General features: G+C 37.1%; 2 protein-coding genes and 2 non-coding genes across 4 annotated transcripts in view; 2 read left to right on the top strand and 2 right to left on the bottom strand.

Moving 5' to 3' along the window:
• Positions 1-14226: 14226 nt before the first annotated feature.
• Positions 14227-18428, bottom strand: LOC130589977 (uncharacterized). The gene is made up of 3 exons (XM_057391682.1): positions 16507-18428; positions 14521-14665; positions 14227-14247 (listed from the first exon to the last, which is right to left on the bottom strand). The coding sequence occupies exons 1-3, from the start codon at positions 18426-18428 to the stop codon at positions 14227-14229; spliced, it is 2088 nt and encodes a 695-aa protein (XP_057247665.1).
• On the top strand, positions 17980-18086 carry LOC125494579 (small nucleolar RNA R71). Its single transcript, XR_007270818.1, has one exon. It is a non-coding gene; the product is annotated as a small nucleolar RNA R71 (small nucleolar RNA).
• A 6097-nt stretch (positions 18429-24525) lies between the features above and the next one.
• LOC125494577 (small nucleolar RNA R71) lies at positions 24526-24632 on the top strand. The gene has a single exon (XR_007270816.2). It is a non-coding gene; the product is annotated as a small nucleolar RNA R71 (small nucleolar RNA).
• A 47158-nt stretch (positions 24633-71790) lies between these two features.
• The window catches only part of LOC104906988 (uncharacterized), a 6904-nt gene continuing 6605 nt past the window's right edge, over positions 71791-72089 (bottom strand). The window contains exon 6 of the mRNA XM_019252513.3: positions 71791-72089. This exon is cut by the window's right edge and continues 524 nt beyond it. Coding sequence (XP_019108058.3) covers positions 72026-72089 — 64 coding nt within the window. The 3' untranslated portion in view covers positions 71791-72025.

Consider the following 72089-nt stretch of genomic DNA (forward strand, 5'->3'; position numbering starts at 1 on the left):
GTCTTTTTACATGACTCAAAAGAAGAAGAAACGAATTCTACATTGTTTACATTATCATGAAAGTCATTCAAAAGGGAGAAAGAAGGAACGATGGAGATATAATATAGGGGAAGAAGATATAATATCAAGTTTCTCAGAGAATGGAACATGAGACTCAAAAACAGTAGGTAGTACCGATAAAGACTCATAAATCACCTCACGCTCAACTTGACTTTCCTCCAAAGAGGAAATTTCAACCATGGCTTCTTCCTCCTGCAAAACATCCATCACGTTAGTCGTTCTTTCAATTTTTTTTTCATCATCCCAATAGCTCTCATTTATTATCCACCCTCATTATCATCATAAATAAACGGATTGGGGCTAGAATTCTGAGCAGATTGACATTCAAATTGGGAAGAGGGGTCGAAACCATCTATTAATGTCACATCACAAGAAGAAAAATCATGAGAAGTAGACTGACAATTATAACAATAAGAGGGTGGTGACATGTAAGTTTGGGTGAAAGAGCAGATGAAGACATATCCCACTCATAAGTATCTCTAGCCAACCACTCAATTAAATCCCAACAATAATCAGGCGATTGGAATAGAAATCCTCCATCACACATAGATTCTACCACCATCCTAGTTTCTTCATTTAACCCCTCATAAATCACTAGGACATACCATAATTCTCCATTAGGACCTATAAAATCACAAAGTCTGTGATAGTATTTCCAAAACAATTCATTCTCAAATTGAGGAAAAAAAAAATTGCTCTACATACTAGCATATACATGGGATTCACATAACATATGAGGTAATTTAGGAGAACTCATGCAACAATTGGGAGGATTTTGATATGATGCATCAAAACTGTAAACATGAGAATTCCAAAAATTATTACTATGTTGCCAAGCAAAATAATTATCCCCATCATCAAAATAGCATGACTCCATGATACAAAAAAAATTTAAAAAAAATAAAAAAAATAAAAATATTCACAAAAAGGGAAAAAAAAATATATACAATTTAGTCTCACCAACAATAAACACTAAATAAAACAAAACCGTCTCCCCGGCAACGGCGCCAAAATTGGTAGGCGTGTCGCGCACCTAACAAAAATAAATAACCTAACTAATCCTCCTAACTATGTAGTAGGGTAAGTCAGAGTCAATCCCACAAAGAGAAAGTTGTTCTTTGATTAGCCTTTAAATAATGGTAAGACTAAAGGAGATTAATGACAATGATCGTCGAAATAACTATACTAATCAATATATAAATATAAAACTCTACAGTTAAGTATCCCCACTAGCACGAAGTAATACAAAATAATTCTTACCCAAACTAATTAATTAAATGTTCTCAAGGAAAAGTACACTCTATAAAGTACCATAAACCTTTCCCGAGTATCTATGGCTTCTCTAATATGCATTCAAGCCTACTCCCGTGGAATCATGCAAATTAAAGACATTAAACACGACACTTTAACTTCCTAACAATTCATTCTACCTACTCCCGTGGAAACTTCATGTCCTTAATTGAAATACTCAAATCCGTCAAAATCTAACTCCCGTTGTGATCAAGACAATGGAATCATAACAATACTAGTTATCCCTAATCTAGTATTGCATATGCACAATCAATTAAGCAAGAACAATTAATAATTAATATGAGAATTTAAAGAAACAATCATGAATTAAATCATATTAGGGTTCAACTTAACCATAGATAAAAGAAACTACTCTATCATGAAATAAATAATGAAATCTAAAACTATGAAAGAAAACATAATTAAAGAAATCAATGAAAGAAACTAATAAAACTCATGAATTAATGAAAAATAGTAAAAACTAGGGTTTACACTAGAAACTAGAGAGAAATGAGAGAGAGAAAACTAAAAACTAAGAATAACGTGAGAAGGGTGAGAGAGAGAAAGAATGAAAAACCTCTCTAAATAATATTCAATAACCTAATATGACTTGGAAAGTAATTTACAAGATAAGGAAAGTCTCAAATAAATCATTAATAGGCGGATTCGTGATCCGCGCGTACACGTGGCAGATTCCAGCAGAAACAGTGCAATCTTCCGAAAGGCATAACTCCTTGACTAGAAGTCTCCTCGGGGCGTGCCACCTATCGTTGGAAAGATCTTCAAGTCTAGTTTCCAAATCTGGTGGAATTACTCGGTTCTAAGAATCACATCAAAAGTTATGATCAGAAGAGTATACATGACTCTTTTTCACATTTCTTCTAATGATTTTCCGCTTCGTTTTTGCTCAAACTCGTACTATGATATATCCATACGATCCTTATTCATTGTAGCTTCTTTCCACATGCTCCTAATCCTTAAGCTTAGCTAATCATACTCCAAATAATTCTTCAATGCCTGAAACTCATCAAAAACAAGAAAACATACCGAATAGGAATAGAAAAGTATAACTTAAGAATATAATGCATCAATGAACCTAAATATGAAATTAAATGCTCTAAAATGCAACTTAAATGCACCTAAAAACTAAATATAAAAATGGCTTATCACCCACTTTGAAGGCTGACGCCACAGACTTAGTCCGGCAATGTCCCTCTTGCCAGATTCACTCGGACATACCGAGAGCACCTGCCACTCCCCTCACCACCATTCAAGCGGTTCTACCCTTCGACAAGTGGGGCATGGACTTGCTCGGACCTTTTCCCCCAGCTTCCGGCAAAGAAGTTCCTGATTGTGGCTATCGACTACTTCACCAAATGGACAGAAGCCGAGCCGCTAGCATCAATAACTGATAAGCAGTTCAAATTCATTTGGAGAACATTCACTCGCTTCGGAATCCCAAGAGCCCTAGTATCAGACAACGATCGGTAATTTAACAGTGGGCCGACTCGTGATTATTGCTCCCGGATCGGCATTCAGACAAGGTTTTCAGCCGTCTCCCGACCCCAAACCAATGGACAAGCCGAGTCGGCCAACAAAATTATCCTCAAGGGCATCAAGAAGTCCCTAGACCTCTAAAGGGCATGGGTAGATGACCTACCCGACGTTCTCTGGTCGGCCAGAACGACAGTAAAAGAAGCCACGGGGCATTCTCCTTTTGGGTTGGTATATGGTAGCGAGGCTGTCCTTCCGGTCAAAGTGGGAATCCCCTCTCCTCGGATGACATTCTATGAGTTCGACAAAAACGAAGAGGAAAAACCCATCAACTTAGACCTATTGCCTGAAACACGAGGCAATGCTTTACTGCAAGCCATCCGGTACAAGCAAAAGATCACAAGGCACTTCAACAGGCGGGTGAAGCCCCGACCAATCAGCCTTGGCGACTGGGTCGTTCGAAAAGTAGAAGCTACCAGACTCTCCCATCTCAAAGGGAAGTTGGGGGCAAAATGGGACGGCCCCTATAAGGTTACAGAGGTCCTCAAACCAGGGACATTCCGACTCGAATCTCCGAAGGGTCCCCCTGGCTCGACCTGGAACCTAGACAACCTCAAAAAATACTATGTGTAATTTCTTTTTGTTACTTGCAATAGGGGCATATTGTAAAACCAGCGCTACCTGGTCGGATTTAGCTAGCAAATTCGAATGTAACTCGGACTTCGCCAGTCCATGTAACTCGGACTTAGCCAGTCCATGTAACTCGGACTTAGCCAGTCCATGTAACTCGGACTTAGGCAGTCCATGTAACTCGGACTTAGGCAGTCCATGTATCAAGTCAGGTTTTTACCCCAGAAATGAAAAGACTTAGCCAGTCTTATTTTGAAACGTTGCAAGCAAGACTTAACCAGTCCATTGTATGTTGTATGTTGTGATATTGCAAATAACAAAAGAATAGATTGCGTAATAAAACGACAAGTAAAATTGCAAAATAATAGTTGTATTCCATTGATCAAAGTTGCAAAACGCAACTGAAAGTTTGCAAAAATACAGAGATAATGAGTACAAAAAGCCAAAATTACAAAAAGCTCCATGGTTGGAGAGGCTATTAGCAAAACAAGCTAAAGAGCAAGGAAGATAAGCCTAAGGAAGCTGGGGGGAAGGCTCGGCTGCAGGTTGCTCGGTGGTGATCTCAGGAGGAGGCTGCTCGGTGCTCCCGCCGTCCTCGGCATTCTCCTCCTCCTCATCATCATCATCGTCGTCCGAGCTGGCCTCCTCGGCCATCTTGGCACGAAGCTCCGCAGCTTCGGCCTCGAAAATCTCTTGGTAGCGGGACCAAATTGAGTTCCAATCCGCCGATGGGCACGAGTCGGCGAGAGCAGCCTTAAGCTTGGAGAGCGCCTCGTCCTCGCCGATCTTGTGAGAGGCTTGGCCCACGTCGGCACAAAAATCAGTACAGGCATCAGAGGCCTGCCACGCCGTGAACCACTCCTCTTGAGAACGGGAGACCGCTGCTTGGGCTTCCTTCAGCTGAGCCTCGGCCGTAGCAAGTTTAAATTTAACCCTGTCCAAGTCGCCTTGGATCCGGGTCACTTTGGCCTCAGCAGCAGCCTTAGCCGATTCAGCATTTCCTTTGGCCGTTGTTAAGTTGGCCCTCTCCACCTTCCACTCCTCTTGTTCCTTCTGCCAGGCCTCCTCGCCCTTTTGGATCTTGTCCTCAGCCTCGTCCAGCTTCAGCTCGACCAATCGCTTACCCTCCTCAGCCTGGTAGAGCTTGTCAAAGTGCGTCCGAGAAGCGTCCTTCAGCTCCTGGACCTCTTGAACCAAAGCGAGCCGGTCTTCGGCCACCTTGGTCATCCGGATGGAAAACTGCAAAGAAAAAGTCAGTTAGAAAGTAGTAGTCAAGAGGCAAAAAGTAAAGTGAACAACGATACTTACGTCCATCCAGGAGCGAAAGAGCTTGCTCGACTCATTCCTCCCATTGACCGCGTTGATGTGATCTCGGTCGGTTTGGGTTCAGAGTATCTCCAAGGCATCGGAGATCCTTCGCTTCTTGTCCGTCTTGGACATCTCAGTAAAAGGGACCGGCGCCTCAGACATAGTCTGCTCTGTCTGAGAAGTCCCCTACACATGGCCCGGACTGCAAACTGGCTCGAAGTCCTCAGGATGGAGGGAGATATGGGTATTATCATCCCCGGACGCCGGCCGAGGACTGTTCACCTCCATAGAAGGCTCTTGCCTTGCCTTCTTCGCCGAGGCCTCCTTCTCGACTCGAGCCTTCGCCAAGGCTCTCTCGGTCATCTCAACCCTCTCCTCGGTCCTCTCTTTGCGCTTCCTCGGCTTAGGGTTGGAGGGGTCCTGAAAAAGTTCAAAAAACTGATGAGTCCCATGAAGCCAACATGGGAGTTAGTCGGAGAAAAAGGGATCCATACCTTGGGTTGAGGTGGCTTGTTGATTTTGTTGGCCTTCATCTCGGCCCTGATCCGAGCAACTTTCAACGCAGCAGATGTCAATTGCTCGGCCATTTCTTGGTCGGTTTCCTTTAGGAATGCTAGAGAAGCTTCTGCAAAAGGAAAAAGACAGTTAGAAAGATATAGCAAATAAAGCAATAAAAACAAGTCAACCGGACCCCCTTTTGCCGAATTACCCTTAGGAAAGGCCGGGCTCAGACCGAACGCTGCCAGGAAGTGCTCGTTCTTAAAAAGTTTGCAGCTCGGGAGCCAATTCCCCGCTACAAAAACTTCGCCGCCATCCACTATTTTGGCCTCCAACTGCATGTAGATGGCGGCCACTACTTCCTCCTCCGATAGCTCGGGCACTTTGAAATTCAGGCAGTGGTTGGGGTCGGCAGATGGGGGTACAGTTGGGATACCCCATTCTCCCCCGTAATAGACGAAGGCAAACCCTTGGCGAAACCCCTTTTGGGAAGTGGGAAGGTTAAGGACGGTTCGGTAGCCTCGCCGAGCCTGGAAGCACCACCAACCAGGGCCATGATCCCCGCCGGCATTTTGAACAGTTTGTACATATGGCGCCAGAGAGTGAGGGTCGACCTAACGCCGATAAGGTCACAGATTACCTGGACAGCCAAAATTCCACCCCAAGAGTTCGGAGAAAGCTGACCCAGACAGAAATTGTAGGCGTTCAATAAGTCCTTCTCGAACTGGGTCAGCGGGAACCTCAAGCCCATTTCCATGGCTTTGTAGTAAAAGGCAGTGCATCCGGGTGGTGGAGTCAGAATAGTGTGGCTAGCATCGGGTCGGACCAGCAAATAGGGGTCCTTTATTTGAAATTTGGCCGCTTGGCCTCGGGCATCCTCCAGCAAGGCTTTTATTAAAGATGGAAGAGGAAACTTCGCTCCCGGTCCGCCCTTGGGGTCAATTTCCGGATACGCGAACCGCCCGGACGTGGAAGCCTCGCCTTCTTCTCCCGGCATAGTTATCCTAACTACACCATCAGACAAATATTTGTCTAAGTAACTCCTCGAAGAGGGATAGGCCAGGGACACCTCCCAGGGTAGGGGGATACATGATACCCTCGGCCTCCTCCTCCTCGGCTTGCGAAGGAGTACTCGGGAGGGAAAGCGCCTCAGGCACAGCCGAGGGATCCGGGCAACTTATTAAAGTTGACACCAATACCATGCCCATACTCCTCACTTCCTCGGCTAAATTATAAGGAGGTGAAGGAGGAGGTGTCACTGACTCGGACGAGCTCCCCATTATTTACCAACAGAAGGGGGTTGGCCGATTTTATTAAAAGAAAGAGAAAAGCTTAGTGAAAAAACAAAACAAAAGCGTACCTGGTCGGACGAAGAAGATGGAGCCCGAACTTAGAGAGAGAAAAAGCTCTGAAGTAGAGAGAGAGAGAGCAGAAATCTCAAATTTTAGAGAGAGAGAGAAATGAGGAAATGACAAAATCTCTCTCTCCTCTCCTTATTTATACACAAAGTTCCTCGGGTTTCGTGTCCCGCGTCAAAACTTGGACCGGGACCTGCTGTTTCGCCCCCTTAACGGGCCTCTCAGATGGCCCAAAACTAGTGAAAGGTGCAGCCCTAAAGAAGGCGAAGAGTCGCGAAAGGTCATAAATGACCGAAGTTGAATCGCCACCATGTTTTCAAGCACCCCAATAATCCACTGTTGCCACGTGGCATTTCGGGTTTAAAGAAACTGTTGAGTTCACCAGCTCAAGATTACCAGTTCACCAGCTCAAGGTTACAAGCTCGGTCACTTCAGCCAATGGTCCAGAATCCTCGGCACCGGCTCGGACAAGCATGGGGCTCATTGGCCCCTCATCCGAGCCGCGTCCAACCAACTCGGCCCAAGGAGGCTCTCCTCTTTGGTTGAGTCAATCTCCTAAGTCCCAGATTGACTTAGCGAGAGAAGGCACCGGCTCGGTCAAGCATGGGGCTCATTGGCCCCTCATCCGAGCCGCGTCCAACCAACTCAGCCCAAGGAGGTTTTCCTCTTTGGTTGAGTAAATCTCCTAAGTCCCAGATTGACTTAGCGAGAGAAGGCACCGACTCGGGCAAGCATGGGGCTCATTGGCCCCTCATCCGAGCCGCATCCAACCAACTCGGCCCAAGGAGGTTTTCCTCTTTGGTTGAGTAAATCTCCTAAGTCCCAGATTGACTTAGCGAGAGAAGGCACCGGCTCGGACAAGCATGGGGCTCGTTGGCCCCTCATCCGAGCCGCGTCCAACCAACTCGGTCCAAGGAGGTTTTCCTCTTTGGTTGAGTAAATCTCCTAAGTCCCAGATTGACTTAGCGAGAGGAGGCACCGGCTCGGACAAGCATGGGGCTCATTGGCCCCTCATCCGAGACGCGTCCAACCAACTCGGCCCAAGGAGGTTTTCCTCTTTGGTTGAGTAAATCTCCTAAGTCTTAGATTGACTTAGCGAGAGAAGGCACCGGCTCGGACAAGCATGGGGCTCATTGGCCCCTCATCCGAGCCACGTCCAACCAACTCGGGCCAAGGAGGCTTTCCTCTTTGGTTGAGAAAATCTCCTAAGTCCCAGATTGACTTAGCGAGAGAAGGCACCGACTCGGACAAGCATGGGGCTCATTGGCCCCTCATCCGAGCCGCGTCCAATCAGCTCGGCCCAAGGGGGCTCCCCTCTTTGGTTGAGTCAAATTTCTCAAGTCACGAATTCGGTTAGCAAGAAGCAACACCGGCTCGGGCAAGCATGGGGCTCATTGGCCCCTCATCCGAGCCATGCATAAGCAACATCTTTCCTTTCCTCAAGGAGACCGGGTCGGCACATGCCTCCCCTCTCCTCAAGGAGACCGGGTCGGCACATGCCTCCCCTCTCCTCAAGGAGACCGGGTTGGCACCTGCCTCCCCTCTCCTCAAGGAGACCGGGTCGGCACCTGCCTCCCCTCTCCTCAAGGAGACCGGGTCGGCACCTGCCTCCCCTCTCCTTAACGGGACCGGGTCGGCACATGCCCCCCCTCCTCAATGAGACCGGGTCGGTCTGGACTCAAGACTATCTAGGTTCCGCCACGAACGGGAGACGCTTCAGCAAGGCCTCGATCCTCCCCATTCCTGGCGTGGGGCTAATTGTTTGGGCTTATTTTTCCTGATTAAGACAGCAAGGGGTAATTCAAGCCCAACAAGAGCCTCAAGCCCCCAGGGGCCCACCTGTGGTAGTGCCTTCCAGCTGTCAGTGCATTCCAGCTGGCCTACAGCTGGGATATCCCAAGCACTATAAATACTCAACCCCCTCATCAATGAGAAGGTATTGAATTCTTACCTAACAAACCAGATCATCTCTCTCTAGACTTTATCTCTCTAGCTTGATCACTGACTTGAGCGTCGGAGAGGCGATCCCGGAACTACCTCCGGGGCAGTCTAACCTTTACTTTTGCAGGATTCCGGCGTACGGACTTTTGACTCAGGACATACAGATCTGACCCGGTATTCCCTTAGCAAAGGAGTTAGCACCCTTAATTTCTAGACAGAAACACTTACCATTCTGTTGTAACACACAACCCAAACCATTTTTCGAAGCATCACCATAGACCTCAAATCCCTCATTCCCATCAGGTAGGGTTAAAACAGGTGCAGTGGTTAATCGATCCTTCAAAATTTGAAAAGCTTCCTCACACTTCTCATTCCACTCAAACTTAGACTCCTTTTTCATCAAATTAGTCATAGGTCTTGCTATCTTCGAGAAATCTCTCACAAATCTCCTATAATAGCCACCTAAACCCAATAAACTCCTAATGTCTGACACACTCTTTGGAGTTGGCCACTCACTCACAGCTTGAATCTTAGCAGGATCTACTGAGACTCCTTCCTTAGACACAAAATGACCCAAAAATGCTACTTTCTCCAAACGAAACTCACACTTAGAGAATTTGGCATATAGCTGGTTCTTTCTCAAAGTCTCCAAAATAATCCTTAAATGTTCATCATGCTCGGTTTCATTCCTCGAATATATCAAAATGTCATCAATGAAAACCACTACGAACTTATCCAAAAACTCATGAAAGATCCTATTCATCAAATCCATAAATATAGCAGGAGCATTGGTTAACCCAAAAGGCATTACCGTGAACTCGTAGTGACCATAACGCGTTCTAAAGGCAGTCTTAGGTACATCCTTATCGGCTACCCTCAATTGATGATATCCTGAACGTAAGTCAATCTTCGAGAACACACTAGCTCCATTTAATTGGTCGAATAGGTCATCTATTCTAGGCAAAGGGTACTTGTTCTTAATGGTAACATTGTTCAACTCCCTATAGTCAATACATAACCTCATACTCCCATCCTTTTTCTTCACGAACAATACAGGAGCTCCCCAAGGTGATGCACTAGGTCTGATATAACCTTTATCCAAAAGTTCTTGCAATTGCGTCTTCAACTCACTCATCTCAGGAGGTGCCATTCTATAAGGTGCCTTAGATATAGGTGCAGTTCCAGGAACTAAGTCTATGGTAAACTCAACGGCTCTTGCAGGCGGCATACCTGAAATTTCACTCGGGAATACGTCCATAAACTCATTTACTATCGGAATATCCTCAAGTTTTAACTGAGCTTCCTTACTCACATCTTGTATGCTACAAAAAAATAGCTCACAACCCTTTCTCATCAATTTCTGCACTTGCATAGCAGAGATCACTCCAACGTTCTTAGGTTTCCGAAATCGTCTATATGAGGTCAATTTTCCCGAAGGGTTTCTCAACACTACTTTTTGAACTTCACAATCAATCCTGGCCTTATAATGACTCAACCAGTTCATCCCAAGAATCACATCTAAGTCTCCTAAGTTAAACTCAATTAAGTCGGATGTAGATACAAAGTCTCCTATCTTTAAAGGCAATTTTTCTAAACAACTTGGTACACCTTATGATTTCTCCAATAGGTATGTTAATAGGCAAATCAAACACTTCGAAGAACTTGCTATAATACTTAGAGATAGACAATGCTATGTTAATAGGCAAATCACTGAGCCTTTAACTCCTCAATGGCTAATACCTCAAGTGCAAATCTAGACAATGCTATGAACTTGCTATAATACTTAGAGATAGACATACTTCTCATCCTAAGGTTTATAAACTCTAGTTTCCTCATAAAAGCAGGGTAAATTTTTTTTTCTCTTAAAGTAGCAATAAAGGATTCCCAAATAAACTCTTTCATATAGTCTCATTCTCTTCCTACTATAAGTCAGTCTCATCTTTCAAATACAGTACAACTTGACCTACTTTAATACTCTCAGGAAAGTTCACGGCCCCAAAATCTTTTCAAACGCGCTAATTCGACTCTCTAAGAGGATAGGGTCAGCTTACCCCTTAAGGTACGACAATTTAATCTTAGCTACTCTCTCAAACATATCCTAGCAGAATCGGGACGCTCAACTCTTTCGAGTCCAATTCTCTGCCAATAGGCGAAAAGTAGAAGCTAAGGCATCATTATTGTTTGATACTCTACTTCGCAACTGAAAATTAACGTAACTCTACTTTGGGTTCCAGCTGGTCAGTCCTAAATGTACCTTAAAATACCGCAAGTGTACGGGTCAATTAAAATAAATATAGGGTAAGCAAGATATCGTTTCCCACAAGGAGGTATAATCAACTACCAAATTAAGAGATACTAATATTATCTAGACGATCAGGAAATAGTGATTGATGGTGATAAACTGGACTAATAAAATAAGAACTATACTAATTTTAACTCTAAAGACGTCAGACAATAGGTATAAATCAAGTATAAGAAATGGCTCCAGGACTTAGATTTCGCCAATTAACTTCTATAATGAAATTAAACTAATTGCAGGGTAAAATAATTAGATCGCAATGGACGAATTTCTAATGTATATTAACCCCTCTTCCAAGGCGGAAAACGTATATTTGAATACTAAACTTATGCCTACTTCCGTGGTCATAAAATTTAGAACAAACTCATTAAGAATAAGAATTCATATAAAAGACCACCCTAAGAGTATAACTATTCCTAAAATTATACTACTTAGCGTTTAATAATCCCACGAACTAACATTGAACTTTCACTTCCGCTAATAATCCAATACCTTAAACATACAATTGATAGGGCCCTTATAAAAAGTAAGCAATTGAACTCAAGATTATCAAATTGCAATTTAAATTAAACTAACCTAACAATTATTCAATTCATTGACAGAAAATTAAAAGACTACATCTAGTCCTAGAACAAAGGAATTTAGTTAGACATAACAACTAAATCAACCAAACAATTGAGAATAATAATCTGAAATTAAACATAGTAATTAACATAAACTAATAGAAGAGAGAGATAAACTCCAGATTCATATGAAGAATCAGAAGAACTTTTGACTCCCGTCAATAGCCACCGCAGCCGTGCTGCGTCTGCGTCGCCGTAGTCTCTGTTGTGCTGCTGTGTTTCGTCCTTTTCCTTCTTCGTCGTCTCCGTCCTCTTGCTTTATGTGATGCTGCGTTCTTTCTTTTTTTATATTGCTGCTATCAGGGTTTTTTGTTCTCCTCTTTAGCCCATGATTTTGTTTTGTCTTTTTGGCCCAATCAAATTCCTTTACTCCTTTCTTTTCTTTTTTTCTTTTTTCTTTTTTTCTTCTTTCTTACTTCTTCTAATTTTCCTACAAAACAAATACATAGTAATAACTAGATGGGTTCTAAAGCAAAATATTTCCATAGTAAAAATATACTACTATTACAAATATTAAAGTAACCAAATTAGCATGTAAAAGTAGTAGTAGAATCAAGCAAGTAATTTAATGGGCTCATTTTTTATATTTTAAATCAACTTTATTACATAAGTAACTTAACTCTTAAAACGTTAAAATATAAGAAGAAAACCTATTATAAATCTCATAACTTATACCAAAGAGTAATATAATGGGCTAAAATTATATATAAAATAGGGACTTATCAACTCCCCCACACTTAAGGTTTGCTAGTCCTCGAGCAAACTAGGACTATAATACTAGCATCTATTTTTCATTATAAATTTTAACTTTCCAACTGACCGACTTTTCAGGCAAAATCCTATTATAAGTAGCCATAACTCAACTGAAAGTTTTCACAAACACCAAAAATATGATTTATCGAAATAATTTTAGTTCGAAAATATTATTTAGACGTCACAAGCAATAAGCCAAAGACCAACCAATTCTCTAAAAAGCATAGTACTTCATGTATTAGTGTTTCCATTCAATCTTACCACAACCGTATTCAAGAATTGAGTAATTGAGTAATTAACTTGGTGAACCCTCACTTTAGTCGTGCAAATAAAAATAAAATATTATGATCACTCATGTGTTTAGGGTATAATAATTATCACTCAAAACCTACGAGGTCGACTCGAAATGAAATATATTATCTTTAAATTTGCATATCGTTCAATTCTCCACCACTAAGAAGACATAGAGCATACAAAAATCAAAAGGACTTTAGTAAGGTTGTAATGTAAGGCTCGGGTAAAGGGTAGGAAGTATTTAGTATTTGGTGCTCAAAATCTTTAAGACTAGTGGAGTACACAATCTCTAAGAAGGCCAATTGTAATGGTCACAGTCAAAACTCCAACTACTCAAACGTTAGTCATATATATCCAATAATAAACTTTTCCGAACTCATTTTTATTCTCAATATCAACCTTTTCTTTCTTTTTCTTCTTTTTCTTCATATTTTGTCATTTCATTTTGATATTTTCTTTTTGAGAAAAATCATCTTGGAAAATAATGTAATCACCTACACATAGATATAAGTATGACGTACAATCCCATTTAAATCATGTCATATATTCCACTAGCTCAAAGATTAGGTAAAAGTCATGTGTTTAGGGAATAAGCTTGTAATGTGGTTTAAACAAAAGAAATAGGCTTAAGGCTCAGAGGGGCTTTAGAAAGAGATATGATAATGTAGGTGGCTTAGGCTAAATGTGGTTCAACAAAAACAAATGCCTTTATCATTTTAATATATGCTCATGTTTCAATGTAGTCTCGAAGAAACCAATGCAAATCCAAGAGTTTATATTTCACCAGGAACTAACACACACTCTCAAAAAAAGAGAGACTAATACATATGTTTTAGTCTACTAAAAGGCTCAAAAGTCTCACAATGGTTATAAATGTCCACCAAGTGAATCACAATCAAATCTCAAATAACCATTCTTACCACTTGCCAAATACTTGAACAATGATACTATGCTATTCTCCGAATCAGTTAAAATTAAAAACCCATTAGCTTGCAACAAAATTAGGAAAGCTTTTTTTTTTAAAAAAAAAAACTGATTTTTTTTTCTTTTCAGTCAAATGAAGCTAATGGAATTTGCCTTCAAATCAATATCAGACATGAAAATTAAAATTTCTGCATAAATTTTGACAGCACCTCCCCTAAAATATGGCATATCCAATTAGTTTTCTAGACCTGTTTCTTCACACAAATTAATTCCAGCATCACAGCACTACATCAAATCCAGCAATTCAAGGCTTAAGCCTCTCCCCCACACTTATTATAAACATTGTCCTCAATGTTTGAATATACTCAAACTATATGAAGCAATGTGGCACTATAAAAGACTTAGAAAGAAACAACCTGGGGTACGAGACGACGCCTCTCATGCAAAATAGTTAGTAACAAGCCAGCAACGCTATGTCATTTATTGTGAGAATGGTGACAGACACAGTAGCAGAGCCTACAGAAACGGGAGCAGTAGCTTAGCAGCAAGCAGGAGCAGTAGCTTAGCAGCAAGCAGGAGCAGTAGCTTAGCAGCAAGCAGGAGCAGTAGCTTAGCAGCAAGCAGGAGCAGTAGCTTAGCAGCAAGCAGGAGTAGTAGCTTAGCAGCAAGCAGGAGTAGCTTTGCAGCAAGCAGGAGCAGTAGCTTAGCAACTTGCATACTGAGACTCATCTTTAGTTATATCACGGCTTTATTATCATTTATTAGTGTCTGAGATCTGCAAAAGGAAAACAAAAAGAACAAACGTAAAGAGAATTAAGCGAGAAAATTTAAATAAGCAATTAAAAGGCTTGGGTTGCCTCCCAAGTAGCGCTTGTTTAGAGTCTATAGCTTGACTTCCATCAAGTTCCATTTAACCAGGATCAATCGAGGAGTTAGTCACTCCTTTAGTGGCCGTCTTGGTTATCAAAGGAGACTCACCTTTAGTTTTGAATTCACCCTTTTTCCTCCATGAAAAACATTCCTTGATTGGAGGAAAAACCTTTCTTACCTTTCCATTCTTAAGCTTAGGAGGAGTACCTGTTTTACTCAAACACACTTCAAGTAGAGCATTAGTAGCATCAGTTACATGTTTCTTCTTAGTCATGTCTTCAATTATATCAACTTGACAAACAAGATCTCGTTGTGAATTGTTTCTAGAAGAAGTAAATATATTGAAGTGAACTTTCTCTTCACCAATTTCAAACGTTAATATACCATTTTTAACATCTATAATTGTAACACCCCCAAATTACTCACTTTTAAATAAATAATTTAATAAATAAATATTTGAGTAATTTAGGAGTATTACCGCCACGTGACTACCACGCTTTCGGCAACCAACTACTAACTAACCAAAATAACTTGCAGCGGAAGACTTTAACCAAAAATAATAATACTTCTTTATTAATAAAAGTAAATATTGTCTCAAAACTCAAAAAAAAATGAAACATTTTAATCTAGGTGAAGATCCCCTTCCTAGTATGCTCCCATGCACATCCAAAATTCACCTGCAAATCTGCTTACCAAAAAGGTAAACAGGGCAAAGCCAAATAGGAAAAAGAAAATACGCGTCAGTATAAAACTGAGTACGAAATGTACTAGATAAGTAACACATTTGTTAGTTCGTCATAATTTTTTCATTTCGAAAACTCCATAACCAAAAATTCAAGAATAACTCTTTAAGAATAAACTATTTTCAAACACTTAATAATAATTCAAGAATAACATTTTAAAAACAAACTCTTACCAAACACTTGAATAATAATTCAAGAACAACAAGAACAAACTCTTTCCAAACACTTGAATAGTAATTCAAGAATAACCTTTTTAAGAATAAACTCTTTCCAAACAACTTGGATTAAAAATAACCCTGAAAACAATTCCTCTTCTTATCTCCCCTTCTATTTTGCTAAGTGTGCACAGCCCCCAAGCTAGTCATCCCATCACGGAGCTATATCAAGGGGTAACTATAATTGCCAACAAGTGGACTTTGAATCTCTTGATATTAATCAAGCAGAAATAATAATAATATGACTTGTAAGTCATGAATAAACCTCCTTTCCTCATAAACAACTTTTTGAACATTCAAAGTTCATAAAAACCAATCAACCTTTCCTTGTAAAAATAATTTAATTTTCCAAAAAGGATAACAAAACTTCTATATAAAATGATTGATAATATCATTCCTTCTTTTCACTTTCAAGAGTGAATAATAAAACATTGTAACCATTTTAAACCAAATTTCTAAACCAATCCCACCAATAAAATCAATAAACAACTTTATCATATAAACCACATTTTAAAAGATCTAGCTACATAACGTACCTTGATCTTGCACAAAAAGTATACTAGTATCTCCACTTAGTCTTAATCTTGAACGATCTCCTAACAAACCAATAATAAAAATCTAATAAGTAACTTATCACATGAATGTAAACATGAATAACCTATCATGAGCATAATATTTTTGAGTAAGAAACATGGAAAATATTTTTCTTTTCTTAACCCAAAGAGAATTAGAACTTGAATAAGAAATATAAAACTAGAATAGATAAGAAGAGAAAGAAGAACCTTGAAGTATGGATTCTCCAAAGTTTTTGTGTGGAAAAGATGACTAAAGATGTGGGGTATTTATAGGAGTAGAATAGGTAGAGTACTTAATTTTGAAAATTAAAGAGTTTGTAACCTTCACCATAAATTAGAAGATTAAACCAAGATTTGTAACCTTCATCATAAATTTGGAAAACAAAACTCCCCCATTTACTTCACAATCCCGTCAAAAATAATGGCCTTAAAAAAAAATATATATATATATTTTTTTTTTTTTTTATGTTTTTTGAATAATTTTGACTAGGATTTAAAACCAAAAGTTTAACAAATCCAATTTTGGCGCCATCTTCCGCCAAAATAATTTAAAACGAGTGAAATTGCTAAAATACCCTTTGCTTAAAATATTTATTTTAGAAAATAAATATTTTAATTAATAAATAAATACTTGAAAATATGGGGTATTACAATAATAGCTCCAGCAGTAGCCAAAAAGGGTCTACCTAAAATAATAGGTACCTCCACATCTTCATCCATATCAAGAATTATAAAATCAACAGGAATAATAAATTTATCGACTTTAATTAGCACATTTTCTAGTATTCCTATTGGATATTTGATAGATCTATCGGCAAGTTGCAAAGATACAGTAGTAGATTTTATATTATGCAATCCTAACTTCTTGCAAATAGATAAAGGCATAAGAGAGACACTTGCACCTAAATCACACAAGGCTTTGGAAAACTTAATATCACCTATAGTGCAAGGAATAGAAAAACTTTCTGGGTCTTTCAGTTTAGGGGGAAGCTTTTTCTGAATCACAACACTACATTCCTCACTCAAAGCAATGGTTTCATATTTTTCCAACTTCTTCTTTTTAGACATAATTTCCTTAAGAAACTTAGAATAAGAAGGAATTTGCATTAAAGCATCAATAAAAGGGATGTTAATATGTAATTGCTTAAACATTTTCAAGAATTTCTCAAATTCACTATCTAATTTAGTTTGTTTAAGTCTTTGTGGAAAAGGAATAGGGGGAACATAAGGTCTCAATGGGGGAGGAGTTGTCAATTCAGGTTCTTTTTCAGCTTCATAATTCTCCTTCTCTTTTTCACTTTCATTGGCGACCTCATTTTCTTTAATCGTACTTTTTATGGTACTTAACTCCTTACCATTTCTAAGAGTGACAGCATTGCAATGTTGTTTAGGATTAACTTCAGTTTTACTAGGCAAAGCTCCTTGACTTCTAGAATTGATGGCATTAGCTAATTGTCCAAGTTGAAGTTCTACATTTCTATTAGAAATAGCAATTTGATCAACTTTAGTTTCCAACTTTTCAATTCTTTCAGAAGTAGCATTAGCTAATTTTTCAATAGCTAGTTCCCAAGATGGTCTAATTTCTTGTTGGGGTTGTTTTTGATGGAAACCAGGTGGAATTTGTGAGTTAACATTAGCATTTTGTTGTACTTGATTCCTCCAAGAGAAATTAGGATGGTTTCTCCATCCAGGATTAAAAGTATTGGAGTATGGATCATTATTAGGTGGCCTACTAAAATTAGAAACAAATTGAGCCTGTTCCACATTAATGCATTCATTGGTCAAATGAGCACCTCCACACAAATTACATGGTATAGTAGTAGACACAGATGTGACATTACTCATTTTAGTAAACAAATTAACTAAGTTGTCAACTTTTGCATTTAACATGTTAATTCCTTCTACTTCATACATACCAACGACATTCTTTGGTTTACCCCTATTATTAGACCAATGATAATTATTAGAAGCCATTTCTTCAAGTAACCTATTAGCTACTTTAGTAGTTTTACCCATTATTGCACCTCCGGCGGCAGCATCTATAGTGATTCTAACACATTCATTCAGACCATTATAAAACGTTTGCACTAGTAACCAATCAGAAACACCATGATGAGGACATTTACGTTGTAAATCTTTAAACCTTTCCCATGCTTCATATAAAGACTCCCCATCATATTGAGCAAAACTAGTTATATTATTTCTAAACTTAGCAGTTTTTCCCGGAGGAAAATATTTACTAAGAAAAGCTTGAGATAATGTAGCCCATGTTGTAAATGAATTAGGTGGATTAGATTTTAACCACATTTTAGCTTTATCTTTAAGTGAAAATGGAAATAAACCAAGTCGAATAACATCGTCAGTCACTCCATTTAACTTAACAGTATCACATTTTTCAAGAAAAGTGGTTATATGTTCATTAGGGTCTTCATTATCTAGGCCACTAAATTGGTCTTGTTGAATTATTTGAATTAAGGCAGGGCGAAGCTCAAAATTATTAGCAGAAATAGTAGGTCTTACAATACTTGAAGGGGCTCCACTAGCATTCGGCATTGCGTAGTCACGTAGTGGCTTTTCGTTGTTGTTATCCCCATCTCTAATGGTTTATTGTCAGATTCTTCAGAGAAGATGTACTCCAAACCAAAATATGGCAGCTCTTGTATATGCTCCAACCTCTTCTGTTTCCTTAGTGCACGCTCTGTTTTTTCAATCTCGGGATCAAAAGAAACCAAAGCACGATTAGTACGTGGCATACACTAATAAATATCAGAGATATTGAACTTAACTTAATAATTCTATAAGCACAAAGAGAGAAAAATCACCAAATATGCAGCAACTTCTACGCTAAATAATAAAGAAACACAACTACTAGTGATTCGACAAAGAAACTAGTTAATAAAAAAAATTAATACTAATAACTCAAGAACACAAAGATAGCACTAACAAAATGTTTATCAGAGAAAATAAAAAAAACAAATTTATAAAGAAAAATAAAACAAGTGCTAACAAGAAATTAAAGTCTAAACTATATTAAAAATCCCTCTAGTATGATATTGAACTATTGCCTCCCCGGCAACGGCGCCAAAAACTTGGTCAGTCCTAAATGTACCTTAAAATACCGCAAGTGTACGGGTCGATTAAAATAAATATAGGGTAAGCAAGATATCGTTTCCCACAAGGAGGTATAATCAACTACCAAATTAAGGATACTAATATTATCTAGACGATCAGGAAATAGTGATTGATGGTGATAAACTGGACTAATAAAATAAGAACTATACTAATTTTAACTCTAAAGACGTCAGACAATAGGTATAAATCAAGTATAAGAAATGGTTCCAGGACTTAGATTTCGCCAATTAACTTCTATAATGAAATTAAACTAATTGCAGGGTAAAATTTAGATCGCAATGGACGAATTTCTAATGCATATTAACCCTCTTCCAAGGCGGAAAACGTATATTTGAATACTAAACTTATGCCTACTTCCGTGGTCATAAAATTTAGAACAAACTCATTAAGAATAAGAATTCATATAAAAGACCACCCTAAGAGTATAACTATTCCTAAAATTATACTACTTAGCGTTTAATAATCCCACGAACTAACATTGAACTTTCACTTCCGCTAATAATCCAATACCTTAAACATACAATTGATAGGGCCCTTATCAAAAGTAAGCAATTGAACTCAAGATTATCAAATTGCAATTTAAATTAAACTAACACCAACATTATTCAATTCATTGACAGAAAATTAAAAGACTACATCTAGTCCTAGAACAAAGGAATTTAGTTAGACATAACAACTAAATCAACCAAACAATTGAGAATAATAATCTGAAATTAAACATAGTAATTAACATAAACTAATAGAAGAGAGAGATAAACTCCAGATTCATATGAAGAATCAGATGAACTTTTGACTCCCGTCAATAGCCACCGCAGCCGTGCTGCGTCTGCGTCGCCGTAGTCTCTGTTGTGCTGCTGTGTTTCGTCCTTTTCCTTCTTCGTCGTCTCCGTCCTCTTGCTTTTGTGATGCTGCGTTCTTTCTTTTTTTATATCGCTGCTATCAGGGTTTTTTGTTCTCCTCTTTAGCCCATGATTTTGTTTTGTCTTTTTGGCCCAATCAGATTCCTTTACTCCTTTCTTTTCTTTTTTTCTTTTTTCTTTTTTTCTTCTTTCTTACTTCTTCTAATTTTCCTACAAAACAAATACATAGTAATAACTAGATGGGTTTCTAAAGCAAAATATTTCCATAGTAAAAATATACTACTATTACAAATATTAAAGTAACCAAATTAGCATGTAAAAGTAGTAGTAGAATCAAGCAAGTAATTTATTGAGCTCATTTTTTATATTTTAAATCAACTTTATTACATAAGTAACTTAACTCCTAAATTGTTAAAATATAAGAAGAAAACCTATTATAAATCTCATAACTTATACTAAAGAGTAATATAATGGGCTAAAATTATATATAAAATAGGACTTATCAACTCCCCCACACTTAAGGTTTGCTAGTCCTCGAGCAAACTAGGACTATAATACTAGCATCTATTTGTCATTATAAATTTTAACTTTCCAACTGACTGACTTTTCAGGCAAATCCTATTATAAGTAGCCATAATCAACTGAAAGTTTTCACAAACACCAAAAATATGATTTATCGAAATAATTTTAGTTCGAAAATATTATTTAGACGTCACAAGCAATGAGCCAAAGACCAACCAATTCTTCAAAAAGCATAGTATTTCATGTATTAGTGTTTCCATTCAATCTTACCACAACCATATTCAAGAATTGAGTAATTAACTTGGTGAACCCTCACTTTAGTCGTGCAAATAAAAATAAAATATTATGATCACTCATGTGTTTAGGGTATAATAATTATCACTCAAAACCTAGGAGGTCGACTCGAAATGAAATATATTATCTTTAAATTTGCATATCGTTCAATTCTCCACCACTAAGAAGACATAGAGCATACAAAAATCAAAAGGACTTTAGTAAGGTTGTAATGTAAGGCTCGGGTAAAGGGTAGGAAGTATTTAGTATTTGGTGCTCAAAATCTTTAAGACTAGTGGAGTACACAATCTCTAAGAAGGCCAATTGTAATGGAAACAGTTAAAACTCCAACTACTCAAATGTTAGTCATATATATCTAATAATAAACTTTTCTGAACTCATTTTTATTCTCAATATCAACCTTTTCTTTCTTTTTCTTCTTTTTCTTCATATTTTGTCATTTCATTTTGATATTTTGTTTTTGAGAAAAATAATCTTGGAAACTAATATAATCACCTACACATAGATAGAATTATGACGTACAACCCCATTTAAATCATGTCATATATTCCACTAGCTCAAAGATTAGGTAAAAGTCATGTGTTTAGGGAATAAGCTTGTAATGTGGTTTAACCAAAAGAAATAGGCTTAAGGCTCAGAGGCGCTTTAGAAAGAATGATAATGTAGGTGGCTTAGGCTAAATGTGGTTCAACAAAAACAAATGCCTTTATCATTTTAATATATGCTCATGTTTCAATGTAGTCTCGAAGAAACCAATGCAAATCCAAGAGTTTATATTGCACCAGGAACTAACACACACTCTCAAAAAATAGAAAAGGCTCAAAAGTCTCACAATGGTTATAAATGTCCACCAAGTAAATCACAATCAAATCTTAAATAACCATTCTTACCACTTGCCGAATACTTGAACAATGATACTATGCTATTCTCCGAATCAGTTAAAATTAAAGACCCATTAGCTTGCAACAAAATTAGGAAAGCTTTTTTTTTAAAAAAAAAAACTGATTTTTTTTTCTTTTCAGTCAAATGAAGCTAATGGAATTTGCCTTCAAATCAATATCAGACATGAAAATTAAAATTTCTGCATAAATTTTGACAGCACCTCCCCTAAAATATGGCATATCCAATTAGTTTTCTAGACCTGTTTCTTCACACAAATTAATTGCAGCATCACAGCACTACATCAAATCCAGCAATTCAAGGCTTAAGCCTCTCCCCCACACTTATTATAAACATTGTCCTCGATGTTTGAATATACTCAAACTATATGAAGCAATGTGGCACTATAAAAGACTTTGAAAGAAACAACCTGGGGTACGAGACGACGCCTCTCATGCAAAATAGTTAGTAACAAGCCAGCAACGCTATGTCATTTATTGTGAGAATGGTGACAGACACAGTAGCAGAGCCCACAGAAACGGGAGCAGTAGCTTAGCAGCAAGTAGGAGCAGTAGCTTAGCAGCAAGCAGGAGCAGTAGCTTAGCAGCAAGCAGGAGTAGTAGCTTAGCAGCAAGCAGGAGTAGCTTTGCAGCAAGCAAGAGCAGTAGCTTAGCAACTTGCATACAGAGACTCATCTTTAGTTATATCACGGCTTTATTATCATTTATTAGTGTCTGAGATTTGCAAAAGGAAAACAAAAAGAACAAGCGTAAAGAGAATTAAGCGAGAAAATTTAAATAAGCAATTAAAAGGCTTGGTTGCCTCCCAAGTAGCGCTTGTTTAGAGTCTATAGCTTGACTTCCATCAAGTTCCATTTAACCAGGATCAATCGAGGAGTTAGTCACTCCTTTAGTGGCCGTCTTGGTTATCAAAGGAGACTCACCTTTAGTTTTGAATTCACCCTTTTTCCTCCATGAAAAACATTCCTTGATTGGAGGAAAAACCTTTCTTACCTTTCCATTCTTAAGCTTAGGAGGAGTACCTGTTTTACTCAAACACACTTCAAGTAGAGCATTAGTAGCATCAGTTACATGTTTCTTCTTAGGGCCTGTTCTCTTCGGCATAAAACAGCTGAACTGAACTGAACTGAACTGAATTGAACTGAACTGAACTGAATTGAACTGAACTGAATTGAACTGAACTGATCTGAACTGAACTGAACAGAATTGAACTGAACTGAACTGAAATGAATAGTGATATGTGAGAGTAAAAGTATTGTCAAGAGCTGAACTGAACTGAACTGAACTGAACTGAACTGATCTGATCTGAACTGAACTGAATTGAATTGAACTGAACTGAATTGAATTGAACTGAACTGAAAATAAGCTGGAGAGAACAGGCCCTTAGTCATGTCTTCAATTATATCAACTTGACAAACAAGATCTCGTTGTGAATTGTTTCTAGAAGAAGTAAATATATTGAAGTGAACTTTCTCTTCACCAATTTCAAACGTTAATATACCATTTTTAACATCTATAGTAGCTCCAGCAGTAGCCAAAAAGGGTCTACCTAAAATAATAGTTACCTCCACATCTTCATCCATATCAAGAATAATAAAATCAACAGGAATAATAAATTTATCGACTTTAATTAGCACATTTTCTAGTATTCCTATTGGATATTTGATAGATCTATCGGCAAGTTGCAAAGAATACAGTAGTAGATTTTATATTATGCAATCCTAACTTCTTGCAAATAGATAAAGGCATAAGAGAGACACTTGCACCTAAATCACACAAGGCTTTGAAAATTAATATCACCTATAGTGCAAGGAATAGAAAAACTTCCGGGTCTTTCAGTTTAGGGGAAGCTTTTTCTGAATCACAGCACTACATTCCTCACTCAAAGCAATGGTTTCATTTTTCCAACTTCTTCTTTTTAGACATAATTTCCTTAAGAAACTTAGAATAAGAAGGAATTTGCATTAAAGCATCAATAAAAGGAGTAATATGTAATTGCTTAAACATTTTCAAGAATTTCTCAAATTCACTATCTAATTTAGTTTGTTTAAGTCTTTGTGGAAAAGGAATAGGGGAACATAAGGTCTCAATGGGGAGGAGTTGTCAATTCAGGTTCTTTTTCAGCTTCATAATTCTCCTTCTCTTTTTCACTTTCATTGGCGACCTCATTTTCTTTAATCGTATTTTTATGGTACTTAACTCCTTACCATTTCTAAGAGTGACAGCGTTGCAATGTTGTTTAGGATTAACTTCAGTTTTACTAGGCAAAGCTCCTTGACTTCTAGAATTGATGGCATTAGCTAATTGTCCAAGTTGAAGTTCTACATTTCTATTAGAAATAGCAATTTGATCAACTTTAGTTTCCAACTTTTCAATTCTTTCAGAAGTAGCATTAGCTAATTTTTCAATAGCTAGTTCCCAAGATGGTCTAATTTCTTGTTGGGGTTGTTTTTGATGGAAACCAGGTGGAATTTGTGAGTTAACATTAGCATTTTGTTGTCTTGATTCCTCCAAGAGAAATTAGGATGGTTTCTCCATCCAGGATTAAAAGTATTGAGTATGGATCATTATTAGGTGCTATTAAAATTAGAAACAAATTGAGCTGTTCCACATTAATGCATTCATTGGTCAAATGAGCACCTCCACACAAATTACATGGCATAGTAGTAGACACAGAATTGACATTACTCATTTTAGTAAACAAATTAACTAAGTTGTCAACTTTTGCATTTAACATGTTAATTCCTTCTACTTCATACATACCAGCGCATTCTTTGGTTTACCCTATTATTAGACCAATGATAATTATTAGAAGCCATTTCTTCAAGTAACCTATTAGCTACTTCAGTAGTTTTACCCATTATTGCACCTCCGCGGCAGCATCTATGTGATTCTAACAATTCATTCAGACCATTATAAAAGTTTGCACTATAACCAATCAGGAAACCATGATGAGGACATTTACGTTGTAAATCTTTAAACCTTTCCCATGCTTCATATAAAGACTCCCCATCATATTGAGCAAAACTAGTTATATTATTTCTAAACTTAGCAGTTTTTCCCAGAGGAAAATATTTACTAAGAAAACTTGAATAATGTAGCCCATGTTTTAAATGAATTAGGTGGATTAGATTTTGACCACATTTTAGCTTTATCTTTAAGTGAAAATGGAAATAAACCAAGTCGAATAACATCGTTAGTCACTCCATTTAACTTAACAGTATCGCATTTTTCAAGAAAAGTGGTTATATGTTCATTAGGGTCTCATTATTAGGCCACTAAATTGGTCTTGTTGAATTATTTGAATTAAGCAGGGCGAAGCTTAAAATTATTAGCAGAAATAGTAGGTCATACAATACTTGAAGGGGCTCCACTAGCATTCGGCATTGCGTAGTCACGTAGTGGCTTTTCGTTGTTGTTATCCCCCGTCTCTAATGGTTTATTGTCATATTCTTCAGAGAAGATGTACTCCAAACCAAATGGCAGCTCTTGTATTTGCTCCAACTCTTCTTTTCCTTAGTGCACGCTCTGTTTTTTCAATCTCGGATCAAAAGAAACCAAAGCACGATTAGTACGTGGCATACACTAATAAATATCAGAGATATTGAACTTAACTTAATAATTCTATAAGCACAAAGAGAGAAAAATCACCAAATATGCAACAACTTCTACGCTAAATAATAAGAAACACAACTACTAGTGATTCGACAAAGAAACTAGTTAATAAAAAAAAAATTAATACTAATAACTCAAGAACACAAAGATAGCTCTAACAAAATGTTTATGAGAGAAAATAAAAAAAACAAATTTATAAAGAAAAATAAAACAAGTGCTAACAAGAAATTAAAGTCTAAACTAATATTAAAAATCCCTCTAGTATGATATTGAACTATTGCCTCCCTGGCAACGGCGCCAAAAACTTGGTCGTCCTAAATGTACCTTAAAATACCGCAAGTGTACGGGTCAATTAAAATAAATATAGGGTAAGCAAGATATCGTTTCCCACAAGGAGGTATAATCAACTACCAAATTAAGAGATACTAATATTATCTAGACGATCAGGAAATAGTGATTAATGGTGATAAACTGGACTAATAAAATAAGAACTATACTATTTTAACTCTAAAAACGTCAGACAATAGGTATAAATCAAGTATAAGAAATGGTTCCAGGACTTAGATTTCGCCAATTAACTTCTATAATGAAATTAAACTAATTGCAGGGTAAAATAATTAGATCGCAATGGACGAATTTCTAATGTATATTAACCCTCTTCCAAGGCGGAAAACGTATATTTGAATACTAAACTTATGCCTACTTCCGTGGTCATAAAATTTAGAACAAACTCATTAAGAATAAGAATTCATATAAAAGACCACCCTAAGAGTATAACTATTCCTAAAATTATACTACTTAGCGTTTAATAATCCCACGAACTAACATTGAACTTTCACTTCCGCTAATAATCCAATACCTTAAACATACAATTGATAGGGCCCTTATCAAAAGTAAGCAATTGAACTCAAGATTATCAAATTGCAATTTAAATTAAACTAACCCAACAATTATTCAATTCATTGACAGAAAATTAAAAGACTACATCTAGTCCTAGAACAAAGGAATTTAGTTAGACATAACAACTAAATCAACCCAAACAATTGAGAATAATAATCTGAAATTAAACATTGTAATTAACATAAACTAATAGAAGAGAGAGATAAACTCCAGATTCATATGAAGATTCAGATGAACTTTTGACTCCCGTCAATAGCCACCGCAGCCGTGCTGCGTCTGCGTCGCCGTAGTCTCTGTTGTGCTGCTGTGTTTCGTCCTTTTCCTTCTTCGTCGTCTCCGTCCTCTTGCTTTCTGTGATGCTGCGTTCTTTCTTTTTTTATATTGCTGCTATCAGGGTTTTTTGTTCTCCTTTTTAGCCCATGATTTTGTTTTGTCTTTTTGGCCCAATCAGATTCCTTTACTCCTTTCTTTTCTTTTTTTCTTTTTTCTTTTTTTCTTCTTTCTTACTTCTTCTAATTTTCCTACAAAACAAATACATAGTAATAACTAGATGGGTTCTAAAGCAAAACATTTCCATAGTAAAAATATACTACTATTACAAATATTAAAGTAACCAAATTAGCATGTAAAAGTAGTAGTAGAATCAAGCAAGTAATTTATTGAGCTCATTTTTTATATTTTAAATCAACTTTATTACATAAGTAACTTAACTCTTAAAACGTTAAAATATAAGAAGAAAACCTATTATAAATCTCATAACTTATACCAAAGAGTAATATAATGGGCTAAAATTATATATAAAATAGGGACTTATCACCCGCATAACTTACATGGTCATCTAAGCAAGGCAACACTTGATTTGATCATTAAAGATCGCATCAACAAACAATTTCTCGCTAGTTTCAAGTTCAACATGAAATGTTCTCTAATAGTCACATAATCGTTCATGTAAAATACATTTACATCAACATGAAAGTAGAAACAAGCAAGCAAGAATATAATCGCATGATGAAAAGAATAATAAAATAAAAAAAAATTCCCATCACGTGCCCAGAATAAATTCTTACTCACTCATATAAATAAATAATAGATTTTATTCCTCAATCGATAATAAGATTATTCTCCCAATCCAAAATAACCAACTTGTTCCTCAATAATATAAGAACGCTAAATAAGAAAATTTAACCCATTGTAGCTTGACTACTTTCCAACAACTAATCTTAAGCATCAATAAATACTCTTATGGAGTTACACCATCATTCTCATCCTTATTTCCTTTATATGGAGTAAACATTTCGTCTTCAAAGTCTCCACAGTCTTCACTATAATAATATTAATAACAATAATAATTTGAATTCATAGATCTAATAGATCTTCAAATTCTTTTGGGTTGATGTCCACTTTCACCAACCTTTAAATCAATTACATCGCTCAGATAAGGTCTTCAAATAATATTGTAGATGTCCTTTCAGGTTTGCACTCTAATACAATCAAACTCTTGAATTACTTCATATATCACTAACAAGGATGCCTACTTTTAACACATAATGCATAATGCTCTCTAAGCTAGTGTAACTATAACTTTCAGGCTCATGACATCAACATTCTCATCATCACTCAACATAATTGGGTTATGATAGCTTCCTACTCTATTAACTTGCCTGACAATACTATCAACTTGTCTGGCAGGCATGGTTAGAGATCTACAACAAATAAACCATAATGGTTTAGCACTCTCTCTAACGTGTTCCCACAAATAATAAAAGGTAAACAAAACAAAGGCATGTAAATATACACTTTGCAGGCAAGAATTATAAACAGTTAGCAGGGAAGAAAAAATATTTATGCATCAATAGCAGGGAAGTATAATAATAATGCACTTATTTGCAGGGAAGAAAATAAAAATGATGCTGAACTAACCTTCTAGTGCAGACATATAATGTTTCCATCTTATATGCCCTTCTTATACTACCCATTCTCACAATGCAATACTATAAACCTTAAAGGCATGAAAAATAATGCAGACACTTTTGTAAATAATATTACTCCAGTGCCTGGAAATGACTTTTCGAAATAAAAAAAAAATTTCGGACCACCTAGTCACTCGAAAAAAAAAATCTTCACTCGAAATTTTTTTTTTCCGGACTCAGCACTTTTCGAAATTTTTTTTTTTTTCGCCGAACTCGAAATTCGAAGCCCTATTCTTCCGAAAAAAAGTTTCGGTTTTTATAAAAAGTTTCTGAAATCAAAACATAGGAGCAATACTAAGGTTTCCTCCAAATAACCAATAAGCTAGGTAACTTAATAAGCTAAAGTCACTTAATAAGCTAGTTAGTTAGGCGCCTATAAGTCTTAAACAAACCTAAAGCTCCCAGATACCACTTTGTAACACCCCGATAATTCTCTCTTTCTAGAAAATACTTTTATAACAACCTTTGAGAATTACCCAGGCATTATCGCCCGTGTGATAACGTTTCGGCTTACTCAGAATTTTGCAGCGGAAAACAACTTATTAAAAATCAACTTTATTAAAACTTATGAAACCAAATAACAATGTCGGAAACGAAACACACCAACTTAAACTATTGTCTGAAAACATATACTCCTAGAAAAACAACTTAAATGGTTCTAGTAATACAAGAGCCTCTCCATTCCAGATTCCCCAATGTTATGCATCTTCGAACCTGTAATGTCAATGCCGTCTCAACTCTACTCCCCTGAAGGATCACCACAGGATCAATAGGCAAAGCCATGATCACAAACACAGACAAGCACGTAATCAGCAAAGCTGAGTACTACATATCAGGCATACATAACCCTAAACATGATACTACAAAAATATAACTTGCAGGAATAATAATAATAAAACATATAATAATCTGCAGACGACTCTTACTGAACTAGACTCTAAACTTTTATTTCTTCTTTAAATGGAATAGTTATGGGACGAGTTGTCTATACTGAAATAGGAAATACGGTCATGACTCCGTAATCCAAAATGACCTGCGATATCGAGGAACCTTTAACTAATGAGGAAAGGTGATCAATCCAATCCTAGGGAAATACATGGAACGCTCACCTTGCATCCCAACCCTTAGTGTCCAACTCTAGACGTGCACCAGTCTAAAGTCTATAACCTATTCTCGTTTCACTTTACGTTGCATTCATTTTAATACTTGTGTTGACACCAACCAAGCACATAACACATAACTAATAATCACATATATCACACAGACATCCTTTTTATCTTAGAATTAACAAGTGTTCACAACTTATCAATCAAGACTCCTTTAACTTCTTTTTATTCTTTACTAACTTGCCTGTTGAACCTAGCCAACAGTAAACTGTACCTTTATATAGGTATAACTCATACGTACCAAATAAGATCCACGGTTCTTATAAGATAAATAAATAATACTCACGAATCCATGTAACATGATTCAATCTTACTTACATTAATTCACTCACGAATTAATACATAAACTGGACTTATCTGCTTGCATCAAACTTCCATACAAACATTTATACTCATAAATACTACTAGTTTGCATGTAGCACACAGGCAAATAACATGTAAAACAATTCCAGTAAATCATATATATGAACAACAGAGTCCTATACATGATACTAATAAATAAAACATCATTAAAGCATGTTTCTAAATCATATATCACGTAGACTATGTACGTACCTTGTATAAACGAATCTGTAGGCCACTTTTACGCTCTAAAAGTCTCCTACTACGAATTCTCCGCCTAGAAAATAAAATAATGAATAAATACCTTGAACTAAAAATTTACAGCAACTTTAAAAACGACCCAAACCCCTTAAACGTGTTTTAAAATCGTTTTTACGTATCAAACTTTCGTTATTTTTAATCCTAGTATAGTACAACTATTCTAGTGATTAAAAATCATTTAAAACTCTTAAAATACTTATTTTCTGAAATTACAGCACTTATAAACTTTAATAACTCTCTTTAAAACATATAAACATGTTTAAAATCATAAATTAAAACAATCTCATAGTGTATAACATACAACTATGGTTTTCTAGTAATTAAAACCCTAAAAATTCATGCTTTGATGATTAAAACTTCAATCTAAAAATAATAACAAATTTGAAAATTTATTCTTTCAATATATAATATATATGAAATCAATATATAAGAAAACGAGAAAAAGAATCAAAAGAAAAAGGAAGAAAAACAGTGAAATACCGAAATCGCGAGAGAACTATGGCAGCAAAATCGCAAAACTTGCAGAGGCCATAACGGATAGAATAAGAATCGGAATTGAATGATTCTTGAGTCTAAATTCAATAACTTTTCGAGATCTACAATTTCTAAGAAGGAAGTTTTGGCTAAAAAGAAACGGAACTATGAGAAATCTGGCCAATCAGATTCGGGTGAAAGAAAAAACGAGTGAAGAGAGGAAAAAGAAAATCACGTGTGAAGAGGAGAGAGAAATAAAGTGTGTAGGGTAAAATTTGGGTTTTTTAGGATATTTAAATAGAGACTTTTCCTTTTGGGCTTAGGAAAAGAGATTTTAATAAATGAAACTTTGATGACTAATAAGATGGGGCTCATTAGTACTTTAGTCATCAAATAACCCTTTCCCTTTTCATCACTTTTGGGCTTTCGATTCCATTCAGCTTCCTTTTCAAATACTCTTTTAATAATTAAAACTCTTATTAAAACATGCTTACTTAAAACATTACAAATAAGCTATAAAAATATTTTTAGTTGACTTTTAAAATTGTCAACCCTTTTTAAAAGTCAAATCTTTTTCCAAACTCATTTGGATTTAAATATAACTACATGAATACTTTAATATATTTATGAAAATTCTTTAAAATTGTGGGGGATTACAGGAGGGATCAGAGGCTATGGTGCGAATACCACCAGGAGCATGATCACACCACAAAGGAGTGTCGGGAACTGAAGAAAGCCTTGGATTATTTAGCTGATCAAGGTAAGTTGAACATGTACATCAAGCATTCTCGAGAGAAGAAGGGAAAAGAGAAGGAGTCAAAGAATGATAGTGACAACACCGACGGGTATGTTGGGTTGATAGCACGCGGACATGCTTCGAGCGGCTCGATCGGTCGAGCCTGAAAATCCCACCTCTATGCCATGAAGAAACACGTCCTAGAAGTTGGGCCGACAAAGGCGGGGTGTCCCGTCATGACGTTTGGGGAGCCTGACCGGAATCTTCACACCCCCCATGACGACCCCCTAGTGATAGAAATGAAGATCGCTAATTCTTGGGTCAAGAGGATTTTAGTCGATTGCAGGTCTTTGGCAGTATTATCACTCTGGAATGCCTGCGCAAACTCAAGTACACCAAGAAGGATATCACCCCGACCAGTCAACCCCTGATAGGTTTCGGGGGAGGATCTGTCTACCCACTAGGGTTTATAAAGCTAGCGGTGAGACTCGGGGAGAGAGGAAAGGGAAGAAGCTTGTCAATAGACTTCCTAGTGGTCGATACCCCACTTCCTTACAATGCCATCATGGGTCGACCTACCATGAAAAAGATCAAGGCGGCACTCTCGGTGTACCAGTTGCTTCTGTAGTATGAAACTGACGAAGGACAAGTTGGGAAAATATATGGAGACCAGCAGACAGCCCGGGAATGTTATAGCAACAACTTCAAAACAGGGGCACTCGAGGAAAGGAGCGAGAAGAAGAGGAAGAGGGAAAGATCCCGTGGACACCCCTACTACTGTACTAGCCTCGAGGTCTACATTTCGGAGAATCCAAAGTCATACGAGCTACCCCAGCCAGTCGAGGAGGATGAGGAAGTAATAATAAGGGAAGACCCCGAGCAGAAATTGAGGATAGGCACAAACCTCAATCCCGAAATCTGGGAAAAGCTCATCAACATACTGCGGGATTACAAAGATGAATTTGCCTACTCTATATCTGACATCCAAGGGGTCGACCCCAATTTTGCTTGTCATGAGCTCAATATCAAATAAGGGTTTCGCCCCATCAAACAGAAGCTTAGGCATCAAGGGCCTGAAAGAAACGCGGCCGCGGAAGTCAAGAAACTATTAGAGGCGGGGATTATTGAGGAGTGTCAATACACAGAATGGTTGGCCAGTGTTGTATTGGTGAAAAAGGCCAGCGAAGCTTGGCGCATGTGTGTTGACTTCACCGACTTGAACAAAGCCTGTCCCAAGGACAATCATCCCCTCCTAAAAATTTATAGACTGGTCAACTCAACGGCTAGTCACGAGCAACTCAGCTTTATGGATGCCAATGCGGGATACCACCATATCCCAATGGCGGAAAATGACCGGATACACAGCGCGTTCGTGACAGCTCAAGGCGTATATTGTTACAAGATGATGCCTTTTCGGACTAAAAAACACAGGGGCAACCTACCAAAAGACGATTAACAAAGTTTTCGAGGAGCAGCTCGGAAGAAATGTTGAAGTATATGTGGACAACATGATCGTCAAGAGTAATAGAAGTACCGACCACATGGAAGATCTTGTAGAAACATTAAACACCCTTCGGCGACACGACATGAAGTTGAACCCGAAGAAGTGCGTATTCAGGGTGAAACGGGGGAAGTGCCTCGGGTTCCTGGTTGACGAAAGGGGAATTGAGGCAAACCCTGATAAAATCAAGGCCATTTTGAACATGTCATCTCCCAGAAATGTTAGAAAGGTTCAAAGACTCACCGGATGCCTAACATTGTTGGGCCGCTTCTTATCCCACTCAGCTGACAAGAGCCTGCTCTACTTTAGAGCACTCAAGAGGAAATAGTTCGACTGGGATGAAGAGGTGGAGCTTGCTTTCAAACAACTGAAAGAGCACTTGGCAACCTGGCCGAAACTCATTTCCCCCTTGCCGGAGGAAGCTCTTTACATATATTTGTCAGTGTCGGAATATGCCCTCGTGCTCGTGGCGGAAAGAGAAGAAAAGCAACACCCGGTTTACTTCATCAGTCATGCATACCGAGGGGCAGAAGCCCGGTACAACCAGATGGAAAAGGTTGTTTTTGCACTAATGATGGCCAGCAGGAAGTTGAAACTCTACTTCCAAGCACACCCCATCAAGGTCCTCACCGGACAGCCTATTAGGAAAGTGATTTGAAAGTAGGAATCATTCGACACAGATGACTGAATGGGAGGATCAGCTAGTGGATTTCGGGTTAGAGTACGAGCCTTGAAGGGCAATCAAGGCTCAGGCCTTAGCAGACTTCATTAGTGAATGCAGCTATGGACCCATAGACAGGGAAGAAGTAAGATCACGGGGCTTGCAAGTGGACGGTTCAGCCACCAAGACTGTAAGTGGTGCCGGGTAAGTTATCCCCCACTCGGGGATAAAATAGAATACGCGGTGAAGTTCAACTTCCTGGCATCAAAAAATGAGACGGAATACGAAGCCCTGATCCTAGGTCTTCAGATCTGTATCAACTCGGGAGCCCAGATAGTAACGACCAAATCTGATTCGCAGCTCATAGTTGGGCAGGTCTCGGGAGAATACGAGGCCAAGGAAGATAACATGAGGATGTACCTCAATAAGACCAGAGATCTCACTAAACAGCTCTCTTCATTCAACATTCATCACCTCTCGAGATCAAGCAGATTCCTTGGCTCGCATGGCAAGCTCGGCGGAGGGACTTGCGCCACGAACGATTATCTGGGAAGTCTTAGAGCAGCCGAGCATTAATTCCCTCCAGGTTCACACCTTGAACAGAACCGATACCTGGATGGAAGAGATAATAAACTATCTTCGGGACAACGTGCTACCCTTGGGGAATAAAGAGGCAGAGGCTCTGAAAAAGAAGTTGCAGTGGTTTATTTGGCATGAAGGATACTTGTATAAAAAATCATACACCCACCCCTTACTGAAATGTGTTACACCCTTCGAAGGCAATTACATCCTTTGGGAGATCCACGAAGGCGCCTGCAGCAGTCATCAAGGGGCAAGGACCATAGCCGGGAAAGCATTGAGGGCCGGATATTACTGGCCTACCCTCAAAGCAGACACTGCTGAACTGGTGAAGAGATGCCCAAACTGTCAACTCCATGGTGACATTTCCTGGGCTCTGACAAATCCCCTAACAACTATACAATCCATTCTACCTTTCGACAAATGGGGTATGGATTTGATAGGGCCCTTTCCCGTAGCCTCAGGGTAGAGGAGATTCTTACTTGTGGCCATTGATTACTTCACGAAATGGGTATAAGCGGAACCCCTTGCCTCCATCACCGACAAGCAAGTTCAGAACTTCATCTGGAAAAGCATCATTACTCGTTTTGGCATCCCTAGCACACTCATCTCGGACAATGGAAGGCAATTCAACAGTGGGCCAACGCGGGAATATCGTTCTAAGTTCGGGATTCAGACCAGGTTCTCGGCAGTCTCCCGACCACAGACTAATGGCCAAGCAGAAGCCGCTAACAAAGTAGTGCTCAATGGGATCAAAATATCGCAGGAGGGGGCCACGGATCCTGGATTGATGATCTCCCGGGAGTCCTCTGGTCAGCTAGAACCACTGTGAAAGACGCTACAAGACACTCGCCCTTTAGCCTAATCTACGGCAGCGAGGCTGTCCTACTAGTATAAGTTGGCATACCATCCCCGAGGATGACATTCTACGAGCACAACAAGAATGAGGAGGAAAAGAGGGTGAATATTGATCTCCTACCCGAGTCCAGAGGCAATGCTCTGCTCAGATCCGTTCATGAGAAACAGAGGGTAATTAGATAATTCAACCTCAAGGTGAAGGCTAGCCCCATCTATGTGGGCGACTAGGTTGTTAGAAAAGTCGAGGCCACAGGGCTAACGCACTTGAAAGGCAAGCTCGGGCCAAAATGGGATGCGCCTTATAAAGTCACAGCAGAAGTCAAGCTAAGAACCTACCAACTAGAATCTCCTGAAGGAACCCCGCTAGCCAGACCTTGGAACGCAGACAATTTGAAAATATACTTCATCTAGACAACATTAATGTAACTTGGCAACACTTGAGCCACCGTTTATGTTCAGCTTGTAAGTCAACTCGGGGTAACCTGCTATTCCCTATTAGAGTTAGGGTGATATTTTAAGAACTTGGCCACACTTATGCCATCACTTTATATTATCCGTCACAACTCGAGGCAAAGTGCAGTACCGTATTCGAGTTTGGCGTTATTACAGTCATTAATGAAAAAGTGGGTTTATGTCATTATTGGTCTTTGTTAATTGCAACGAATAGTATCAAACGAGACAATTTCATCCAACGAGCTAAATATCATTAACAAAAGCAAACGTAGTACAACCTAAAAGACCTCGGGGAATAGAACTCCCTAATGTCATAAATCTAAGTACATGAAAGGATAAATGGAAGAAGACAAAAGAATCTAAGCAACAAGAGCCTTATCGGGGGAACTGTCCAACGACCTAAATATCATTACAAAAAACAAACGTAGTACAACCTAAAAGACCTCGGGGATCAGAACTCCCTGATGCCATAAATCTAAGTACATGAAAGGATAAATGAAAGAAGACAAAAGAATCTAAGCAGCAAGAGCCTTATCGGGGGAACTATCGGTACTACCCGTACCATCTTCATCTTCAGAGATTTTCCCCGACAAGTGAACGTTGAGCTTGGACCCTTTAGGAGGAGCAGTAGGGATCGGGGTAGCAACAACAGAGGTTGAGGTTTGGGGGTTTGACTGCTCCGTAACAACAGGCTGAATAGGAGCTTCAGGGGATTTGGAAACCGAGGTTTGGGCCGCATCCTTCTTCTTTGCAGCAACCTTCTTCTCAGCCTCCCTCCTCTGCTCCTCAGCAACGCGAAGGGCGAACTCAGCCTCGACATTGTTCCAATTTAGAGACGAGTCAGGACCAACGAGTATTCCCTTCAGGCGTTCCCTGGTCTCCCTAACGACCATGCGTTAGGAGTTGGTAGCCATCTTGCCAAGAAAAGCCAACCCCTCGTGAGACCTCTTCGATCCCTCCAAAAATTGACTTTGGCTCACTTGAAGAGCCGACTCCTGGGAGGAAGCCTTCTCAAGCTTACGCGTCAAGCTCTTGACCTTCTTCTCGGCACCAGAGAGCTTGACTTTTAGCTCATCAACCTCCTTCTGCTTGGTTTTCTTCTCAATAATAGCAGTGTTGAGGTCATTAAGGACCTTCTTGTTGGTCTCCTTCAACCCATCCACCTCGTTCACAGCCTTGGATGCCTTCTCAAAAGTTTCCTTTTGAGATTTGAGCTCGGTATTGAGCTTAAGGATCTCAGCCTCGTGATCCTCGACATGCTTCTTCAGGCTTTCAACCTCCTTAGCAAGCGTCGAAACACCCTCCTCAAATTGAGAACGACGATTGATGACGAAAGTCATGCGGATGGAGGTCTACAAATGAGCTAAACATGTTAGGATACGCCTAAAGATGGTGTGAAGTGAATAGAATACACACTCAGGATAAAAGGATTACCTCCAGCCAAGAATCATAGAGAGCATTAATCTCCTTATGGCCCAAGTTAAGAAGGGCCTCATCGTCGGCGTCGGTATAAATTGCCTTGACGTCACTCTTCATCCTGGCCATCTTTTGAGGCCTAGAAATGGATGTGAAAGGCACGTTGGTAATAAACTGATCGATTCGGGACCACTTTTGGGGAGGCTCGTCAAAAGCCATCAATGGGTCCTCAGGAACGACCTCGGTCCTCTTCTTGCTGCCCAAGCGTTTAAAAATACTTTTAGAGTGAAAATTATAAATAAAAATTGTACCATGTCAGTAGAGCCACTAGGGTCGTATAATAATTTTTATGTTGTTTTACTAATAGTACTTATTAGTTTAATAATTATTATTGTATTTTTATTATGAGTTTCAGGATATTCTTTTTAATTATTTAAGAGCTTGTTAATCAGAAATAATTTGTGATCTTTTATGTTCTTGGAAGCTGGTGTTTAGTAGGTTATTGTGAGTATTATGTGTATCATTATATTTATGTTTGATTTATGTAAAAATGATTAGTTGTGTACGTTTCATTAATTTAAAAAGCCTTGGAGTTAATTGGTGATCTTATTTGATATGATGCATTTCTGATTGAACTGTTAGTGCTGTAAAAACTAGTTTATTATCATTTTTGATGCTTAGTGATGTTCAAAGTATTTATTGTTGGAACATTTGCTCTAAGTTTGTAAGTTACTACTTTGAAGAAATTTTGAAGAAATATCTTTTGATGAATTATGGGTATAAGGCCGGGTGGCATCCCTTTTGACGATATTTTTGAGATGAATGATACTTTGATGATATTCATAATTTTATTTTGAGATAAGAACATCCAGTGGGATAGATGTAGTCCCCGGTGAAGAACATGCCAACCACCTGGTTTGCGAACTAGGGGGTACACCTAGATTAATTGTTGTCGTCAGAGAGGTCACGGAGTTCTGCGTGTTCTGTCCTGCATCGGGAGTTTGGCCATTCTTAGACATAGACAGCGGGGAACGTAAGCCCATAGACTGACTTGGAGATTACGATCTGACAAACCTTAGGAAGTGAATTTCAATTCACTGACGTTCGGTTTCTAACTTAATAACTTGTTTTACCTATACTTTTATTTATACAAAAGTACTCTTGAGATCATTTATTTATTTTTATCCAACTCACTTGCTATTTATTACTAATTTGCGTTATTTGTGAGTTATATGGAAGTGGATGCATATTGTAGTAGACTTGACTTTATTATTTCCTTTCTTATTAATCTATATCTGAATCATGCTTTGATTTGTTTTGTTCTGGGAGAACTGCTTGTTACTTCCCACCGATTATGGATGTCAGTTGTATATTTTGCAGGTTATGTTGATGGGAACCTTCTTTGGTTTTGGGCTCGGGTTGAGTTGTGAGCATTAAAAAGCTAGATGTTTTAGGCCTAGTCTTTTTAATTAGTTTGAGAGTCAGTTTTCTCTTTTAGATACTACTCTAATTAATTTAATTTATTTATACTATTTACTTATGTTGGTTTATCACTTATTTATTTAAACGCATTTCTTATAGTAGTGACATTCCCAGAAGGCGATGTTTCCGCCATCGTCCTATTAATGCTAATATTATTTCTTTCTTTTCCGCTTTGAAATTCTGGGGTGTTACATCCTCAGCCTCCTCATACACCATAACCACCCTCTCTGAAAGAAGTCGGTCCAGATAGGTAGCGTTACATGTTTTATGGGCTAAGGAAACCTTAAATGGTCCAGGAACAACTCCTTCGTCTTCCTCACTCAACGAATCAGAGGGGCTACGCAAAAGGATAGCCTCGGAGATCTAACCGTTGCATCGTCTTCAAATTTGGACAGAACGTTTATAACATCTTGGAACGATTTAGAATCCAAGCTTTTGATCACCGGGAATCATGCATGGTCGGAACAGAGCAGTGCGAAATAAGAGTTTTCAACGTTCAAGAAGAAAATGCCTAGTGACTTGTTGCTAAAATTATCGTTCATGGAGGAATTGGATTGCTCACATATTTTTCGAATCCCTTTAGACTCATCTCTCCTCCCGACGATCCAGGTAACTAGTAGTTATCTTAGAACAATAGTGATTAGGGTATTATTCGGTATTAAATTATTACGCTAGGAATTCTTTAAAATACTTTTTAAATGAAATTATTGATTAAATTTGACATGAATATACTTGATGCGTACTGTATGAATATTGTACCAGAAAAATAATTTTTGTCTGAGTTTTAGTATTTATTCGATTTATTTGGTATTTTGTGTGCTTATGGGTTATTTGCAAAATAGTTATTGAACGAATGTTAAAATTTCTGAAATTAATTTTTATGAATCAGGTTATATGTATTATATGTATTTCATGCCGTGGAATAATTTTTTTTTTACTTTTTACAGGTTTATTTAATTGGTTTATCTGTTTTTGCATTTTCATGTCTGTCAGTATATAAATCGTGAAAATTATTTCTGAAGGCCGAAAAATTTATTTCTTTGTGTATTATGTATTAACCTGAGTTTATGCATGTTATGTGAATTTTTCGTAATTTTTGGGCTTTTAGTTTAATTTTTAATTATTATATTGACTTATTTGAGAATTCTGTAAATTAACGTTTAAAAATAATTTTAGAGTCCGAAAAATATAAATAAAATTTTTAACATGTCAGTAGAGCCACTAGGGTCGTATTTTGAATTTTTGTGTTATTTTACTAATCGTACTTATTAGTTTAATAATTATTATTGTGATTTTGTTGTGAGTTTGAGGATATTCTTTTTAATTATTTAAGAGCTTGTTAATCAGAAATAATTTGTGATATTTTATGTTCTTGGAAGCTAGTGTTTAGTAGGTTACTGTGAGTATTATTGTGTATCATTATGTTTATGTTTGATTTATGTAAAAATAATTAGTTGTGTACGTTTCATTTATTTAAAAAGCCTTGGAGTTAATTGGTGATCTTATTTGATACTACCTTCGTTTCCTAAAGATCTTCCTTGTTACTGTTCCTATATATACTAAGGAGGATCCATTTGTGTGGGGTATGGGGTGGGTAAAGTAGGAGAGAGAAAGGGGTTAAGATAAATAAACAAATAAAAAGGAGTTAATGTAGGAGAGAGAAAGGGAGTAAAATTGAATTAATAATATAATGCCGGACTATATGATATGGACATGAGAGGGTAGAAATGGGAAAAAAATTTCCAAACAAGGAATAAAGGAAAACAGGGAAGATCTTTTTGAAACGCACTTAAACGGAAAGAGGTAAGATCTTTAGGAAACGGAGGGATCCGTATGATGCATTTCTGATTGAATTGTTAGTGCTGTAAAAAGTAGTTTATTATCATTGTTGGTGCTTAGTGATGTTCAAAGTATTTATTGTTGGAACATTTGCTCTAAGTTTGTAAGTTACTACTTTGAAGAAATTTTGAAGAAATATCTTTTGATGAATTATGGGTATAAGGCCGGGTGGCATCCCTTTTGACGAATATTTTTGAGATGAATGATACTTTGATGATATTCATAATTTTATTTTGAGATAAGAACATCCAGTGGGATAGATGTAGTCCCCGGTGAAGAACATGCCAACCACCTGGTTTATACTAGGGGTACACCTAAGTTGATTGTTGTCGTCCGAGAGGTCAGGGAGTTCTGCGTGTTTTGCCCTGCATTGGGAGTTTGGTCATTCAGGGAGTTCTGCGTGTTCTGCCCTGCATTGGGAGTTTGGCCATTCTTAGACACAGACAGTGGGGAACGTAAGCCTATAGACTGACCTGGAGATTGCGATCTGACAAACCTTAGGAAGTGAATTACGATTCTCAACCTCCGCGTCACGAAAACCTAGTATAAATAAAAAAAGGAATAAAAGATTATAACTAAGGAAAAGCGTACCTTCTCGAAAAGCATAGTCGGGAACGGAACTAACCCGGACACTCAGAGGACTCGGGACCAGAAAGAGCGAGAAAAGAATTATAGAGAGAGAAAGAGGAGATTACAGAGAGAGAGAGAGAGAGAAAAATTGCAAATGATTTGAAGTACGGAAATCATCTCTCCCCCCCTATATGTAGTCGCTTTCTCAACCTCCGCGTCACGAAAACCTCAGGACCACTTAAATGGGCCCTAAAAGGTTTTTGTCACAGAAGAAAGAGCCCCAAGACAATCTCTAGAATAAAGCCCAATTGAACTTAAGGCCCAAATTCAGACAGTCAATAGTCAAGGGTCAACAGTCAAAGAACCCTAGTCAACACGGTCAGAAGTCAACGATCCCTTGTTCTTCACCGACAAAAAATCTTGGCCATCTCCAAGCTTCCCCGAGTTCGTCACCTTTGGGTCAATCAAAGGGGCTCAACACTTAGTTAAAAAGTAGCTAAGTACGCTCATGACCAAATCGGGAACCCAAGGGAAGGGCTCATTAGCTCCCGAGTTGGGTCCATCACCACTTGGTCAATCCAAGGGGATCCTTACTTAGCTAAAAAATAGCTAAGTCCCTCCATGACCAACTCGGGATCCAAAGGGAAGGGGTCATTAGCCCTCGAGTTGGACCCTCACCACTTGGTCAATCTAAGGGGCTCTGTACTTAACTAAAAAATAGCTAAGTCCATCCATGACCAACTCGGGATCCCAAAGGGGCCAAATCCGTCCGCACGCACTCGGGAATGGGGTTATTCCCCTAAGAATTTCCAACACTCTTGGGACTTGAGTCGTGTACCCAAAGTGCTCTCGGGGTCAGGGACACGGATACCCATCCTTGGCGTTGTCACGATCGCCACCTAAAGTCCTGAACAACGCTCTTGGGGTCGGGATTACGTAGATGCACCATTGGTGATGTCGGGATTGTCATTTAGAATCCGAAGGAGCACGTCGGGGTCAGGACCACGGATGCATGCTCGGGCGCTGTCAGGATCAACACCTGAAGCTGCCGACCCTCTCAGGATCGGGACTACGGAGACTTACCTCAGGAGTTGTCGGGGTCACTACCTAAAGCTCCAAACCCTCTTGGGGTCGGGACTACAGAGGCCCACCTCAAGGGCTGTCATCGAGAGCTCTAAACTCTCTCGAGATCGAGGCTTTAGATACACCCCCTAGGTACTATCGGGGTCACCGTCAAGAAGCCTAATCACTCTCGGGGTCTGACTTGAGAGCCCCCTATTACCCTAACCAAGTTGGGGTGTGACACTTTCGGGATTCGAATCGAGGGAGGCCCATGTCGACTACATGGCAGACCTATTACAGATCCCAGGCCAAGTCAGAATTACGGCCCAAGGGTGAAGCTTGAGGTACATACAAATTATGCCAACCAACCGTGTCCTGGATCAAGGATCCAGCTCTGATTACTTGGCGTGAGGATAATTGTTTGGACCCAGAGTTGGGCCCAATAAATATCATAAGACACCTCTCCCAAGACCTAGGCCCTAGGCACCAAAAGGGTCCATCAACTTTTCATAAGTAAAGCAGCTTTACCATAAAAAGGTGACAACTTTCTTAGGTATGAGGATGCTCCCCAAAAGGGTTTCCTGTCTGGGGGTTTCCCAACACTATAAATACCAACAATCTCATCAATGAACATGTATTCAATTCTCACCTAACTAAACTAGAGCATCTCTCTCTAAACTTGCTTACTTTCTCTCTCTAGCCTATCACTGACTTGAGCGTCGGATGGGCTTTCCCGGGAACACCCGCGGGTCGGTTTTTCCTTGTTTTGCAGGACTCACAGTGAAGACTTGGGATTATACTCTAACTCGGAATTTGACTCTCACCCTAAACACATTACACTTTTGACTAGTTTCTTAGCCGAAACAAATATTAAGGACAAAGATTGAAACTTTGTTTTGTTCAATCGATTGAAATTTGTTTTGGAACTTATAATCTTAGTAAGCTTGCTAAATTATATTTGACAAGTTATTTTCCTTATATTTTAAATCCAAATCATAATTTTATGTTTTCAAATTAGTGTAGTGATTTCCAAAATTAAGGTTAATTAGAGTTAGAGGTTGTTGATGTGAGTTAGATTAGAAGAATGGTTCGTATATAGAGTATAAGAAAGTTAATTCCTTTATCTGAGTTATAGTGAGGATGAATGTTAATTATTGTTATTATTGTGATGTGGTTATTGGAGGATGCCTATAGAGATTTATATGATTTAAGTTAAGATGAGATCAAGTTCATGATTCTTGGAGGTAGATTATGGAGTTGAAGGGGTATTTGGATATCATGTAAAGGTACACATTGTCCCTACACCTTATAACTACATTGTATGTGTAATGACAAGTTGTATCAATTTCATGATTTTATTAAAAGAAATAAGAGTTATGACTTGAACTTATTATGAATTTATGATTATATAAACTTCAGCTTGTTTGAATGTGTGATTCTTAAGTATTACGTTTTTCCGATTATATGATTTAATGTCAAGTGTTTGATTATATAGAGGTTAGCATTAATTTCGTAATTTTGAATTGAGATATATTTATAAGTTTTGGCTATGGAAAATGGTTTTATTCGAAAATTTGAAGTAAGTAAAGGTTAACCAAGGATACCAATATGTTGATCTTATTACATATTGAAGAATTCTGGTTTCTAAGATCTAATAGTATAAGTTAACCAATAATTCACGTTTTAAGATATTATATGAAAGTTATGGATATCTGATTATAAGTATTTAAGTAAGAATTGTCAATATAATTCCCAATGTCTTTATAAGTATAATATTGTGGGGAAATTCATATGCTTTGCAACAAGGGATAAACTTAAGGGATGATAAGCTTATGGAACATAATTAGGTTTTCACTAAAATACTTCTCTATATAGTTCTATGGTGTACCAATGTACCAAAAGTTTCATCTATATAATGCTATTGAGTGACCGAATATATTGCAATGGTCAAGTGTTTTGCATTCAAGCTCGTTATACAAATTTTGAAATATGTTCCGATATAAAGACTAAATATATTGGTTACCAACTTGGGGATATATGAATTTTACTTTGGAAAAGATATGAGTTTATAACTTCAGATTATAATCTAAGAATCCGAAATATATTCTATTATAAGATTGGATGCTTGAGATGATTAAGGTCATAGAAAGGTTGAGATTGGAGATTTCAAAAGTAAACTATTATTTGGAGATGATAAGTATTACAAAAATCATGTGGTTTGAGGAAACTTTAGTTATACGCAGGAAATTCTACGATAACCATTAAATCTACCAACAAATGTTTTGGGATCTTAAATTAAGTATGAATTTGTAAGGCTATATCTCTACGCAACTGATTTTTGAGGAAGTAAAGTTTATATTTAAAAGTTAAGTTATATTATTCAGAAGTATCCTCAAAAAATCTTTGAAATTTGGTTTTATAAGATTGGTATGTTAAAATGGTTGTAGGAAAAATTGGTTGTTTAAAAAAAGTTCTATTCAGGAATACGAGTTGCCATGTGAGAAGGATAAGTTGGACAATTAAGGTTGTAATATAGAAGTAAAAGTTTATATGAGATGTTTTTGTCAGGGGTGTAATAACTCAGAAAAGAAGTAAGAGATCTAAGGAGTAGCAAAACAGTGTAATAGAATTATAGAAAAATTAAGTTGTGAGAAACTATATGAGAGTTAGAAATCTTATAATATGAGTATCAAACTAGGCTAAATCAGGAAGAGCATATGAATTTACTTTCTCATTGGAAGGGCAAAAGATATAAAAAGGAAAGCCGGGAGAGTATACATAGATCTTGCGTAATAGAGTGTTGAGATGTAGTGATATGAAATAATAATAATAATAATAATAATAATAATAATAATAATAATAATAATAATAATAATAATAATAATAATAATAATAATAATAATAATAATAATAATAATAATAATAATAATAATAATAATAATAATAATAATAATAATAATAATAATAATAATAATAATAATAATAATAATATAAACCTAAGGATAATGTGGATGTAGTTTTATATAATTGGGATTAAGAAAGTTTAATTGAGATGACAGAGTTTAAACAAATAACCGAGATAGGAAAAGGAAATAGAAATAATATTTGTGTGGTATTATTGAACATGAAGTAATAAAGTTATTACCAGAAATCATAATATAGTTGAGTTACTAGAAGATCGTGAGTTCAAGTATGAAGTGTTCAATAGTTAAGATGTAGGATTAACCATCAAATCGAGTTGGAAGAAGCGTCATCTATAATTATAAATATAAGACAAAACTCTAGAGGTTATAAGGTATTGTATATATATCTAAATTGTAGGAATATATATGAAAACGTTTCATATCATGAGATTTAAGATATGTGATACAAACTTTGAAATCTATGGTTATGAGCGAAAAACGATTTATTATTATTATTATTATTATTATTATTATTATTATTATTATTATTATTATTATTATTATTATTATTATTATTATTATTGTTATTGTTATTGTTATTGTTATTGTTATTGTTATTGTTGTTGTTGTTGTTGTTGTTGTTGTTGTTCTTATTATTATCACATTTTGACTTTAGGACGAGTGTTCCAAAAAGAATAATTAGAAGTTCTGCTTGGGATATGACAAAGATTCCTACAATTGGTTTCATTAAGCATATGTATAAACATTGAGATTTGCTTAGCTGTATAACTTATTAAACGAGACTGACTAAAAATTTATTTCTAGAGAAATTTTGTAATTAAAATATAAATTTATTTACGATTAAATTCTGTTTTGACTTTTTGCGGTAAGCTATGTTTTGAGCTTCAATTATAATGAGTTTGGAATATATTTTCTTTAAAGTCCGTATTTGATTGGGTTTAACAAATGAATTTTTATGAAAAATTGAATTATACAAAGTTATTAGAAACTCAAGTATACTGTGTTATCAAACAATTTGAGTTTACATATGAAATTCCCAAAAGCGATTATGTTATGAGATTTTGATGTATCTCACTCGAGAATTATGATTTTGAGTTTCAAAAAAATATTGAATTGTGAATTATTTATTTTGATTTTGCTTCTGTAAAGGGAAGAAGTTGATAGAGCAGTGATGAACAACATTTTGTATTCTATATATCTGTATTCTAGGGAGATGTCTTGATAAGTCTTGCAAGTTGTACATAACAAAGAGAAGGATACATCCCTTGTAAAAAGTCTATAGAATTCATATATGGCAACGCTATTCGTGTTCTCTTCCCCTGTAAATATAATATGATTTCTGAAGAAAAATAGATTATGTAATTCAATATGCAAGTGATTTCGTGAAAAGTCATTTCAAACTTATTTTTCGGGTGATGTTTTACTCACCCAAGTTATATATGTGCCAAATAGGAGAAAAAATTACTAAGAAACTCGTTAAGAATTTATGAAAAGAATTAGCTATGTAGCACATATTTGGATTAGAGGTTATTCTTTTTGAAACACAAAAGCGGGAAATATTGCTATATCTGTGAATATGACAGGATTAGAGTTGATTTGGAAGTACATATAGATTCTAAATCCTCGAATTGTAAGTATATATTATATATTTTATGAGGTATTAATTCACATTATTATTTCAAACAAGTAACATTGTAAATTGTGTTTAAGTATTTTGTTATATGATTCTTTCATTATGACATTTTAGTTTCTTGCTTTCAAATGTCTCGCAAGATAAACATAAATTTGTAAATATGTTTTAACTTTTAAGTCACCAAAAAGATTTTCTAGTTGGACAGTGTGTACTCAGTTTTGCCGATTTTATTCTTGGAACCTGTCCTAGTGGAGGCAGAGTTCATGTTTGTGATTTTTTCAAGATTTCCTGAAACTGGTTCGAGTGTGGTTAGAGGATCATAGGTGTTATGAGAAATGATTTTCGTTTGAGCTATGATGGATATTATAAAGATTAATTGAGAAAGAAATTCCTGTAGTGTATTATTGTATTTTTTTTTAGAGATTCGGTTTAATCGTTTCATGTAATTGTATTTATATTTTGGTTTGTTGTTGTGGGCTCATGACCCATAAATCCAGGATCGTATGAAATATTATGTTTTCGTTGGAAGAGGATGTAATTTGAGGATTAACAAATGTAAATTGAGATTTGTGAATGCTAAGTGTGATTTGCTAGCAGCTCGAAAGTGCGGGCAATTACACACTCGGACACGAAACCAATGACCTCACGCTTCATATTTCGCCACCAATAGATCTTCTTAAGATCTTTATGGAGCTTATCACCCCTAGGGTGCACAAAATATGGAGTATTATACCCCTCATCCATAAGCTGTCTTTTAAGATCATTATGGTAAACACCACCTTCCTTTGAACCTTAAACTTCCATCATCATGAATCTTAAAGTCGACTTCCTTACCTTGCTTCATCTTCTCCTTAATCTTATCTAGGTGCTCTCTCCAACTTAACCCTCTTTGATCTCGTCCAAAACTGACAACCCCATTGACAAAACACTCAATCTTGCCTTGATATCCCCAGAATTTAAGATTTCAGGCTAAGCCTTCGCATATCCCGACACAATTTCTCAGGAACTACCAAGGCATTTATAATATGGCTCGACTTCCTACTCAAAGCATCGACAACTACATCCGCGTTCCCTTCATGATACTGAATGTATAGGTCATAATCCTTGATCAACTCTAACATCTCCTCTGTATCATATTGCTATCTTTCTGGGTGAAAATGTACTTCAAGCTCTTATGGTCGGTAAAGATATTACAAGCTTCCCCATAAAGGTAATGTCTCCAAATTTTCAAGGCAAACACGATCGCAACTAACCCTAGATCACAGGTAGGATAATTAGCCTGATACAGATTTAACTGACGCAACGCATATTACCTTCCCATTCTGCTGCAGAACACATCTCAAACCATACTTTGAAGCATCACTATACAATTTAAATCCCTCATTTCCATCATTGTTATTTCCCTAGGAACACTACAAGAGGGGGGGGGGGGTGAATTGTAGGTGTAGAAATAAACGTAACTTTTTGCGGAAATTAAAACTTAAACGAATAAACAAGCTAAAGGAACACAAGGGATTTTTACGAGGAAAAACTTCTTGGGCCCAACAAGAAGAAACAACCTCGACCACTAGGGATTTTAAACTCAACACTTTCACTAATTAGGCCAAACAACTTTGTTACAACCTAATTCTAACTCAAGCCACACCTTGAGTTCCTAAACTCAAGTTCCTGAGCCACTGTTCCCTTAACAGCAGTTCCTCTCAACTTCACTCGATGTTTTCTCACACATACAAGCTTCACTCAAGCCTCTCTCTTACAGAACTTCACTCAAAGTTCCCTTACCCCAAAAACCAACACTAATAGAATAAATGTTATTTGCTGCGGTGATATTGCTGCGGTTTTACCTATACGCAGCAATATAACACGCAAAAAGAAAATAAAAATTAAAAATTGACAATATTGCTGCGGTTCCCGCCCAAAACCGCAGCAATAGATAGTAACAGAACAAATTTTCAAATTTTCTAAATCGTTCTAAGACCACACCCTCTCACTAAACCCTAAAAAACCGTGCCCCCTCCCCTCTCTCTTCTCTCACTCTCCGCTCAAGTCTCACGCATCTCTCTCCTCTTCTCTCACGCCTCTCTCTCTCCTCTCCTCTCCTCTCACGCCTCACTCTCTCCTCTCACTCTCAATTCTTCGCCTCTCCTCTCCTGCATTCAACAATTTCGAAAGGGTCGTCGTCGTTCCAGTTCGTTCCGAGCGAAACCACATCATTCCGACTAAAGAGGCGTGAAACTGGAACGATCTGCTTCTTCGACCCTCTCGTTCTCTCTCCTCGTTCGTCGTTCTCAGGTCACCAATGTTCGTCGTCGTTGAAGTTCAGTGCACCTCTTTGCGGGCCCGTCGTCGATGACCCTTTCGAGATTATGAAGGCAGCAGTTAATGGTGGCCGGTGGGTCTGAGAAATTCCGGCCAGTTAATGCTTTGCCCTTTCCAGTTAATGTAAGAAATGGGTTTCGTTTCGTTTCAAGATCCTTTCGAGATTATGATCGAGCCTCTGCGCGTCCCTCTTTTCGTTTCAAGATCCTTGCCCATCTCTAGATCTGTTTTGTATTTTTTACTTTTTTTTCTTTATTTTTTTTATTTTCTTAGGTTTATATTTCTGTTTTTTTTTTTTGTTCTTTTTACTTTATTCTACTAGTTTCTTCGAGTTTGAGTTTTGTACAGTTATTGTTTTGTACAGTTTCTTTGAGTTTTGATTTTCTTTTTACTTTATTCTACGCTTTATTGTTATTGTTGAGTTTGAGTTTGGTTTTTTTGTTTTCATTTTACTTTTTAATTTATTACATTATTGCTGCGGTTTGGCCTAAAAACCGCAGCAATATAATTATTACCTATTGCTGCCCCCTTAATTGCTGCGCGCCCAAAACCGCAGCAATAGGCCACTTTTTGACCGCAGCAAATAGCATTTATTCTACTAGTGCAAAATACAATTGATCGAAATAAGCTTAGTGAAATTAGAGTAAGAAGGCAAAGAACAAATGGCTATTATGAGAGAATGAAGGCACTAACACTTAATTAGTTAAACTCACTTAATTACTTAGTCAGACACAATTTGGAACTTATCTAGACTTCTATATTATAGTTATGTTAATCATGATGAACGTGGGATTAAAACTAGAGTACATGTTTAGTCCATTAACCCATGTGGTTCCTTCCCCTAAGGAACACGTTTCACATTATGTCCCATGATCCCATGATCTAAAAATGAACGTGGATATATTTCAGCCATTACTCCTAAGTAATAGGAGTTCCTTGAGCTTTATCCGAAAATCAGTTTTTATAAAAACACTTTTTATCTTTAAAACTGAATTTTTAATCTTTAAGAAAATAATATCTTTTAAACAAAATCTTTCTAAAAACCGGATATTTATTTTCTTAATTTTCCGAAAAATAAAATCTTTTTCCTAAAACAGATTTTCTTTTTAAAACTGATTTTATCATTTGGAATTAGATATAACTAATTTCCTATAATTTAGGCATGACTTACTCAAATATCTTTTTAACCGTTATAATGTTTGCACGCCTAAGTCTAGTTCCTTTTATTAACTAAGTTCCTTTAACATATTCGTTTAGTGCCACTTCGTTTGTTCCTTACAAATGAACAAACTCCCATTCTCAAATAGACTGCCACTGTTCCTTACCATTCTTTCTTTGTTCCTTTACATTGGAACTAGAAAATAAAACGCCTAGCTTCTATTCTTCTTGATCCAATGCTTGCTCCAGTATCAACATAGAAACTTCTTTACTTAGCCTTTGAAATCCTCTCTTGACTTCTTCCGTACTTCATATTCTCCGAGTTCCTTTTATTGATACCTTAAACACCATACACTTAAATAACTCATTAGTTCACTACTTAGTTTGTTCCTTTGTTTCTTTGTCATTATCAAAACCAGGGTTCAACAATCAGGCAAAGTTAAAATGGGTGTAGGGGTTAAACGCTCCTTGAAAATCTGGAGAGCTTCCTGGCACTTCTCACTCCACTCAAATTTTGACTCTTTCTTCATCAAGTTGGCCATTGGCCTTGCTATCTTCGAGGAATCTCTCACAAATGTCCAATAATAGCCAGCTAAGCCCAGAAAACTCCTAATATCTGACACATTCTTTGGAGTAGGCCACTCACTAACAGCTTGAATCTTAGCAGGATCCACATAGACTTCTTCTTTAGACACATAATGACCCAAAATACTACTTTTTCCAAACGAAACTCACGCTTAGAGAACTTGGCATACAATTGATTCTTCCTAAGCATCTCCAATATTATCCTTAAGTGCTCATCATGCTCTTCTTCACTCTTTGAATAAATCATAATATCATCAATGAATACCACAAAAATTTATCTAAGAACTCATGGAATATCCTATTCATCAAATCCATAAATATGGCCGGAGCAGTAGTCAGTCCAAACGACATCACAGTAAACTCATAATGACCATAACGCAACCTAAACACAGTTTTAGGTATATCCTTATCACCCTCAAATGGTGATACCCCGAACTCAAATCAATCATCGAAAACATACTTGCTGACTCCATTCAATTGGTCGAACAGGTCATCTATCCTGAAAAAAGGATACTTGTTCTTAATAGTCACATTGTTTAACTTCCTATGGTCGATGCACAATCTCATACTCCTATCTTTCTTCTTCAAAAAAAATACAAGAGCTCCCCAAGGTGACGCACTAGGCTTAATATAACCCTTATCCAATAACTCTTGCAACTACGTCTTCAACCCACTCATCTCAGGAGGATTCTATCACACTAACATACTCTCAACATGCCATTAACTTTTAAGTAGGATCAAACACTTGATACAAGTCAAAATTATCTTTCAATACTAAGAATTGAAAAAAAATCATACTAATTCCACCCACCCTAAAAGATTAGTTACGTCCTCGTAACTGTAAGCGTACCTATTGAAATAGGTGGGGATATTGAGCTCGCATCGCATCCTCGGATTCCCAACTAAGCTCATCGTCCTTGTGGTTCGACCATAATACTTTCACCAGTTTAACTTCTCCATTCCGAGTTGCTCGAACTTTACTATCAAGTATCTTCATAGGGACCTCAACATATGAAAGGTTATCTTCTAATTGCAATTCATCAGGTGTGAGTACATGTGAGGGGTCACTAATGTACCGACGAAGCTGAGAAATATGGAAAAGATTGTGATCTCGAGCTATCTCTGGAGGTAATGCCAATCTATAGGTGACTTCACCTATCCTTTATGGGATCTCATACGACCCGATGAATTTAGGGCTTAACTTGCCCTTCCTCCTGAATCGCATTACTTTCTCACCGAGTTCAAACTCTGCATGTCGTCGGTATTTATATATCAACATAACTTTTCTGTCTATCTTATGCCGCCTTCATTTTCTGTTGCGTCAATTCTACTTGTTCCACGGTTTCTTGGATCATGTTAGGACCACAAACACAGGATTCGCCAATATCACTCCAACAAAGAGGACTATGACACTTGCGGCCATATAAGGCTTCATATGGGGCCATTCCTATTGAAGAATGATAGCTGTTATCATACGAGAATTCTATCAAGTCCAGTCTATCTTCTCACGAGCCCTTAAATTCTAAGGCACATTCCCTGAACATGTCCTCGAGTTTTTGGATTGTGTGCTTTGTTTGACCATCAGTAGCAGGCAGGAAAGATGTACTAATTTTCAACTGTGTCCCTAAGGCTTCTTGAAGCTTCTGCCAAAAATTAGATAAGAATCTACTATCTCTATCGGCACGATGTCCCTTGACACATCATGTAAGCGCAAAACGTTCTTCCTATATGCATCGGCTAGCTTTTGATGTTTCCATGTATCTTTCATTGTTACAAAATGGGCAAACTTGGTGAGTCGGTCCACAATGACCCAAATCATGTTATTACCATTAGGTGTTCTTGGAAGTCTAGAGTTAAAATCCATAGAAATTGAGTCCCACTTCCACACTGGAATCTCCAAAGGTTGAATCTCGCCTTGAGGTCTCTTATGCTCAAACTTGACTTTTGGCACGTCAAGCACTTGGAAACATACTCGGCGACCTGGTTCTTCATGTGAGGCCACCAAAAGGTGATTTCGAGGTCTTTATACAATTTGTCACCTCCTGGATGTACCGAATATGGAGTCAAATGAGGTTCATCTAATATTTTCTTCTTCAGATCAGGTATGTCAGGAACACACCACCTACTCTTATAGCGAAGACTCCCATCCGCATGGATCTTGAAATAAGCATCTTCAGTATCTCGAACCTCTCCCATCTTTTTCTTCAGAAGTGCATCACTAGTTTGATTCTCCTTAATCTCATCGTACACATCTGGTTGCAATGTAAGGGAGTTAAGTTGTGCCCCAACTCGGACAAGTACAGTGAGTGAGAAGGTTTCCTGCTAAGCACATCAGCAACAACATTGGCCTTGCCTTCATGATATTGAATCTCCATATCGTAATCCTTAATCAGCTCTAACCATCTTCTTTGTCTCAATATTCAGCTCCTTTTGCGTGAAGATATACTTGAGGCTTTTATGATCAGAGTATATTTTGAATGAAGTACCAAGCAAATAGTGACGCCAAATTTAAGAGCAAAGACTAATGCGGCTAATTCAAGATCATGTGTGGTGTAGTTCGGCTCATGAACTTTTAATTGTCTAGACGCATATATAAGCCATAGCTTTCCTTTTTTGCATAAGCACACATCCAAGGCCATTTCTCGAAGCATTCGTATATACCTTGTAGTCTTGATCCCCATTAGGTAAAGTTAAGACTGGAGTTGTAGTTAGACGCTCCTTCAACGTCTTAAAGCCTTCTAACAATCATCATTCCATTCATACTTGGTGCACTTCTTCATTAAGCTCGTCAATGGGCGAATATTTGAAAAATATTTCACGAATCTCCTGTAGTAGCCGGCTAGACTAAGGAAGCTGCGAATTTCAGTCACATTCTTCGAAGTATACCATTCAAAAAATCGCTTGAATTTTAGATGGATCAACTGAAATACCTTCCTTAGAAATGATATGACCCAGAAAAGCCACTTTCTCGAGCAAAAATTCACATTTGGAGAACTTTGCATACAAGTGATTTTCTCTCACTATTTACAAAAAAGCATGAAGGTGCTCTTCATGTTCACTCATATTCTTTGAATAAATCAATATATCATCAATAAACACAACAATAAATTTATCCAAATAAGCTCTTAATACCCTGTTCATTAAGTCCATGAACACCGCTGGAGCATTAGTCAAGCTAAAGGGCATAACTGTAAACTCATAGTGTCCATAACGGGCACGGAAAGCTGTCTTTGGGATATCTTTATCTGCAACACGAAGCTGATGGTAACCTGATCTCAAGTCGATCTTAGAGAATACTCCTGCATCGGCAACTAATCAAACAAGTCATCTATCCTTGGCAATGGATACTTGTTTTTCACAGTGACGTTATTGAGTTCTCTGTAGTCAATGCATAATCGTAGGTACCATCCTTCTTCTTCACGAAAAGAACTGGCGCACCCTAAGGTGATACACTAGGCCGAATATAGCCTTTATCTAGCAAGTCTTCTAATTGAGTTTTCATTTTCACTCATCTTAGCAGGAGCCATCCGATAAGGTGGCTTATATATAGGTCCCATTCCAGGTACCAAATCGATGTTGAACTCCACATCACGCTTTGGAGGCATATTAAGAATATCATCTCGAAACAAATCTTGATACTCATTCACAAATGGGACATCTCCGAGCTGTGGTCTTTCCTTACTAGTATCATGAATACGGCAAAGGTACATAGGGTATCATTTCCTTAAATAAGACTTCAATTTAAGGCATAAATGATCTTCACCGGACGGTGACTATAAAGCACATGGACACCCTTATGACTCTCTATTGTGACTTTTTGTTTTGGACAATCTATCTTGGCTTTATACTTTTCTAGCCAATCCATCCCTAGTATTACATCAAAATCTTTCAAAGGAACAACTATTAGGTCAATGAACCAGGTAATTTCACCATAAGCTATATGGACATCTAAATATATCCTATTACACATGACACTTAGACCAGAAGGAATGGAAATATCTGCCTCACAAGGTGTGACACTTTCTATGTTTAGCCTTTTTGCAAAAGTTTTAGTTATAAATGAATGTGATGCACCTGAATCAAATAATATGTAGGTAGGTGTAAAATGGATAGAGAAAGTACCGGTCACTACATTCCCCTGGTTATCTGCATCTGCTTGCTTCAGATGATTAAGGTTGCCCGTGTTCTTCTTCTCGGGACCTCTCGTAGTATGAGTAGCATTAGCCGTTCCTGCGGTATGATTTGGAGCTGCAGAAGTAGTTGGGCGATTACTAGCTGTACTAGCAGTGCTTCTCCTCAACACCTCATAATTGCGGCCAATCTTAGCATCAAGATTAATGAAACACTCATAAGCTCTATGCCCCTCTTTCTTGCCATAATTATATGTCACCTTATTGCCTTCACAATCCCTCCCTAGATGATTGTTTTCACATCTTTTGGAGAAATAACGACGAACAGGTCCTGGGTTGTTTTGGGATTGAGATTGGCTCTGGGCTTGGCTACGGGGTTGAAATGAACTCTGAGCACTCCTTGGGGCTTGTTGACTCTAATCTCCTCTACTGAAGTTCCCCCTAGGACCCCGATCATCAAAGTTTCTGCTCTTGTTTTGCCTAAAGTTATGACCCTTATCCAATTGTTGGGTACTTTCTTTTGTAGGAGCTTTCATCTTTTCTGTAGCTGTCTTTCTCTCCTTGATTCTCTCGGCATTGCTAGCACGAGTATAAACTTCGTTTAAGGTCGTAAAATCGGCTACTCCCATGTTGCAAAGAAGTTCAAGATTATGTTTTTCCTCGAACCTCAGAGCTTTTTCTTGTTCATTTGGAACCAATTCAGGCAAGAAACAAGACAACTCAGGGTATTTAGTATAGAAGTCTTGGACAGACATATCTCCTTGCTCCAGCTGTTCAAACCCAGATCTCTTCCTTTTCCTCATATGAGGTGGGAAGAACTCAGTGCTTAACGCCCTCTTGAACTCTTCCTAACAAAATTCCTTTGTCTCCACTTCCTCGAAACCATCCTCATCGTATGTGACTTTGTTGGTCCACCATATATCAGCTCTTCGGTGAGATGGTAGGCTGCAGAGTCTACTCTCATCTTTTCAGGGACCTGGAGAGTGACGAATATCTTGTCAAACTCTCTAATCCAATTCTCCATCTTCACGGGGTCGCCTTTTCCATCGTACTTAGGCGACTTCTTCAAGTCATTTGCTTTATGCACAGCAGCAACTTCAATGATAGCTACTCTGCTAGTGCAAGTAGTAGTAGCTCCTGCTTTCACCAGCAATTGCACAACCTCGATCATGGCCTTATTAGACTCGACCATCTGACGCATCAAAGCATGCATCTCTGACGATTTAGTTCTTTCACGCTTGTGCATCTTGTAAGCACTACACAAGGTAAAAAAAAACTTGAATCTCGATAAAACACGAGTATAACACATTGATTATCACAAAAGAATATTAACTCTCAAATCACGATATACAAAAAAAATAATCACATAATTAATATAAGCATATAAAAAACACATAGTATACACTTCCCGTGTATAACCCATCTCACTTTCTCACCTCGGCTTGTCAAAATTTTAGTTTCCTATCATCTTTAATTTAACCCATTCATTTATTAACCTAACTTTGATACCAAACTATAACGACACCCTTGAATTTCGAGTGCTTAATTAAATTAAATAATAATAAAATTCTATAGAAAATTCGGCAGAGTTTCGTTTGAAATATGGAATGCCTAAAATTTAATTTAGGACTGGCGTCCGAACTATAAACCTGTTTCAACAAATCAACAATCCATATCCCAAATTTCCAACAACTCCACCCAGCTCAAATGCCAACGTAATTCCTGTATAATTACTCGAAATCCAAACGTGTTATTCCATGATTATTACGAGAATAATCGCTAAGGAAGAACTACATGTACCAAAACTAAATTGAAGCTGAATTTAAACTTTACAACCTAACCGAATAAAGATTTAGGTGGATTAATATTTACAACCCTAAGTCTCAAAATATTGATTATATCTAAGAAATGCACCAAAACAGAACTATTATAACTATATTAACTCAAAACTAGTAGACGTTGCTCTTCGCCCACACCCCGACTCTAAGCCTTCATGTACCTGCATATATCAAGCATGTAGTATAAGCCAAACAGGCCGAGCAAGAGTCAATACTGTAAAGCCAAATACATATGCAGGTAGGATGCACAAATTATATCTTACAAATCATTTACTTTTACAACCACAATACTAAATAAAAACATTATAAAACATTTTTCTTCATTTCTCTTCCAAACCAAATACTCTTCTATTTTCTTTGCTAAAACAATTTCTTTCAAAATCTCAGATTCATGAATCTATGGGATGGAACAAACTTTATTTCCCATTGGGCTAGCTAGGCCCTCCGGATAATTATTAGACAAAGACCCCTAGTCTGCACACCCCACAAATGGCCAAACCGTAGCAGAAGATTTAAGTCCGAGGTACTGACCAATGTACCTCCCAACTATTCTGTAATGTCGAGACAATCGCGACAAGGTTCCAATTCCTTCAGACACTACAAAGGCAATTTCAACCATTTTAAAAACATAAAGCTATCCATAAATATTTTTCTGTAACTATTCTATAATTCAAGGTTTGAAAACAAACTATCTATATTAGGAGGAACATCCTCCTATTCAAACCGATCTCAACTCAAGAGATCTGATGCATACCATTATAGTCTTTTCTCGTAAATATGAAAGTTTTAGTTGAAATCTTATCTTTTGTAGACCTTTCTCGTAATTATTAAAGATTTGAGTAAGGAATATTACCTTTCAAACTATAGCAACCCAACTAGCTCAGTCAGTACGGCTCCTCAATGAAACCAGGATCTACAATATAAACATAAATGTACTTAATAAATATTACTAGATTTGGCTAAAATAATTAATGAGTTTTTATTAACGTTAGTTTTATAACACATCAATCCCCCCTTTTTTATTATTAAAGTAAGTATAACTAACTCTCATAACTTATTTACTTAAACCGCCATTTACCTTTGATTACCAAAGTAATTAATACCAATAATACTAAAATCTCCCTTAGTTTATATTAAATCAACATTAATACTCCTATTATACTTTAGACACTCAAAAGTCCATTAGAAAAAAACATTCATAAGAAAACATTGAAACTCAAAACACTCGAAACTAACTATACTTTTATCAATTTCAGTAGAAACTTAAAATGGACATAACTTCCTCATTGAGATCCAAATCAAGACTTTCTTGAGCTTATATTGGATAAAATTTCAATACGAACAACTTTTGGGAAATGGTATTTTTGCTAAAAATGCCCAAAAAATGCTTAAAACTGCGTTTTACGAAACTGACAGTAATTTATACGAATTACACCACAATTTTATTTGAACAATAAGTTTACTTAACATTCTATTAATCTAAACTATCAGCTTAACACCTAAATAAACATTCTATTCATTCAATTCCACACCCAATTAATTAAAATTAAAATCCCCAATTCAATTTCATAAACATAAACCCTAACTTCATAATTTTAAAAGAAAAATTTAAATTAGTTGAGCAATTCAACTTACCCACTAATGTAGAAGATTGGGGATGAAAATTAACTTGCAAAATTCCCCTAATACGAGCCCTAGACGCTCCAAAATACAACAACAAGGACCCCTTTGATCTCCCCTTGCACCGCCCACTTTTATGGTGTCGCTTTTAGTGGCGGTTGTGGTTGCGGGTCGCCAACAACATTGGTGGTTGTGTGGTGAAGGAAGAATGTTGAAGAACTTGAGAGAAGGAGATAGTGAAGAGGTTGAATGGTGGTGAGGAAGAAAATGTATATGTGAGGTTCTCTTTGTTTTTTTCCTCCCCTTTTTACATATATGTGAGTATATTACCTCTTATTACTATTATTAGTTAAATTACTCACTAAACTTGTTCCACTATAACCATATAAATTATTTACAAGGTAATTTCTAAAGATAAATAAATTTAATATTACCTAAGCTAAAATAAATAATATAGTTAATAAATAAATAATAAACTGTTTCAAAAACTGAGGTGTTACAAAACTCATGAAGTCAAGAGATTTAACATTGATTTATTAATGAATTATATTAATATGAACTATTCTCCATGAAGGCTAAGGAAAACAACACTCATGGTCCGATTTCGAAAGATGTATAGGAACATGAAGAATGGGAACTTCAAAGCTAAAACTAAATTTTTTTTCTAACAAAGCTGCTTGTCATAAATGTGGTAGTACAAATCACTTCATCAAGGAATGTCCACTTTGGGAAAATGACAAGACCAAAGAAAGGAACAATGAACGCTTCGCTGAAAGGAACAAGGAGACTAAAGCACCTTTCTCCAAAGCGAACGTGCGAAAGGCTATGATAACAGTTTGGGAGATTCAGAATCCGAAGGGGAAGAGGAAAAACAAACTGAAGAAACTGCAAATCTTTGCCTCATGGCAAACACTGATGAAAAAGAAGATGAAGAAAATGTCGAGGTAAGTCAACATGTACTTGAACCAAACTTAGATTGAAAAACTAGGCTTAAAATTTATGATCTTCTTTATGATGCAATTCTTGAATGTAGAGATGAACGTGAAAAACGTCAATAAAATGAACAAGCTGTTAAAGTTTATATAGAACATATAGAATGGCTTAATAAAATGAGAACGGATGTTGAAACTAGGTTCTTTGATTTATTTGATCAGAACTTAAAAATTAAGGAATTATATGAGAGTGTGAAGAATGAAAATTATCTAATCAATTTATAAATTATTTCACACTTAAAGGAATTTGTCCTTGTTCTAAGTTCCTTTGATATTAGATTAAGTCCTTTGAAAGGTTACATATCTGAAATCGAAAATTTGAATAAAGAGAAAAATGTTTTAAAGGAACAGATCTGTAATCTCAAGAAAGAACTTGTTGTTACAAGGAACAAAGGCAAAGTAATAGTTGATCCTAAGTGGGCGATTGAGAGACCACAAACTAAAAGAAAAGAAGGTCTTGGTTTTGAAAACCACAAGAAGAGAAACAAGCCTAAGAAATATGTTGACCTACCTAGTGACAAAATTTGTATGTACTCTGGAAGGATAGGTCATTACATAACTCAATGTCAATTAAGAACTAGAATGATTGGCAAGAATGTGAAATCAAGCAACATGAAATGGGTTGCTAAATTAAATGCTATTCAAGAACAGGAACCCACGAAAAAGGGGGTTCCTACAACTAACAACTAGTTGATTTTTTTAGGTTAGAATGAGGGGGGACAACACTTGGTTTCTTGATAGTGGATGTTCCAAACACATGACTGGAGACAAATCTAAATTTCTCTCACTCTCAACCTATGAAGGTGGAAGTGTGACTTTTGGTGATAATAAGCAAGGTAACATAGTTTCCATGGGTAAGGTTGGTAAGTCACCATCACATTACATTAATAACGTGTTTTTCGTTGAAGGTTTAAAGCATAATCTCTCAAGTATTTCCAAATTTTGTGAGAAGGAAAACGTTGTTAAATTTAATAGTGAAAAATGCTTAATCTTTAACATTAACTCTGTGAATGTCATCTTGGAAGGAACCAGGAAAGGGAACACATATATTGTGGATCTTGAGCTTGTTCCTGAAAACAACTTGACATGCCTTAGTGTTATTGAAGATGATCCACTCTTATGGCATAAGTGTCTAGGATATGCTAGCTTTTCTTTACTTGACAATATTCGATCAAAAGATCTTGTTTAGGGATTACCATCTATAAAATTTCACATTGATCAAGTTTGTTATTCATGTGCCAAAAGAAAGCATATTAGATCCTCTTTCAAATATAAAACTATTGTGAGCACCACAAAGCCATTAGAATTAATTTAGATGGATTTGTGTGGTCCTATGAGAATTCAAAGTAGAAGTGGAAAAAGGTATGTGTTAGTTATTACTCTAGGTACACTTGGGTTGTTTTTCTCTCTAGTAATTAAGGATGAAACTTATGATGAGTTCTTTTTTTTTTGCTAAAAGAGTTCAAAATTTGAGTGGTCACAAAATGATGGATATTAGATCCGATTATGGTAAAGAATTTGAAGATCATAAATTTGATGACTCACAACAAGAATGTTGGGGTCTAGCGACCGACAAAATCGGACGGTAAAAAAGCGGGGACGGACGGCAAATTATTTAGCGTCCGCCAACGGACGCTAAGGGGCCGATGCAAAACCTGTAACACCCCGAAATTACTCACTTTTAAATAAATAATTTAATAAATAAATATTTGAGTAATTTAGGAGTATTACCGCCACGTGACTACCACGCTTTCGGCAACCAACTACTAACTAACCAAAATAACTTGCAGCGGAAGACTTTAACCAAAAATAATAATACTTCTTTATTAATAAAAGTAAATATTGTCTCAAAACTCAAAATAAACGAAACATTCTAATCTAGGTGAAGATCTCCTTCTAGTATGCTCCCATGCACATCCAAAATTCACCTGCAAATCTGCTTACCAAAAAGGTAAACAGGGCAAAGCCAAATAGGAAAAAGAAAATACGCGTCAGTATAAAACTGAGTACGAAATGTACTAGATAAGTAACACATTTGTTAGTTCGTCATAATTTTTCATTTCGAAAACTCCATAACCAAAAATTCAAGAATAACTCTTTAAGAATAAACTATTTTCAAACACTTAATAATAATTCAAGAATAACATTTTAAGAACAAACTCTTACCAAACACTTGAATAATAATTCAAGAACAACAAGAACAAACTCTTTCCAAACACTTGAATAGTAATTCAAGAATAACCTTTTTAAGAATAAACTCTTTCCAAACAACTTGGATTAAAAATATTCCTGAAAACAATTCCTCTTCTTATCTCCCCTTCTATTTTGCTAAGTGTGCACACCCCCCAAGTTAGTCATCCCATCACGGAGCTATATCAAGGGTAACTATAATTGCCAACAAGTGGACTTTGAATCTCTTGATATTAATCAAGCGGAAATAATAATAATATGACTTGTAAGTCATGAATAAACCTCCTTTCCTCATAAACAACTTTTTGAACATTCAAAGTTCATAAAAACCAATCAACCTTTCCTTGTAAAAATAATTTAATTTTCCAAAAAGGATAACAAAACTTCTATATAAAATGATTGATAATATCATTCCTTCTTTTCACTTTCAAGAGTGAATAATAAAACATTGTAACCATTTTAAACCAAATTTCTAAACCAATCCAACCAATAAAATCAATAAACAACTTTATCAATAAACCACATTTTAAAAGATCTAGCTACATAACGTACCTTGATCATGCACAAAAAGTATACTAGTATCTCCCTTAGTCTTAATCTTGAACGATCTCCTAACAAACCAATAATAAAAATCTAATAAGTAACTTATCACATGAACTTAATCATGAATGTAAACATGAATAACCTATCATGAGCATAATATTTTTGAGTAAGAAACATGAAAATCTTTTTCTTTTCTTAACCCAAGAGAATTAGAACTTGAATAAGAAATATAAAATAGAATAGATAAGAAGAGAAAGAAGAACCTTGAAGTATGGATTCTCCAAAGTTTTTGTGTGGAAAAGATGGCTAAAGGTGTGGGGTATTTATAGGAGTAGAATAGGTAGTACTTAATTTTAAAAATTAAAGAGTTTGTAACCTTCACCATAAATTAGGAGATTAAACCAAGATTTGTAACCTTCATCATAAATTTGGAAAACAAAACTCCCCCATTACTTCACAATCCCGTCAAAAATAATGGCCTAAAAAAAATATTTTTTTTTTTTTTTTGGTTTTTTGAATAATTTTGACTAGGATTTAAAACCAAAAGTTTAACAAATTCAATTTTGGCGCCATCTTCCGCCAAAATAATTTAAAACGAGTGAAATTGCTAAAATACCCTTTGCTTAAAATATTTATTTTAGAAAATAAATATTTTAATTAATAAATAAATACTTGAAAATATGGGGTATTACAGTCTACCCCCCTTAAAAGAAGTTTCGACCTCGAAACTCAAGACAAAAAGTCATAATCACTTTCCAAAAATGGATTAAAATTTAAAATTGTAGTTTCTAACTCAAATGCTCATGTCTAAAATGCATATAATGACTCAAAAATATGCTAAAATGTAATAACTATAGTAAAAGCGCGAAACTCTATCGCATTCTACCCCCCTTAAAAGGAGTTACGACCCCGTAACTCGACAACTAACCTCGGAAAACAACGCCGGATATTTCTTGCGCATATCCGCTTCTGCTTCCCATGTTGCTTCCTCAGTCTGATGGTTTGACCATAATACTTTGACTAATCTTACATCCTTAGTCGAGTACTTCTAACTTTACTATCAAGGATTCTTACAGGTCTTTCCTCGTAAGTCAAACTATCATCTAATTCAATGGTCTCAGGTTGCAGCACATGAGACACATCCGGAATATACTTCCTTAACTGAGATATATGGAAAACATCATGGACTCGACTTAAATCATTTGGCAAATTCAACTTATATGCCACTTTCCGATCTTCTTTAACACCTCATATGGCCCGATATACTTTGGCTTAACTTTCCCTTCTTCCCAAATCGCATCACCCCTTTCATTGGAGATATTTTCAACAATACCTTCTCCCCAACCTGAAACTCTTCATCCCTTCGCTTCAAATCAGCATAACTCTTCTGCCATCTTGAGCTGCTTTGATCTTTTCTTGAATCACTTTCACCTGCTTCACCGTCTCTTCGAGGAACTCCGGTCCAAGCACCAACGTTTCACTAATATCATTCCAGCAGACTGGACTTCTACACTTCCGACCATAACAAAGCCTCAAACGGAGCCATACCAATACTTGCATGATGACTGTTGTTGTAGGAAAATTCTATTAAATCCAAGAAATCCTCCCACGAACCCTGATACTCCATAACACAAGATCGCAACATATCTTCTAAAGTCTGAATTGTTCGTTCTGTTTGACCATCTGTAGCCGGATGAAAAGCTGTACTCATTAACAAATTAGTACCCAAAGCCTTCTGCAAACTCTGCCAAAAGTTGGACAAGAATCGTGAATCACGATCGAAAACAATGTCCTTAGGCACACCATGATATTTCACCACCCACTTCACATATGCTTTAGCCAATTGATCCATCGACCAAGTATTCTTCATAGGTATGAAAGTTGCAGATTTAGTTAGACGATCTACCACTACCCAAATTGTATCATTTCCAGCCTTAGTTCTTGGTAATGCAGACACAAAATCCATTGATATAGAATCCCATTTCCAACTCGGAATATCCAGAGGTTGAACCTTCCCTTGCGGCCTCTTGTGCTCAAACTTGACCTTTTGACATGTGAGACACTTAGCCACGAACTCTGCTACCTCTCGCTTCATGTTTGGCCACCAGAACATTTTCTTCATGTCCTTATACAACTTATCACCACCTGGGTGTACTGAATAAGGTGAGCTATGAGCTTCTTCCATTAATTTCCGCTTCAACTCTTCTCTATTACTTGGTATACACCACCTCCCTTGAACCGAATACTCCATCATCGGCTATCTGGAAATCCGACACCTGACCATCCCGGATCTTCTCTCGAATCTTTTCTAATTTTCATCCTTTGATTGACCCTCCCTAATCTCATCATAGATTGAGGGTTGAATCGACAAAGAACCCAATAATTCTTCCACACGCCTTCTTCTAGTACCTCCAATGACATTTTCTGAAACTCGACACATAACTGACTTGGCAGCACCATTGCATTAACTGAATGACTCGACTTTCGACTCAATGCATCAGCAACAACATTAGCTTTCCCTTCATGATACTGGATCTCAAGATCATAATCCTTGATCAACTCCAACCACCTCCTCTGCCTCATGTTCAACTCCTTCTGAGTGAAAATATACTTTAAGCTCTTATGATCCGTGTACAACTTACACGTTGCCCCATACAAGTAGTGTCGCCATATCTTCAAAGCAAACACTATTGCAGCTAATTCCAGATCATGGGTTGGATAATTCACCTCATATGGTTTTAACTGCCTAGAAGCATAAGCGATGACCTTCCGGTTCTGCATCAATACACACCCTAACCAAATTTCGAAGCATCACTATAAACATCATACTGCTGGCTTTCATCGGTAGAGCCAAAACTGGTGTTGTAGTCAACCTTTCCTTCAACGCGAAAAAGCTTCCTCACACTCTGGAGTCCAAACAAACTTACATTCTTTCTTCATCAGGCTAGTCATTGGTCTCGATATCTTTGAGAAATCCTTTACAAATCTTCGATAGTAACAGCTAACCCAAGGAAACTCCTTATATCAGACACCGTCTTCGGTGTTGGCCATTCGCGCACCGCTTGAATCTTAGTAGGATCCACCGAAACTCCTTCCTTTGAGATAACATGTCCAAAAATGCAACCTCATCCAACCAAAACTCACACTTAGAGAGCTTGGCGTACAACTTATGCTCTCTTAGGGTGGACAAAACTTCCCTCAAATGCAGCTTATGAACTCCTATCCTTTGAATATATCAAAATATCATCTATAAACACAACCACATATTTATCCAAGTATGGCCTGAAAACCCTATGCATCAAATCCATGAACACTGCAGGTGCATTGGTCAGACCAAACGGCATCACTGTAAACTCATAGTGACCATACCGCGTCCTAAACGCAGTCTTAGGAATATCACCCTCAGCAATCCTCAATTGGTGATAACCTGACCTTAAATCTATCTTCGAGAAAATTCCGCTCCTTTCAACTGGTCAAATAAATCATCAATTCTCGGAAGCGGATACTTATTCTTGATCGTCACATTGTTCAACTCCCGATAATCAATGCACAACCTCAAACTACCATCCTTCTTTTTCACGAACAATACAGGTGCACCCCAAGGAGAAGAACTAGGTCTTATATACCCTTTTTCCAAAACTCCTCCAACTGAACTTTTAACTCTTCATCTCAGCTGGAGCCATTCTATACGGAGCCTTTGAAATAGGTCCGGTTCCTGGCATCAAGTCTACGGTGAACTCAAGATCCCTAACGGTGGCAACCCGGTATCTCTTCAGGAAACACATCAGGAAACTCAGATACGACTGGAATCTCCCTATTCTCATCTTCCTTTTCAATCCTCTGAACCCACATAAGAATAACGGACACCCCTTCTTCACATAAGATTGAATTCTCATCGCAGACACTATCTTCATTCCCTTCTCCTTCCCAAGCTTCCTATAAGTCACCCTTTCTTTCTTAGGACCGACTAAGGACACCTTCTGGGCCTCACAATCAATTAGCCTTGAATCTTCCCAACCAATCCATCCCAAAACCACATCGAGGTCTGACAAATCAAACTCAACTAAGTCGGATGGAAGTTCACCCCAACTATCACTAAAGGTACTTGACTATGCAACTAGTACAATTAAACATTTCCCCTGATGGCAATGCAATTTCTAATGAAATAGACACTGGACTGCTTAACTGGAGCTTGTCTACTAAAGTGCTAGAAATAAATGAATGAGATGCTCCTGAATCAAATAACACTTTGACAGACAAGGAATTAATGAAAAAGGTTCCAACTACTACCTCAGAAACATTCTGAGCCTCACGCGGTTCATGACGAAAATCTGCCTTTAGACTGATTTCCCATCCCTGGTTTAACACCAGCATTGGAAGAAGCTAACTTCTGTTGATCATTCTGAGGTGCCTTACTACTCGGGTCAGGTTTGACTGCAGGTTCTCCACCAGCTTTTCTAAAGCACTCATATTCACGGTGCCCCAATTTCTGACAATAATGGCATGTCACCAAGTTGCCTTGACAATCTTTTCCAGGGTGGTTCTTATCACACCTTTTGCAGAAAAAGGTTCTCTCAGCTTTCTTCCCATTCCCTTGGTTCCCATTAGGCTTTCGACTAGGGTACCTATTATCTTTCTCAGTTTGGTTAAATCCACCATTGGGCTTAGGCTTCTTATCTCCAATTTGTTGGTTCCCATTGTTGTTATACTTCCTCTTTTCCCCAGAGGAAGTCCCTTCAATCTCTCTTCCTTTAATCCCATATAAGTGAGCAGCTCTACCATAAATTTCATCAAGAGTCTCAAAAGTTACTCCTCCTAGATTACTTTGGAGAGTTAAGGTTAACCCTTGTTCAAACCTTTGGGCCTTTAAAGTCTCAGATGGTACTATCTCAGGTGCGAACCTCATCAACTCCAAAAATTTGCTATAATACTCATTAACAGACATAGTCCCCATTCTCAGATTGGTGAACTCCATAGCCTTTTGCTTCCTTAAGTACGCAGGATAAAACTTACTCCTCAGGGCTTCTTTAAACTCGTCCCACCCAAAGTTCGGATCCTCTAAAAGATCATCTTTTCGTTGTTTCCACCAAAGGTCTGCCTCATCTCTCAAATAATAAACACATTATTAACTCTAAGGTTTTCAGGGCACACTATGGCATCAAAAAGCTTATCAAATTCTCGGATCCAGTTTTCTAAGCTAGCTGGGTCCTCTTTCCCATGGTAAGTCGGAGGTTTGACAGCTGCTACCCTCTTAAAGACCTCACCAAAACTATCAGTCTCACTCTGCTTGGTTTCTTGATTAGCTATCACTTGAGTGATGTTTTCAGTGATCTTTGCTAGCCTTCTAACCATAGAACCCATACTCCTTCTCCTTCTTTCTGCATTTTGCTAGGAGTAAAAGTGTTTGAGTAAATATACATATATAAACATTCAGAGAATAACTGTCTATCTACCAAATAATTCAATAACAACCATGTCAGTATAACTAGTTCAAAATATAGCAATCACATATTTCGTACATCACGGCCAAATATGAGGCCTTATTCATAACAACTACTAGAACATTTGAGTGTATCAAAATATTCTTAAGACAACTAGGTCGTTTCATGGCCGAAACAAAACTATATATTCCTCTGGTTACTGGAGACTTCAAACTCTGGGTAGCCCGCCTCCATAACATTCTCCAACTCGTCAATAGCCATATAATCATATTGGCCTGGGTATTCTCGACGGGTATATTCTGGGCTATCAGGCTCAGATGAACCTTCATATCCCATATTACAACTGAAGAAATTGTGGATACTGGGCTAGGTAGGTCAATATCAATGGCATCCCCCCCTTTGGGCTCCATCTATTTCTATATACATTAACTCGGTGCCAAAATGAAGAATAGTGGCTAACCAAACTCCCTGGAACTCATGATTATCTCTGTTCCACTCCCCAGTTGGTAGGACTACATTAGCGTACTTATCATGGAGGATTTGGTATTTGGGTGTCTGAGGAAGGTGAATTAAGGCTAACAGAATTTGGTAGGGTTCCTCACTGACCCATGGCTCCCAGTCAAATGCATTAATACCACTGGCCTCAACAATATCATCTATAAAATCAGGGACCGTTTTTCCTTCCAAAAGAAGTTCTTCAGAGTAATACATTCCCTCATATGGTTAATCATCTGTTAACAAAATTACTCATTAAAAGAAATATAATACACAATACTACTATTTGCTGGCCAATGCAGCATGACCTCTTTGTTTATCCCATACATAGGGAATAATAAAATTTTTTCCTCTACTTCCAAGAACATCATATAAAAGTAAAAAGAATTGAGATATTACAAGAATATCATAAGAGTAATACTAATATATGATAACTAAATATAGTTCAAGATTTGTACTAGATGCACCACTTTGGCTTAAAATATTTATTTTAAAAAAAATCATAATTTTTTTTTAAAGTGTACTTGATTTCAAGATATAGAATAGCCAAGGTGATTATAGCTCCCAGGTAAGGAAGTTACCCACAGCGTCGGGGAGAGCCTTCCTAATAACATATCTACACCCTTCATCTTTCCAAATAAAATTATAAATATAGATATGTATATACCTTTTTGTGGCACTAGCAAGATGCATCTATACAAATCGTCAAAAATAAAATAACTAAACTTAACAAAAACAATTTAGAATGCAAATGCGAAACTCTATATGCCCATCTTATGTCTACCCATCAATTTTAATATTCAACTTTTATTTTTTCAAGACCCGAAAAACTGATACCACTTTGTAACACCCCCAAATTACTCACTTTTAAATAAATAATTTAATAAATAAATATTTGAGTAATTTAGGAGTATTACCGCCACGTGACTACCACGCTTTCGGCAACCAACTACTAACTAACCAAAATAACTTGCAGCGGAAGACTTTAACCAAAAATAATAATACTTCTTTATTAATAAAAGTAAATATTGTCTCAAAACTCAAAATAAACGAAACATTCTAATCTAGGTGAAGATCCCCTTCCTAGTATGCTCCCATGCACATCCAAAATTCACCTGCAAATCTGCTTACCAAAAAGGTAAACAGGGCAAAGCCAAATAGGAAAAAGAAAATACGCGTCAGTATAAACTGAGTACGAAATGTACTAGATAAGTAACACATTTGTTAGTTGGTCATAATTTTTCATTTCGAAAACTCCATAACCAAAAATTCAAGAATAACTCTTTCAGAATAAACTATTTTCAAACACTTAATAATAATTCAAGAATAACATTTTAAGAACAAACTCTTACCAAACACTTGAATAATAATTCAAGAACAACAAGAACAAACTCTTTCCAAACATTTGAATAGTAATTCAAGAATAACCTTTTTAAGAATAAACTCTTTCCAAACAACTTGGATTAAAAATAACCCTGAAAACAATTCCTCTTCTTATCTCCCCTTCTATTTTGCTAAGTGTGCACACCCCCAAGCTAGTCATCCCATCACGGAGCTATATCAAGGGGTAACTATAATTGCCAACAAGTGGACTTTGAATCTCTTGATATTAATCAAGCGGAAATAATAATAATATGACTTGTAAGTCATGAATAAACCTCCTTTCCTCATAAACAACTTTTTGAACATTCAAAGTTCATAAAAACCAATCAACCTTTCCTTGTAAAAATAATTTAATTTTCCAAAAAGGATAACAAAACTTCTATATAAAATGATTGATAATATCATTCCTTCTTTTCACTTTCAAGAGTGAATAATAAAACATTGTAACCATTTTAAACCAAATTTCTAAACCAATCCAACCAATAAAATCAATAAACAACTTTATCATATAAACCACATTTTAAAAGATCTAGCTACATAACGTACCTTGATCTTGCACAAAAAGCATACTAGTATCTCCACTTAGTCTTAATCTTGAACGATCTCCTAACAAACCAATAATAAAAATCTAATAAGTAAATTATCACATGAACTTAATCATGAATGTAAACATGAATAACCTATCATGAGCATAATATTTTTGAGTAAGAAACATGGAAAATCTTTTTCTTTTCTTAACCCAAAGAGAATTAGAACTTGAATAAGAAATATAAAAGTAGAATAGATAAGAAGAGAAAGAAGAACCTTGAAGTATGGATTCTCCAAAGTTTTTGTGTGGAAAAGATGGCTAAAGGTGTGGGGTATTTATAGGAGTAGAATAGGTAGAGTACTTAATTTTGAAAATAAAGAGTTTGTAACCTTCACCATAAATTAGGAGATTAAACCAAGATTTGTAACCTTCATCATAAATTTGGAAAACAAAACTCCCCCATTTACTTCACAATCCCGTTAAAAATAATGGCCTAAAAAAATTAATTAATTTTTTTTTTTGTTTTTTGAATAATTTTGACTAGGATTTAAAACCAAAAGTTTAACAAATTCAATTTTGGCGCCATCTTCCGCCAAAATAATTTAAAACGAGTGAAATTGCTAAAATACCCTTTGCTTAAAATATTTATTTTAGAAAATAAATATTTTAATTAATAAATAAATACTTGAAAATATGGGGTATTACAAACCCTTGGTCGCTAATGGCTGGATTCGCGTCCGATGGACGGACCAAGTATTAGCGACCGCCTTAACTAAGTTCACGTCCGCACAAAAGCCTGACGCCAAAATAGCGTCCGTTTCGTGGGGCGGACGCTAACTAGCGTCCGTTCTAGCGGACACAATTTAGCGTCCGGTAGGCAGGCGGACCTTATTTTGCGTCAAGCTGTTCGGACGCTAAGTTTAAAACTCGGTCGCTAATTCCTCGACCTCTTGCATGGTTCTAATTACTTTTAGCGGACGTTAACTTCATAGGCGGACGCTAATTTCCCTTTTCTTTGTTTTTAATACAATGCTAATTGTATTTGAATAGTTTTTAACCTGTTTCGTTTTCCAATCAAATATATACTCAAACTGTCCGCTAATGCGCCGAATTCTGCACTAATGACCTGTTTGCATTAAATATAAATTCATAAATACACTAATATAAATTCATACATACATAAACATAAGTTAACGATTTTAACTAAATTATATGTTTTCACGTTCCTAAATATAAACAAGATAGATAGTGAAAGCTAATGTAGGATCCTAAGTCGCACACGCATCACCACCGCCGCTGGGGGGGTCTCGAGGCCCGGGAGAGGGGAATGAACCACCACACTGGCTCATCATCTGGATGTTTGTCTCCATAGTGGCCCTCATCTGCGTCAGGTACTCATCATACACCCTGCGATCCTCCTCTCTTTTATCCTTTTGCCTGGCGATGCGTTCCTCTTCTATCACCTTCTGCATCCGCTCACGTTCTCTTTGCATCTCGGCTCTCTCTTCCTCAAACTTCGCAGACAACTGAGAAAACATGGAAGGAGTGCAACTGGAGGACGAACTACCTCCTCTCCTCGAAGACCTCTAAAAATAGAGGTCTGCACTCGTCCCCAAACCAGGAACCCACCCTTTCTTTCTGCCACCAACAGTCTCAAAGAAAATCTGGTTCGGGGCCTTGGTTTCACCTCTTTCTTCACATTGAGCAAAAGTTTTGTCATAACTTTCCTGCAAGAATGGATTAAGCAAGTTTAAGACACTTAGCCAATCAAAATGAGAAAAACTAAGCCATTTCGAGCCTTTTTTGGGTTTCATGTTCCTATAATCATACCTCTATGTCTATTTCAAGTTCTAATTGCTCATGCAAGTCGTAGAATACTCATTTAAACTTTCTACTACTTAGTTGTATGATTTCAAGCAAGTTTAAGACACTTAGCCAATCAAAATGAGAAAAACTAAGCCATTTCGAGCCTTTTTTGGGTTTCATGTTCCTATAATCATACCTCTATGTCTATTTCAAGTTCTAATTGCTCATGCAAGTCGTCGAATACTCATTTAAACTTTCTACTACTTGGTTGTATGATTTCAAGCAAGTTTAAGACACTTAGCCAATCAAAATGAGAAAAACTAAGTCATTTAGAGCCTTTTTGGGTTTCATGTTCCTATAATCCTACCTCTATGTTTATTTCAAGTTCTAATTGCTCAAGTAAGTCCTAGAATACTCATTTAAACTTTCTACTACTTGGTTGTATGATTTCAAGCAAGTTTAAGACACTTAGCCAATCAAAATGAGAAAAACTACGCCATTTCGAGCCATCACGCTCAGGCTGAGGCTCACGCCCCTCTCTGCCACTACCCCCCATCACGAGGACCACCTCCCGATCCGGTACCTGATGACATCTGCAAAAGCTTGAAAGTAGTCACATATTATAATCAATAAAATATGAAATTAATCATAAACAAATTATAAAACCGTAGTACAAAAACTTGAAAATCACGTAATTAATCAATTTGGAAAAAGCTTCAAATTAAAAACATATTAAATGACTAAAACACATATAATAAAAATAAATAATATTTCTTACACATAGAGGTCTGCACTAGCGATAAAATGACAAACATATTGTCTTACAACAAAAGCAAACTACATAAGGTAACAAAATACACTAAACGTCATCAAACAAATCATCCTCGTCATCATCATCGTCAGTCAAATCACCAGTCTCGTTGCTGTTTTCATAATCACTTGGTTCTCCTTGTTCATTCGGCGCCCTAAATTTCATGATCTCATCATTATTGTTGTCGTCACCAGCATCATAATCTGGTATCTCATCCGGAGCACA

This window comes from Beta vulgaris, chromosome 1, assembly GCF_026745355.1.
Source record: "Beta vulgaris subsp. vulgaris cultivar EL10 chromosome 1, EL10.2, whole genome shotgun sequence".
NCBI classification, from domain to species: domain Eukaryota; kingdom Viridiplantae; phylum Streptophyta; class Magnoliopsida; order Caryophyllales; family Amaranthaceae; genus Beta; species Beta vulgaris.

What these genes read in the sequence shown, in the direction of transcription:
- LOC130589977 (XM_057391682.1), bottom strand. Translation starts at nt 18,428, where the DNA reads ATGCCGAATGCTAGTGGAGCCCCTTCAAGTATTGTAAGACCTACTATT. An exon ending in GTAATACCCCATATTTTCAA is followed by an intron (nt 14,666 to 16,506) that starts GTATTTATTTAT and finishes TACTTCTTCTAG; the next exon opens with AAACAATTCACAACGAGATC. An exon ending in CTAAGCTTAAGAATGGAAAG is followed by an intron (nt 14,248 to 14,520) that starts GTAAGAAAGGTT and finishes TTCCTTTTGCAG; the next exon opens with ATCTCAGACACTAATAAATG.